Genomic DNA, 60,948 nt, shown 5'->3' on the forward strand with positions numbered 1-60,948 from the left:
GATCCTTAAAACCTAGCATAACAAACAAGTCCTTGGACTTGATTTGAGATACCAGCTGCTTGCGTGAGCATCTTGAACCAAAGCCATTGGTTGAGAGGAGGAACACATTCAATGGCCCCTTTCCTCAAGAGTGGGTCTGCTTCTTGTTTCATTTCCAGAGGCTGCTCGGGGCCCACTACATTGGGAATAATCCTGTTGAAACGAGGCAGACGAGAACCAAACTGGATTCTGTATCCTCTTTCTACAATCTTCAGCACCCATTTTGAGACATTTGGCAGAAGTTTCCACTCTGCCAGAAAATCAACTAAGGGAACAAGTCTCTTGAGACTGGCCTCTGTTGTCACTAGAGGAGACAGTTCGGTGCCCTGAAGTGGATGACTGGCAGGGAGCGACCAACCTGACTGCTCTAGTGCCCTCACTTGAGTAAGTAAATTTTATTTATATAGCACATTTAAACACAACATAGCTGACCAAAGTGCTGAACAGAGTATATATATAAAAAATTATAATAAATATAAATAAAATAAGAATAAAACTACATGAAAAACAATATACTAAAAAATACAGTACTAAGATTAGATTCAAACGCCTGGGAGAAAAGATATGTTTTCAGCCTTTTTATAAACATGATAATAAAAGGTGGAAGGCGGATATCCAGTGGCATATGATTCCATTAGCGAGGGGCAGCAACTGAAAAAGCTCTGTTGTTCTTGGTTTTTAACCATGATCAAGGGACATATAAAAGATACGGATCAGCAGACCTTAAGGATCTACTAGATGAATGTGGGATAAGATATTTATTACTTTTAAATAAGAGGGGGATTGATCATTAAGAGCTTAAAAAAAATAACAATAATTTTAGACTGAATCCTGAAATGGACTGGGAGCCAATGGAGCGATGTTAAGATGGGGGTGACATGGTCAAATTTCTTTGCTCTGGTTAACATCCTTGCAGCTGCACCTTTTCCAAATCTTTTTATCTATTTATCCAAATCTATCCAAATCTATTTATTGGCAACCTAATTTTGACAGTGCTTTATACAGAAGTTTTCTGAATTCTTCATCTGTATTATGCCATCATATGATCAGCTGTTATTATTGGGTGATTTTAACATACATGTGTGCCCAGGTTGACCCTTGGTTGCTGAATTTTGTAACAGTTTGGAGTTTTTTTGTTTTATGCAACATATAAATGGAGTAACCCATATCCAAGGTCACACTTTATGTGCATGGTGTTGCTATAGAGAATCTAAACATGGACGATGTTCATGTTGTGAACTCTAGAGTAGTGAAAGAGCATGTGGGCCATTACTCTCAAATGTCTCAGTTTAGTGAAATTTATCGTGCTAATGATGTTGAAGTTTCCATTTTGAATGCTGTTGAGTCCTCCACTAGGCCTGATGAACTGACTTCTCTTTTTTATTCATCCTGTTCTAATATTTTAGATTCTTTTGCACCTTTCAAATTGAAATTACCCAATCAGAAATCCTATTATTGGTTGTACGATAATGCTCGCTCTATTAGACAGGCTTGATGCGAAGTTGAGAGGAAATGGAAACATGATTCTTTAACTGTGTCTTATGAGTTTTTTAAAGAGTGTTTGACTTACTTTTAGAATGCTAAAAAATCAGCTAGGTCAAAGTCATTTTCAGATTTGATTACCTGTCTCTAAGCTTTTGTTTTTATCAACACTTTTAGAAAAAGTTGTATACTCTCAATTAATCTAATTTTGAACAGTTAATCTAAGTTAACAGAGCCTCTCCACTCTGGTTTCTCTGTACTGAGTAGTACTGAGTCTGCATTGCTTAAAGAATTTAATGAAATTTTACTTGCAGTTGATAGTGGTAAAAATACAGTTCTGTTGCTTCTCGATCTTAGAGCTGTCTTTGATACAATTGATCATAATGTTCTTCTTTGGCGGTTAGAGCATTTGATTGGTATCAGGGGTACTGCTTTAAACTTAAAATATGTTTGTGCCACCTTAAGCAGCAAGAACTGCTAACAAACTCTTCTGACAACTAGAGATCTGTCTTTTACAGCACTGTGGTAGATATATATAGCTCCAAATATAATTGGACACTTTCACAGTTACCATAACTGTGGCTCTTTATGCCACCAAACTGAATTAAAAAGCTCTAATTCAAGGGGTTGAACAAAAATCTAACATAAAATGCTTAGGAATTACAACCATTTTTTATATACAGTCACATTTGTATTATGCATCATCATCCAATCAACTTTGCCGCATGTGGCTGTGTTCACGTGAATATTTTCAGAAACAATTATTATGAGATAATTTTGTGTGTATGTGTTCATTCAGAAGCAAGGATACACGAAAGAGGAATCAATTCTGTGTAAGCGCCTCGTCAGAAACGCTGCTCTCAGTGTGTGCTTTGAATGAGTGCGCACAAGTTCAGAAATGGTTTAAAATGCTTGAATAGGCAACAAGTGCTAATGATCAACTATGATCCGTTTCACGTTATAAGCCTGGTTACAAGCTTTCTTTATAAGTTTTTTTCTTCCCGTCATTCTGGTATAGGTTTATCCTAATTTCAGCCATCCAAAAAATGTCTTTCCAGAAGTGATCTAGCTTTTTTAGACATTTTCCGGCAAAGTATAATCAGGCTTTGTTTGCACCTTGTGGTGTACCCTCTGTATTTGTTCTTGTGAAGTCATGTCTTGATCGTAGACTTTGACAGAGACACGTCTGCCTCCTTTCTTCTTCTCTTGGCTGGATGTTGTGAAAGGGTTTTTCTTCACTACATATTAAAGAGCTGTAATTCTTAACTTGTTTTCCTTTTTTCCTTTTATTCCTTAACACTTTCTGCCCAAACGCTCCAGCTCTGCCCCTGCCTCGAGTTGCCCCAGGACTGCGGCAACTCAGTATAAGAGCAAGCCTGCCCCTTCTACCACCCAGGTGGCACCCCCTAAGGAGCAGCATCAGCAAGCTCGCCCTGCTAAGTGCACTAAACCGCTGAGACGTCAGGGCCCCCGGCCAAGGTTTGTGCTGGACCCGACACCCTCAAAATCTTCCTGATCATTGGGGAAGAAAGAGGAAGGGGCAAAGTCCTGCGGCGGCCAGACCATCCTAAAAGCTCTCTCGCCTGCCTGCTCTGTGACCTAGGTGCACTGTTGTTGCGCCCACGCTAAGCGCCATTATTAATTCAAACACAATAAATATTTCACATTTTCAAAAAGAGAGCGTTTTTCCTCTTCCACACTCGTCAGTGTTCGGGCCCCTGATCAGCGGCCTGCCACATGACACTATCCAGCGTCTTGTCACGCAAGCCAGGCCATCCCCTGCCAAGTGTCCAAGTAGGTTTTGGGGATAATAAAACATGACTACTCATTGGTTTAAACATTTTTAAACATTGGTTTAAAAAAGTTTAAAAGATTAAACCAATGGCAGTGCTATTGCACTGCGTTATTGAAAAAAAGGCAGTATCGAAAAAAAAAAGAAGGAGCATTTCCCCATACGCAGTACTCGTTCCGTATCTCAGGGAACCGAGGTTACGTTCATAACCGAGTACGTTTTTGCTAGTGAAAATTTCACTGCATGACACTTCAGATTTTATGTTTTTTTTTTTTGTTTTTTTTTTCATTGAAATACTATGTTTCTTCTTAGTTTTTTTTTATTAGTTGTGTACATTAGTTTTAACTTTCATCCATCATACCACCCTTTGCCAAGCTGCAACAAATTTACAGTCTCTCGTTAACCCATCAGCCTGCACAATGAGATTCATGACTAAACTATATATTTGCATGATTTGTAATTTGTATAAACTTGATGAAAAACTTATAACCTGTTTAAGACAAACATGGTGTTCCACTGCTTTGAGAACAGTAACCTGAGTTTGGAGAAATGTGTCATTGGTTAAGAAAAACTGTAATATTGAGAACTGCATTTAATTTCAGAACGTCACAGGAAAATAAATTATAGTAAAGTAAACTGAAAAAGTCAACTGCAGTAAATAATGTAGTTCTTTCTAAAAATCATCTACACAGGTATGTTAATGATGTTAATGAATAATAATAATAATAATTATAATAATAATACTTAAAATAAAAATGATCTTCACTAAAATAAAATATTATAAAATTATAAAAACATATAAAAGTATATAAATTATGCATGAATAACAATACCAATACACTGTCGAGTACTTGCACTTTATAAAATAAAAATGACTTTAAAGCAACTTTACATAATTAATTTTGCATGTTTCAAAATTCAGTTTCAGGAACTAGTAGTTAAAATATTCACACAGAACTTTATTGTGGCCAGCATTGAGGACTAGAGAATATTCCAGGAGGTAAATGAAAAACATCGAAGCAAAGTTTGGGTTTCCCCATCATCATCATCATCATCATCATCTCTTTCTTAGAGCGCATTGAGCTGTAAATAAAACAATGCATTACATCATAAAACATCATTGTCTATTTTATTTGTAATATAAGCAGAATTATTACTAGAATTTCAATTTTACTTGAAAAATCAACATTCCTTTCAGGTTTTCCAGTGTTTTTATAAGCAAACTCACCTGGTGAAGGTTCCTTCCGTATCACTTCCTTTTCAGGCGGTTGAGACCATTCCAGCGTCATGTCAGAAAACCCTCGTTCCACCAGAGCAGACTGAAGCTGAAATCACCAGATCTCTTAAAACTGCTATCAGTGCACTTAGATTTCTGTATGTTTTCCTTTCTCACCTGTGACAGGAGCTGGACTCTCGTTTCAGTTTCAGACAGACTCGAACTGGACTTCAGTTTCATCTTCAGAAAGGTCTTCTTCAGCACTGGACCTGAAAGAGTACATGAACATCCATGGACAAAAAAACAAACAAACAAAAAAAAAAAACCTTCCTAATTGCAAATAATGAAACCATAAAATGCATTGTGACTAAAATATCTACAGAAATATAATGCAAATGCATCTCTTCAAATTAAATGGACACAATGGGAGGTTGTCTAATGTTTAAGGTGTAAGGTGTAATGTGTATATATATATATATATATATATATATATATATATATATATATATATATATATATGTATATATATATATATATATATATATATATATATATATATATATATATATATATATATATATCAGTAAGTCTCGATTGATCTGTCAGCACATATGTTAATATATTTAAACTATACTTATTGTGCAATACATGTATTTTAAATATATTACTTTTTAATAGGGTATTGAGATATATATTTTGTCAATATAGCACACCCCTAATATATTTAACATTTGTTTAGAAAGAAATATACAAAAAATAAATAAATATGAGAAGTGCCATTTTTTTCAACTTGAGAACCTGCCCCTCAAAATATCTGTGCATGTCCCCGATGTGGATGAACATGGTTTAGTGTCAAAAATAAATGCATTTTATTTGGTGAATTACTGACTGTTGAGAGCATGCAACTCTTGAAATGTAATTTTTTTAAATAAAAAATTGCATTAAAAAAATAAAATAAATGAAGCCATTAAAAGTTTTCAAAAACACTAAATATCCTAGTTTGATCACACCTTCTCCATAGACCTCCACCTCACACAGAGTAAGAAACCTTGAATCTCCAGGAATGAACAGATTCACGTATCGACCCTCCATATCATTACAGGTGTAGGTGGAGGAAACACCAGCTGGAATGCTAGAGATCACAGCACATCTAAAGAGAAAACCTCATTTAGACTTCTAGACTTTCTTTATAGGGATTATTTTATGGATATTAAAGCTACTGAAAGAGGGTCTCACATGGGATTGTTGTTGCCGTTGTTCTCCAAAGAATTCCCGATGCGAATCTCCGTTCCATTTATTCGTTCTGGACAGCAGTCAAGTCTGTTTGTGATGACAACTCTACTTACTCTGTAAATATAACGCAGATCTACCCTCCACCATGGGTTAGTCTGAGCAGTGGTTGAGGAACACGATGATGATGGCTGGACGAAACCTGGATTGAAATCAATAGCTTGTTGAGCAAACCAGGTGCTAATGGTTGATGACTGTGTGACGGTTCTTCCTGTCGCCAAATTACCTGGAAGATGTCATAGTGTCAAGAAATAGTTTTAGTCAGCATATTTTATACTCTTTGAACATGTTTGAGGAGCTTTTCATCAATCTAGGATTGAATTTATGTAAGATCTGTTTGAACTAGTCAAGGATTCACAATGACCTTTTCAAGGAATATTTTTTTCCCCTGAGCAGTTATTTCAGGCATCCACGACCAAGTGGTGTCTACCTGAAATTGCAAAGACTGCTCGCTATTCCAGCCTTTAAAGGGGTCATATGATACTATTTTCAGATCTTATTATTTTGTGTATTGGGTGTAATTGTAGAAGAGATTAGTATGCTTTAATGTTCAGATGTTTCATGTTTGTTTGTTTTTTTCAGTATTGTAGCTCCTCTATGCCCGGTCTTCCTAAAACATGTTGATTTCTACAAAGACCCTGCTATGAAAAGCTCTGGGTGCTCTGATTGGTCAGCTGCATTGTGATTGGTCAAACATCTCAAGTTTGTGTCAGAAATACCATAACCACAAGCTTCAGCTTCCAAAGCTATTAAAAGAACATTTAATAATGTTGTCAGTTTTACCATCACTTCGAGCCTGAGTCAGATTCTGCAGAATTCCGATTACCAAGCCGATCGATTGGAACCAACTGTGAGATTCGAACATATCAGAGTGCTAAGCTGCTCATGACGCTGGCAGTGTGAAAACACAACAGGCACTTTCTTCAGCACTGCTTTAGAATCCAGTGTGAAACCAGCCTGTCTGAAAATCTGTGCTGACCAGCTGGCCCCCATCTTTTCACAGATCTTCAACAGATCCCTGGAGTTGTGTGAAGTGCCTTCCTGCTTCAAACGCTCCACCATAATCCCCATTCCAAAGAAACCCAAGATAACAGGACTTAATGACTACAGACCTGTGGCTCTAATGTCTGTCGTCATGAAATCATTTGAAAAACTGGTTCTGGCTTATCTGAAGGACATCACTGGACCCTTACTGGACCCCCTGCAGTTTGCTTACCGAGCAAACAGGTCCGTGGATGATGCAATCAACATGGGATTGCACTTCATCCTGCAACATCTGGACAAAACAGGGACTTATGTGAGGATCCTATTTGTGGACTTTAGTTCGGCTTTCAACACCATCATCCCAACAACCCTCCAGACCAAACTGACCCAGCTCTCTGTTCCTAGCTCTATATGTCAGTGGATAGAAAATCAGACATCAGAAGACTACAGAGAACTGTTCGGTCTGCCGAAAGGATTATTGGTGCTCCCCTGCCCACCCTTCAAGAACTGTATACATCCAGAGTGAGGAAAAGGGCTCAGAAAATCACCCCATCTTTTAACTTTTGCCATCTGGCCGGCGCCTCAGAGCGGCAAATACCAGAACAGTCAGGCACAAGAACAGTTTCTTCGCCCAGGCAATATACCTCATGAACAGTTAAATGTTCCCCACTTGTGCAAATTGCAATATCCTTATATTTATATGTTAACCCTCTTTTTATTTAGAAGACGGGCCTTATTCTGCCAAATTGTGCATTTTGCTTTCTGCCATTCATAATTATATGTGAGCACCGTCTGAGTATAAAATAAGTCTTTGAATCTCACTAGAGTGAACTATATCAAAAAGTGCTGTAATGAAATGAGAACAACAATAAAAAAGCCTAATGAAACCCTTGAAAGAGTTTAGACTAGGTTGTTAAGTAGCTCTGAATTACCTGGAAAAATCACATAGACTCCCACTTCACAGAGAGTCAGAATCTGTGAAGCTCCAGGAATATCCACAATAACGTAACGTCCCTCCATCCCAGAACACGAGTAGCTGTAGGTAGCTCCTGCTGGAATAGTAGGAATTGCAGCACATCTGGAGAAAAATGAAAGAGTGAGTAGCTCCTGTGTTTGTTGCTTATTATTAGTATGATGCCTCTATTGCCGCTTAATGTACAATTATTTGTACAATTATGCACATTTTTATTTTTCATAATTACACATAGAAAACAAAGTTGTGTTGTCTGTATCCATCTTTCCTGTGAGACACTTCAGAGGGAAATGGTGTTGTTGAATTTTGTAATGTTACAAATGGTCTTGTGACCATAGCCTTAGCACTTGACCTATATTCCAGATGGCACATGTACATCTGTAAGATGTCAGTTTTAATTACATTTTAAATCACTTAAAGGCATCTCATAAACCTCTGTTTGACATCTGATAGGAAATGTCCTATATTGCAGACAAAGCAAACGTTCAAAAGAAAACGTATTGCAGATATGAAAGCAAATGGCAAATAGATGTCTCTGTGAAGTACATGTGTTATCAACAATATGTTTTCCTCAGTGTTTGATCTGTACATTATTATATTTCAATGTAATACAACGCAGGGAATGTGGTAACATGGGTATAATAGGTGGAGGTATGTCATTCTGTGATCACACATTCTGTGAAGTCCAGACTCGTCCTCTGAATGCTGCCATTTAAAAAAAGAAATTGTTAAACAATAATTTATCCGAGTTTAGAGTCTGTACCAAATATGTGATCAATGTAATAGCATGAATGTATTTTTATTGGGTTGTCCTCATGCACTGGATGAAACACAATAAGCATACAGCACGACCGATGAACAAATTACTCTTATGATCCATTTAGTCCGATTCAGGAAGAAATGACACTTATGAGAGTGATAGGTTTGAATCAATATCTGACTCACTTAACAGCAAGTTTAAAGTATTATTTTTATTGAAGTATGTAAAGAATAAAAAAAAAGGAATTTTTTATATAAAAAAGGTATTATTTTTTCTTAAAAATTTGATTTTGAATTCCTTTAGGCAGTTCCAGTAAACTTGCTGATTTCTGTAGATATTTGATTTTGTTTTATTACACTATTTTAATGTTTTGTATATAGATAGTGAATATATGAAAAAAATAAAAAATAAAGAAAAAAATATACGAATGTCAAAGAGACTCACATTGAATTGTTTGAAACATCTGAAGAATCGTTTCCAATCCGAATCTCTGCCCCGTTAATCCTGCTGCTACAGCAGTCCAGTCTGTTAGTGATGGTCACTCTGTTAACGCTGTACGTCTTCATCAGGTCCAGCTTCCACCACGGGTCACTCTGTTGAGCTGTATGAGTGCAGGTGGAGCTCAACCCATCCAGAGCGTTTGAGGGATACCAGTTGAAAGCTAACGTCGACTGAACAGGTGTGCCCCAAGTTGCTATGTTCACTGGAATATGTTTAATGGAAAAAGCTTACTTCTTAAAAGAAAGAATCTTTAGCATCAAATCAGCATTATAATTTCCAAAGGATACATGCCAGTTTAAGTTAAAATAAATATGCATTTCAGGAATACAATTTTCAAACTGCCATCAATCATACTTAATAAAATAAATAATAAACTGCAATTTGTCTTTCTGTGCTATTTAAGTTAATGAGATTTATGTAATATTTACATTGTAAGCAGCACAAACTGACTGACAAAAGATGTAATAGCATTTGATTGACATCTCACCTTCACGTCCTGCCTTCGTTTGAACTGAGAAAAAACCTTGAAATGAGAAACACAGTATTTAGAAATTATATATATATATATATATATATATATATATATATATATATATATATATATATATATATATATATATATATATATATATATATGGCTGGTAAGCTATTAAATTTTGTATCTAATTAATTGCATGATGTGGTGATACATTAATTAATCGCATATCAAATTTGGAGAAATTACTCTGAAAAGATAAAGTCATTGTTGTGCAAAGCACCAAACAAAGAGTGTGTTTTAGGGTTTTGATTCATGTTCTTTTTTCATGTCTTTTATTTTGTATTTTTGTTTGCAGGAGCTTAGAGAGCAGATGACTCCTTTTGCTTTTGGATCACCCTCGTGGTACAGTAGGTAGACATCCAAAAAGCCCCCTTTACTGCCGCACACACCGTACACACATAATAAACCGTCCTCATGATTAAACTCAAGTTCTCTCATAAAAATCAACAAAATGCACATGATGCAAAAAAGGGATTCATTAACTGACAACTTAAGTGATTTTAAGTGAGCCTTGTTTACTTGATTTTAAAGTAGGGAAATAGCATATGGCCTAAAAAAAATCAGATTTATGATTTAAACTGATTTTTAAATCAATATTCAAATGACAAAGAAATTTTACAAAACAAGTTTTAATATAGTTTTTAACAATCATTTAGCAGTCAAATTTATAACTGCGACGAGATGATTAAAAAAAACAAAAAAAAAAAAACAGTAATGTTATTACCAATGCTGGAAAGACTTTTATTTTTATTTATTTAATTAATTAATTAATACTATCCACTCGGCATTAATACCTGTTCAAATTAAAAATGCAGCTCCACAGTGAGTCAGTGTCATGGACATTAATGTTTTTTATTTTTTCTTAAATAACTAATTTGTTAATAGAACAGTCACTGTCTGTGTCTACACCGGACGCAAGAGTTGTCATCCGTGCCCCACTCCACTAAAAGTGTGTCTAAACTTGATAACATCACACAACAGTGTCAGTACATTTCATCATAAACAGATACAGCATCAGTTCACTGATGGGGATCGTGTTTAGTGTATCCATCACTAGGTTCTGTTGTCTTTTGTTCGATCACGCCACTTGTGTGCGGTGTAGACCTGGCGTGCATTTTTTAATGGGTTAAGTTACAGCCCTGCTTGTTTTTAATGTTTTTTATTAAATATCTGTATTGACTGCATGGTCATATCATCTTATTATTTACTGCCATGCGACCTACATAAGTAAAGCTTTGCGAGGCGAGCAACGAGCATTGCTAGGTTGATTTTTGGTGGATATGCTATGCTTATGCTGCCGTGGTCATCTTCATTTCGTCGGGTGAAACATCTCACTCACTCGGCAGCAGAGTCTGTGAGTCGAAACAACTTCCCCTCTGCGCAATAATCCCTCCGATCCACGCGTTTCTTCAAAACCAGATAGTCTACTGATAATGTAGTAGCACTGTAAGATTACATTTGTTTGAATGCATTATTGCGAAAGCGATTTCGTGTGAATATGCTTTATCTGTTTAAATCATGCTTTAACACGAAAATAATCAGTAAAATAAACAGACAAACTCTTATAGCCTGTAACATCCCGCTCGACTATTACAGTAATTGTAACCTTCTGATCAAGCTATATAGCTAAATATGTTTAACATGAATTCTTGCTGAATATGCAGTTATATTATGGGCTGTTGGCATGAATTACTCGTGATGGAGCACGCTTGGAACGGAGCCAGCACTGTGAATTTCATCTTGCAGCCGACATGAAAACGTTTGTTTATTAATAAATAATTAAAATGTCAAAAAACAATGTGCTATGTTGCAAAATTTATGCATGTGCTTTTGAGCGGGGAATATATTAAGATTTGATTATGTAAATTTAATATAAATCTCTGATTAGTTGAATATAACAAATGTACAACTAGAACTAGAAAAATCTTACTTGGGGGCAGACCCTTTTTTAGTCTAGTGTCAAGTTTCATAAGACACTGTCCATATGAAAGAGCAAGAGATTCACACCTTTATCTCGACCCCCACAAGCCATACATAACTACCCCCCAAAACACCCAACCCCCTCCAGCTGAACTGAACTCAGTCTGTGTTTTGGCTCTGAGGAACGGTGTGTTATCGAGTTGAAACATGCCTGTACTCAGCAGCACTACTCTTTGGATTCATTATTTTCTTGCAGCCCATATTATAATTTTCACAAGACCATAATGATAATGACAAATTATCAATTGATAATGTATCATTATTTTATGAAAATCATTGTTATTTGTGAAAGTAGATTTTTGCGGAAGGCTTTAAGACCAAGCAATTTAAGACCAGTGATCCTCTGTTCCCGCCTCAGAGCACGCGGGACTCACGCTCAGTGATGCAGCTTCACTGTCTGCGGTTAGACTTGAATCAGCAGTGTTGTAGTCGAGACCGGCTCATTCGAGTCCGAGTCCAGATCGAGTCCAGAGATGGTCGAGTCCGAGTCAAGACCGAGTTCAGAAAGGGTCGAGTCCGAGTCAAGACCGAGACCAGAGAGATTGGGTCTGAGACAAGACCTAAAGAAATCTTCAAGAGTATGTAAAATGTATGATGGAAACAATAAAGGGTAAAAGGGCCACATAGTATGTGGTGTAAAGGTAATTTTATTAGAATTATGAATTGTTACTTGTCAATATTAAGTGCTCATTTTCACATAACATCGTTGTACCACTATACACATCCATATAACCTTTCTAGTACACATAACATTACTGTACGACTCTATATTGTAATTCCACGTAACACTTCTAGTACAAGTAACATTACTGTACCACTATACCTGTAAATGTTCAACTGTAACAGCTTTTACATAACTTTTAACCCTGAAGCTTAACTAATGACTGCTAATATCCTGAAAATGTCTTGGATTATGTGCACTTTAGATGTTGTGAAGATTAAAGATGGGCATAATTACTTTTCAAAAAATTAAGTGAGGAGACCATCCTGCTACACAACCGAGCACGATGTGGTCTCATGATCAATCCACCCAGACTAAAAACTCTCTCTATTGGTGCAGAGGAAGCGGGGACTGACAAAAGTTACCATTTCATCACTTTCTGTAACAGCAACGGATAATCTAATGCTAATTTCACTGGATGGTGGGTTTTAATGCATGGTAAAATACACACTAGTCGAAGTTTTTTTTAGTTACGGAGGGCATACACATAAGAGCCGACTGACTGTCCAGGAAAATTTCATGCAAAAGTGTGTATGTGCCAGGGGAAGAAAGCTGGATGAAATGCCATATAAGTTCAATGCCTTCTGTCAGACATTTTTTTTGGGGGAGATGTTTAGTGTTGAGACAGTCAGTCTGTGTCTGTATTCATTATATAATTTAATTAAACAATATTTGTTTTTTTCTGTGACCATTTTGTCCTACTTTGTAAAAATAACACAGTTGAGAGAAATAATGTAGCAATGTGGCTTTCTGGAAAGCGGGATCACTACAGGCGGATGGCAGGAGGGTAACTTAGGCCGGTGACACACTGGCTGCGTGGCGTCTCTGCTGCGTGCTAGAAGCGTGGTGGCTGCTTCGCGTTTTCTGTGTCTTTACACACCAGAAGCGTGTCTGATGCAGCGCTAGCGCGCTGCTTCTGCTATAGGTGACATAGAGAGAGGCCGCCGAAAAACCAGGCTCTTGCAAAATAGAGTATGTTTGACAGGTGCAATATTTGAAAATCGATCATTATTTATTTATTTTTTTTTAATTACATTTATATCTGAATTTATGCCAACCTATAGACTTTCAAATATCAAAATGTCATGAATTAATATGTATTTGTGTACATAATGACACGAGTGACATATAAACATATTTTCCTAGTTTATTTTGCCTGGAAACGCTTCCAACACGCGCGTGTTCGCGTGAAAATAGGCGTCGGTTCTATTTCTAGCATGCACGGGTTTTACGCGCGTCTCACGCAGGCAGTCTGCAAGCTCTAACCTGTTAACATGGGAGCCGAATTAAAAACAGACACGCCACGCAACTGAGACGCTTGCGCCCTGCATCCAGTGTGTCGCTGGCCTAACGTCTCACGTCACAAGAAAATCACCAGTCATTGGATGTATCTATCATACATCAATTTAAAGAAACATTAACATACAGTAATAATCATGCCATATTTTGATTGGGACTCGAGTGGACTCGGGCATAAGTCCGATTCCTAATATGTTCGAGTCCGAGTCAATACCGAGTCAAAATGCACACGAGTCCATGACAAGACCGAGACCATTAAAATACGGTCTCGAGACCGAGTCCAAGACCGAGTCCGAGTCTCGAGTACTCAACACTGTGAATCAGATTGAGGTGAATACAACTTATTGACCATGAGCCCAACATTTAGCAAGGCAGGAAAATATTCATTCTAACAGAAGGAAGACATATTTCATTGAGCTAATGCTGTTAAATAGAGAGAGAGGGAGATAGGGTTATTCTTAAACTTGGAGCTCATTATATTGAAGTACAAATCCAAACACCAGAAACGTTATGCATTTTACGAATAATGAAATGTTATGAAAAGTATGCATTTTATTTATTCACATGCTGTATGGTTGAAATAATAATTTAGTTCACAACTTTAAGTTCCACTGTTTTAAAAAAATGCTTTATTGGCTAACGTTTTATTAACCTTCAATTGTTATGCTCTTAAATCCAATGCCATTTGTAATTTCACAGTATTTTCACCCATGATGTCATACAATGATCGGTCTGTGCAGCACCACTTCAAATCCAACGCGACTATGGCCAGTGGTTCAATGCACAAAATGGTTCACCCAATTAGTTAAAAACGTGGATAAAGAAATGAAATGCTGCTGTTCTGATTTGTATTTTGGTTGGCAAAATTTAGCAAAACAGACAACATTGTGTCTAAAATAACACAATATTAACTTCTTATTGAACTATTGTATACGATGAGTATCACATTTGCACTTGTGTGATATTGCACTTAGCCTACAACTCATGTGATATTTCTTAGCTATGTGATGTAAATATGAGACAAAATTTCAAACAGGGCATTTTGCCCCATATCTTGAATTTTAGGGATATTCTCTAGGCTCCATCACGCAGTAAGTTTTTGCCCTGCCTCATATTAGTCATTAATCGACTTTATGAAATGGCAGATGATCCACATAAGTCTTGGGCGGGGCAAGTGCGTTAATTGCGTTAATAATTTTAACGCGTTATTTTTCTTCATAATTAATTAATCCAATTAACACGTTTAATTACAAGCCCTAATATATATATATATATATATATATATATATATATATATATATATATATATATATATATATATATATATATATATGTGTGTGTGTGTGTGTGTGTGTGTGTGTGTGTGTGTGCATGGACTAGGTGGTAAAAAATAAGATAAACATAAAATATTATGTTCTCTCGCAAAACCAATTTAGTTTGGACAAACACTTACAGCTTGTAGTGTTTCATGCAGCTCCCCACCTTTACAATGGATCGGTTCAAGCTAATTGGCTCTGATAAACACTTGTTGGCTGGCAAATAAGACCTTCCTGCTGAACTATTTTTTATCCTCTCATAAGTTGGATTTTATGTTTATCACTGAATCTTGGACTCAGGTAGTAGATTTGAGTCCTTTTTTCCATACTGGTTCCAAATGATTGCTCGTTTTTTTTACTCTCCACGGCAAAATGGTAGAGGGGGCGGCAGTTTAAAATAAATATTTTTTCTCTTGCTGTCAGAAAATTTATGCAAAAATGTTCTCTAGTTTTCAAGCTCAGCTATTAAGTTTTGAGTGGAATGGTCCTGATTCTGTTAGTTGTGTTGTATCTCCCTCCACATCTGGTTAAAGATTTTATTATTGAACTTACGAAGTTAATGGTGTATATTACTACATATTATGGCCGTTTTATCTTAGTTGGTGATCTTAATATTAATGTTTGTTGCCCATTCACCTGTCTTTCTAAGGAGTTTTTAAGTCTTATTGAATATTTTAATATTACACAGTGGATAAATGAGCCCACCCATCAACAAGGGAACACTTTGGACCTAGTGCTCACTTGTAGGCTTTCTGTCTCTGAGCTTTAGCTTTCTGATGCAGTGATCTCCAACCACAAACCTATTTTATTTTCTTTGTCACTGCCAAATCTACCTTCTCCGTGTGATGTTGTTAAGCTGTCTCTGTCTTATACCTCTCGGTTTCACCTGGATTTTAACGTGCTTTTTAAAGAAACTGAGCTCAAAATTGTCCTTGGACGCTTCACTTTCTGATCTGAATGTCGACCAACATCTTGAGATGCTAAATAATGTATGCATGGACATTTTAAATAGAACTCCTCCTCTTAAAGTTCTTAAACTAACACCTAAATCTGAAAGGTGGCTAACTCCCATAATTCATTCTTTAAGACAGGCGTGCAGGAAAACGGAGCGAAAATGGAAAAAGGATAGACTTCAGTCTTTACACAAGGTGTATAAGTCTGCTCTTTGGTCCTACCAGACTGCTGCTAAGTCTACAAAGGCAGCATATTTCTCTAGTCTGATTTAAAAAAATCAAAATAAGCCTAAAGTTTTGTTTTCGGTAAATCCATCTGTCAATTGTTTACTAAATTCCTTAAATGAACTGTGTGAAAGATTATTGTGCTTCTTTTCTGAAAAGATTGTAAATTTAAGATATCAGGTGGTAACCACTTACTTGACTCAAATTTAGTAAACAATTGACAGTTGGATTTAAAAGAGCATTTACAGAAAACAAAACTTTAGGCTTATTATCATGTTTCCAAGTCATCATCTTCATGAGAGTCCTTTGATCCCATTTCTTTGCAATTTCTCACTGAAATTATTAATTCCCTCAAAACTTCTTTCTGTCCTCAGTACGTAATTCACCCCCAGTATTTTAAATTGTTAATGGAGTCAGTTGGCACTATCTTTTCCCTGTTTAACGAATCGTTATCAATTGGTTCGGTTCCTGCATGCCGAAATTGGCCTCTTTTACTCCTGTGCTCAAGAAGCCTTCCTTAGACCTGTCTGTTTTGTACTGTCAAATTTCTGTGGTCCCTTTTATCTCTAAGGCACTGGAAAAGATAGTGTTGTGTCAACTACAATTTTTTCTAAGTACTAACCAGATCTCAAAATTCTTTAAGAGTGGCTCTAAGCCTTTCCATAGCACTAAGTCAGCTCTGCTGAGAGTGTTAGATGACATACTAGCTGCTACTGATACAGGTGACGATTTTAATCCTTTTATAACTGACTGCTGCCTTTGACACTATAGATCATCAGTTGCTAATGTCTAGATTAGAATCTTTTGTTGGGCTAAAAGGCTCAGTCTTGAATTGGTTTAATTCCTATTTAAAAGGTTGATACTTTTCAGTCAAAATTGGCAATTTACCTCTTCTGCTGCCCATCTCAATTTTGGACTTCCTCAGGGATCTATTTTAGCACCTCTACTTTTCTCCCTCTACATACTTCCCTTAGGTTCGATTCTGAGAAGGCATGGTGTGTCCTTCCATTTTTATGCCGATGATACACAGATGTATCTGCCTATTAAAAGAAACAATCCTTCAGCTATCGATTCCCTATTTACATGTCTCGATGAGGTAAAGCATTGGCTAGCCATTAACTTTTTAACCTTAAATGACTCAAAGATTGAGGTCATTGTGTTTGGTCCATCTGACAATTTTAAATCTAACCACTAAACTTTGTATAACATCAAGTGCAGCGTTAGTTCAGTCAGGCCATGGAGGCATAGGCTGAGACCAGCTGACGCGGTCAGCTGTCATTGCTCCAATCACTACCACTTTCCTATTAGACACGGACATATATACGTGGCACCACTGCTCGGTAAGCATGCTCAAACGGCTTGCAACCCTCCTTCCCCTTATGAGCATGAGCATATTACTGTGCACCTTCTGGTTGTCGTCTTCTGTTTGGACCTCACTGAGAGACACTCATCTTCATAATCAGGCTACAGGATAGACATCTCACTTCCACATCTACATGATTATCACTGTTTGCTTTTAAAAAAAAACTTATAAAGAGTCTTAATTGTCATGTATTTCCAAGCTGGTGGTTCTGGGGGGTTAATGTTTAATCTCTTCAATGTTCAATTATTTTGGGATGTTTTCTTAGACAGTCAGCTCACTCTTGAGAAACAAGTCTCCTCGGTTGTTGCCTCTAGCTTTTTTCAGCTCTGCTTAGTCTCTAAAATTAAGCATTGCCTGCCTGAAAAACCTCTTGAGACAGCTGTTTATGCATTCACCACATCTCAATTGGACTATTGCAAATCTTTTTATTATGGCATCTCAAAGTCCCAAGTAGCTTGTTTACAATTGATCCAAAAGGCAGCAGCCAAATTTCTTTAAAAAAAAGGCAGCAAATATGTTTTAGCCACCCCCTTTCTGTGAGCTCTTCATTGGTTTCCTGCACTCTAGGATAAATGTAAAAATTATTTTATTTGTCTATAAATGTTTGCACATATCTTGTTCCGCGTTACCTATCAGAATTGCTGCATCCTTACAACCCTTCCAGAGATTTAAGCTCTAGTAATCAAAACCTACTTATGGTTCCCTCTACAAGGCTGAAATGCAGAGGAGGTAGAGCTTTCTTGGTGATGGGCCCTAGATTGTGAAAGAGTCTACCAGCACCCCTTAGAGCAGCTTCATCTTTATCATTTTTTAAATCTCTCTTGAAAACTCTCTTGTTTGAAAACGTCATTATTTAACAATTCATCTCCTCTGCGCCAACCTTGTGCCAATTTGGAGAGTATCTACTGAACCTAAACATTATCTGCTGTTCTGTGTTTTCATTCAGATCAATGTGTAAACGATGTGGCACACGTCTTTGTTCAAAGGACACTCCCCAAAATGCCGCTAAGGTGGAGGAGGAGAGTTATGAAGGGGAAATTAGGGAGGAGATCAATTGTTGAATATTTGTTGTTATTTTTATTTTTTTTATTTTTATTTTTTTTGCGTACAAAAAGTATTCACGTAGCTGTGTAAAATGTCACATGGATTATTTAACTGATCTCTTTGCTACGTTTCTGGATGTACTCTGGATGTTTCCCTGGAAATCAAACCCATGATCTAGCAGTTGTTAGCACCATGCACTACTATTTGAGCTACATGAAAGTACAGTAAAGTATAGCCCAGGTGGAGGATGTCTAATGCCAGACAGCAATGATTTGTTAATTTGTTTTATCATCACCAACGACATAAAGATGCATGTGACCTTGTGTTCCTATGTGACTCAAACTCATGTTTCACATTAAATAGGAATATTACTTTTAATATAATAGCCGGTTTTTATATGTAATTTGAAGCAATTAATATAAGAATTGTGTTATATTTTATTGCTTAGTGGTGTCCTGTGGGATTTTTTCACTTATCAAAACTGTGCCATGGGTAAAAACAGGTTGGGAAAAACTGGTTAATCAAGAACAACTCATTTAGTTTTGTGTCTGAAAAAATAAAGCTAGATACATATTGTATAGATCATATAATCAATATATTAAACAGATTGTATGATTGACTTACCCAGTAAAAGTGACAGACTCTGGTACGAAAGCATCATCTTCATTTCAAACACGTCTCTATTCTTTCTGCTTTCTTTTGAGGGGGTTTGAATGTAAATTGCTCCTGGGAGAGATGTTCTACTTTACATAAAAATCACATGATCCTGTTTCTCCTCCCCATTTCCTTCCTGATGGGAGCCGAAAAAACAACACCTGGCATGTTTTTTTAATTCATTTTTCTTTCTAATCTTACAGACTTATCAAGATTAACAGACATTTAGCATTTTGTTATATTAACGACAACCTGAAAACACACAAATAGTGTGCAACATGATATCTGTTTCTAGATAACACTAGGCTATCATTAAAAAAAAAAAAAAACTGTGAGAGTGGATGTAAAATAAATGTAAATGTTCACAAATTGCTTACTCAAAAAAAAAAAAAAAAAAAAAAAAAAAAAAAAAAAACGAGGAAGTGCACTAGGCTTGCATCTATACTGGCATGGAAACTAACAGGCCGTCATTATGTGTTTTATTTTATTTATTTTATAGGTTTCACCTACAACAGTCTGCTAATCAATAATCACCTAAACAAATACACATATTTAATTTCCTTATTTCTATAAATGTCTGCTTATAGTATTTTTCTTTTCCCTGATGAACTTGGCTGTGCAGTTTATTTGACTAGGCCAACAATTATTTTGCCTATGTAAATGAGGTTTTTCTTGGAAAAAGACTGAGTAAATGACTGTTGCTTGTGATGGAACAAGAGCCAGTGAAATGAATATTGCATTTGTTATACACTTGTAATTTGATCCACTAAAGCAGTAGATTTATTAGCACAAATTAGCTTGTTCAGTAACCGGAGTGTTCTCTTACATTGCTGTCTCAAGAGAGGCCATTTCCAATGTTAACATCTGACTTGCAACTGAGTTCAAACTAAATTATTTTAAGAGGAAATAGCAGGAACGTTGTGCAATGGATTAGAGTAGGGTGGAGTGGAGAAATATGCCAGTAATCTCCTGTAATAAACAAGAAGTCAAATTAAACTGAAAAAAAAAAAAAATCATCCTTTAAAAGCAAGTTTCACATAATTTTAAAAATGAAAAAGTTCTTAATGATATATTATTGACATTGATGTTGGTCATAGTATTGGAGCCTTACAGTGTTTAATTGTTTAAAATCTTGACAGCCTGTCTGGATCAAGTAGTCATGCTGGGATTGAGTGATTGGTTCAGGTTGGTGGTCATGTTTGGAGGGAGTGTTTGGCTCCAGTTGTTGGTCATGTTGGGATAGAGTGTTTGGGTCAGGCTGGTTGTATTTGCCACTTATAGAGGAAAGTCTTAACTTCTGGTATGCCTATTTTGTGGTCTTGCACTCAAACTTTATTTGCACTTATCCTTATGTGTATAAACACAATGTTCGGTCATTAACTCTAGATGTGCAAGCCGATAGGTCTAAACTGAGTCTGATATAATCACATTGTTATTCACAATGCAGCTGATTGGTTTTAGTTGCATCAGCAGCCCTTGAGCTCCCTGCTCAACATTCAAATACTTGTGTATTTGCTGTACCAGTTTTCAGTACCAGTTTTCAGCATGCTTCAGAAACCATTCACCATTATATGTGCAGCAGCAGTATTTCTTACATGCTCACAGCAGCATGCAACGTAGCAGATCTGTTACGGCAAGACAGAATTAACTTTGCCATATATTACCATGCTAATTTCTCTGAGAGTTATCATGACATAATGTCTCAGTTACGTACGTAACCCTCATTCCTTGGAGGAAACAGAGATGTTATGTAATGACGACATATCAGGATTGTCCACTAGCCAATTCTCAATGGCGTTTTCTCTTAAACTCAGGGATGATTGGGCTCCCAAGTGAGACCACCTCCCGATATGTCTTCACAACATAACTCGTAGTGACCGACAGATAGGGAACGATTTTCTGATACAGCTGAGGTTCCCTCTAAAAATAATGTGACTGTCCCTTGGTGATAAATGGTTGTAAACAAAAGGTGTGATAACATCATTTATGTTTGCTCTAAAACAGTGGTTCCCAACCACATTCCTGGAGGCCCCCCAACACTGCACATTTTGCATCTCTCCTTTGTCTAACACAACCATGTCCAGTCTTGGAGTCTGTACTAATGAGCTGACGAACTGAATCAGGTGTGTTTGATTAAGGAGACATGGAAAACATGCAGTGTTGGGGGGCCTCCAGGAACGTGGTTGGGAACCACTGCTCTAAAATCATCAAAGTTCTTTCAAAGCGAGAACTTATAAAATGATCATCTTGAATGCAATGTAAGTTGCACTGGATAAAAAAAAAAAAAAAAATGTTCTATTCTGTCATCAACAATGACAAATATTGTTTTTATTCTGAAGTTTGGTTATATGATATTCTTTTGGTTTCATGTAAATGTATTTGACCTTTTCAGGACCTTTTCAGCTTTACATTATGTGTTGGTACTGGTACTTTGCATGTGGGTTAGAATGTTATTTTATTCAAGTTATGTAAACACACACACACACACACACATGCTTGCTGTAGCTAATTGTAGCTCCGTGTAGCTGTTTTTTTCTCCTCTAGAATCTTTATCTTACTATCACTCTCTGTTTTTTTAAGTGATAAAATATAACTTAATTCGCACCATATTTCTGATATTATCGATCAGTCTTATCAGATTAATTTTGATAGTTCACTTTTATTTTATATCCATGACTGCAGTACACCTGCATTGCATTAGCACTCGCTAGCTTGTCATTAGTGTTTACATTCAAACCTATCTCTGTTTCCTTTTCTCCCCTCCTCTCTCTCGCTCCAATTTTTAACAAGTTCATCAAACAACTGTGGTAAGATTATTTCATAAAGCGCGGTGAGTAATGGCTTCGCCTGCTATCGTTATTTGCACCTCTTGCCACATGTACAGTTTATCTATCTCTGTCGCTGATGAGGGATTCACATGTGATAAATGCAGGGAAATAGTTAGGCTGACAGAGAAAATTTCAGAATTAAAGACACACATCCAAACTTTAATTGAGAACAGTAAGAATGTTAGGGCTCTAGATACGGCTTTGGAGGCGTCTTGCTCAGGGATTCCTGTACATTGTTCGGTTCCGGAAACAGAGCCCCTGCAGCAGGGCAACTGGGTGACGGTGAGGCAGCGTAGTCGTGGGTCAAAACACCGCTCTTCTGTTCCGATCAAAACATTAAACAGTGATGCACCCACTGAGAAACCTGATGAAAGTGCTCTAGTTATTGGTGATTCCATTGTACGGAACGTGAATATAGAGACACCAGCCACCATAGTCAAATGTTTACCGGGAGCCAGAGCGCCTGACATCTTGGCAAATTTAAAAGTGCTGGCTAATGCTAAACATAAATAGAGTAAGATTGTTATTCACACCGGACATCGCCAGTCGGAGATCACTAAAAATAACATTAAAGAGGTGTGTGAACTTGCAAGAAGTGCCCGGTGAAACACACCAATTTGAAAAACTAATGGAAGGCATAGTCGATATAAAAAACTGGATGATGAGTAATTTCTTACTGCTAAATTCTGAAAAAAAAAAACGAAGAGTTATTTATAGGACCTAAAAACTCTGCATGTAATAACCTAGAACACTGTCTAAGACTTGATGGTTGCTCTGTCAATTCTTCGTCATCAGTTAGGAACCTAGGTGTGCTATTTGATCACAATATATCCTAAGAAACACACGTTTCTAGCATTTGTAAAACTGCATTTTTCCATCTCAAAACTATATCAAAATAGAGCCTATGCTCTCAATGTCAAATTCAGGAATGTTAATCCATGCATTTATGACCTCAAGGTTAGATTATTGTAATGCTTTATTGAGTGGTTGTTCTGCACGCTTAGAAAACAAATTACAGCAGCAGGTGCAAAATGCAGCAGCAAAAGTTCTTACTAGAACCAGGAAGTATGACCATATTATCCTGGTACTGTCAACACTGCACTGGCTCCCTATCAAACATTTTATAGATTTTAAAATATTGCTTATTACTTATAAAGCCCTGAATGGTTTAGAACCTCAGTATTTGATCTCTTTTTACATTATAATCCTCTACGTCCACTACGTTCTCAAAAATAATACCTAGAATATCAAAATCAACTGCGGGCGGCAGATCTTTTCCTATTTGGCGCTTAAACATTGGAATTACCTATAACATTGTTCGGGAGACAGACACACTCTTGCAGTTTAAATCTAGATTAAAGACCCATCTCTTTAACCTGGTTTACACATAACATACTAATATGCTTTTAATATCCAAATCCGTTAAAGGATTTTTAGGCTGCATTAATTAGGTAAACCGGAACCGGGAACACTTCACATAACACCCGATGTACTTGCTACATCATTAGAAGAATGTAATCTACGCTAATATTAGTCTGTTTCTCTCTTATTCCGAGGTCACCGTAGCCACCTGTATAAAGATCAGAGGGTCACTGCAGTCACCCGGATCCAGTACGTATCCAGACCAGATGGTGGATCAGCACCTAGAAAGGACCTCTACATCCCTGAAAGACAGCGGAGACCAGGACAACTAGATCCCCAGATACAGATCCCCTGTAAAGACCTTGTCTCAGAGGAGCACCAGGACAAGACCACAGGAAACAGATGATTCTTCTGCACAATCTGACTTTGCTGCAGCCTGGAATTGAACTACTGGTTTCGTCTGGTCAGAGGAGAACTGGCCCCCAGCTGAGCCTGGTTTCTCCCAAGGTTTTTTTCTCCATTCTGTCACCGATGGAGTTTCGGTTCCTTGCCGCTGTCGCCTCTGTCTTGCTTAGTTGGGGTCACTTCATCTACAGCGATATCATTGACTTGACACTATTTAAACTGAACAGAGATGACATCACTGAATTCAATGATGAACTGTCTTTAACTATCACTTTGCATTATCGACACACTGTTTTCCTAATGAATGTTGTTCAGTTGCTTTGACGCAATGTATTTTGTTTAAAGCGCTATATAAATAAAGGTGACGCCTTCACTTGACACACACACACACGCACACGCACACACACACACACACACACACACACACACATTTATATATATATATATATATATATATATATATATATATATATTTATATGTATATATATATATATATATATATATATATATATATATATATATATATATATATATATATATATAGCCGAGTGGGATTTTACTCTTTAACTCCCCCTGGTGGTGAACAGGAATAATTTGCTCTAGTTATGAGAGCAATATACATGAGTCGGCGAGCAGAGATGTATAAAGTACCAGAGACCCAGACTTAAAAGTAAAAGTACAAGTGCTCTATCAAAAAAAGTGACTTGAGTAGAAGTTGAAGTGCTCTTTAAGCACCACACTTAAGTAGAAGTACTAAAGTATTCAAAATGTTTTGTACTTAAGTATTGCAAGTAGTCTATTTTAAAATTTACTACTCAAGTACTGAAAGTAAAAGTACAAGTACTGTGTTATGTAGTTATTAAAGAAAGTAGTCAAAAGTTTGAACATATTGTTTTTATTATTTCAAATGATTAACCTAAAGGACAATCACACTTCCTTTGACTGTAACTTTTTGTAAACAAAAACAGATTTAAGGGTTAGTTCGCCCAATTTGCAAAATTATGTCATTAATAACTTACCCTCATGTTGTTTCAAACCCGTAAGACCTCCGTTTATTTTTGGAACACAGTTTAAGATATTTTAGATTTAGTCCGAGAGCTCTCAGTCCCTCCATTGAAGCTATATTTACGGTCTACTGTCCATGTCCAGAAAGGTAAGAAAAACCTCATGTGACATCAGAGGGTCAGTTAGAATTTTTTGAAGCATCGAAAATACATTTTGGTCCAAAAATAAAAAAAAAACTACAACTTTATTCAGCATTGTCTTATCTTCTGTGTCTGTTGTAAGACAGTTCAAAACAAAGCAGTTTGTGATATCCGGTTCGCAAACGAATCACTCAATGTAACAGGATCTTTTTGAAACAGTTCACCAAATCGAACTGAATCGTTTTAAACGGTTCGCGTCTCCAATACGCATTAATCCACAAATGTCTTAAGCTGTTGACTTATTTAATGTGGCTGACACTCCCTCTGAGATAAAACAAACCAATATCTTATGATATGTTATGAGCCCAGGTAAACCAAAGGCTTGCAGTCATCGCCAATGACGCCATTATGTCGAGCACAAAAGAACTGGTGAACTATTTTCTTCAACCTTTTCATTGAATCGAACTGTCAGAAAGAACTACTGATGCAACCGGTTCTTGACTCGTGAACGAGTCATTATCTGGCTCGGCTCGGTGTTCATCTCTCTCTTCACAGGAGTTCAGTCAGCACTCTTCTTAATCGCTTGATTCACTCAATGATGTGTCATCTCATCAAACCTGCAGTTCTGGCAATGGTAATGTGGGTTTGTAATGGAATGATTCGTAACATTTTTATAATTGTAACGAGTAATGATGCAGCACATAAAAAATATTGGAGTAAAAGTATTAAACTCATTGAAAATATGTACTGAAGTAAAAGTGGAAGTAGGAGAAAAAAAATTATACTCTAGTAAAGTACAGATACCGCCTTTTAGTACTTAAGTACAGTAGTGAAGTAGTTACACTTCGTTACTATACATCTCTGTCGGCAAGGGGGAAAACACAGCGAACATCATGTGTATTTGAATGACAAAAATGCACATGTTGAGCGCTCATTCAAAGAGACGTGTAGAAAATGTTTTAGTCTCTTTTAGCGTTAATATTCATATACACTAGTCCACATCGATATTCGATTAATTGTACAGCCATACTGTAGATGTATTCATTCAAAAATAGCCACATTCTGTGACATTCTGCTTTATATTGCCAGGTCCATTTGTGACTGGATTCCGCAGTTCTATCCATGTAATTTTGCAAACACAGACGGGGTGAATTTATGAATGAAAGTGTAAAGTTCAGACACAAAACCAAGTTGTTACGTATTCTCATGCTTTTTTAACTGGGTATACAAAAATCCTTGGCCTTTTCTAGTGGGAATACGGCGTATAATGTAGACTACAGCTCTTAGCAGACGTGTTTTCAGGCGAGTTAAAGTTCGACACAAGGCTAACGTTACATAGTTTTGCTTCAGCTAGAATGATAAGGCTAATTATATATGGATGCCACTTTCTGAGACAACCTTAAACGGTTTTGATAACGTTAATAATGAATACAATGTTAACATAGCCTACTGTGATGATATTCCGACTACACACAGACACATGCTTAGTCTTGGGATTCCACAACTTCCCTTGATCATCCTCACAATTTATTGCTTGTAGCCATTTTGTCAACCTTTCCGGTTCTGTTTGTTTATTAGGAAAGATGTAGAACTTTAATTAATAATTTGTTAGTTTATTGGAGGTACAGAAAACGACACAGCAACTGTCCCATGTATTTCAATTGGCTCCAAGGCAATGTTTTCCCCCACAAGGGCTAAATTCACATCACGTGACATTTCTTCATGTATATAGCATTTGTATTTTGTTGATTATATTTGAGCCCAGAGATTTGCTGGTAAACTATTTCACAAACCTTTACCAGCAGTTATATATATGTTAATTGCCCCAGGTATTGGGTGTTTTCTTTTTCTTTTCTTTTTTTTTTTTTTATGGGATTTATAATTTTTGTAGTACTTTAGGTCTCCCTGAGGATGCCGGGAAAGAGGGTACTTGGGCCACCCATCTTTTTAGTGGAAGGTTAAACACGCTGGAGTGTGAGTTTTATAATGTCTTTTGGTGTGGAACACTATTGTGGTTGCAGTGATTGCTCATTGGGTGAGCTAGGGGATTCTTTCTTTTCTGTCAGTGTCCTTGGCCATCCGGGTTTCCCCTGCAGTTTTGATATTTATTTTTATGTTTTTCCCTTGTTAATTAACAATACCTTCTATTCTATGTGAAATATGGGTTGCACTTTATTTTACAGTATGTGTACTTATAGTGTACTAACAGTGTATTTATCTAAGAAAGTTCTGGTAATGCAAGGTTACTACACGGGGTAGGGTTAGGTTTAGGGGTAGGTTCAGGGTTAGTACCTAGTTATTACATAGTTATTTTAATTACTATAATAAGTACATATTATGTACATGAGGAACAGGACTGTAAAATAAAGTGCTACCGAAATATGTATGTGGGTAATTAAGAGGTAACTGTCTGGAAGGTATTTATCAGTGAATTGTTTTTAAGAACATGGAATAAAAATAGGTTTTAATTGATAGAACTGTCTCAGTCCTCTCTGGGTAGAACGAACCTGTAAAAGTTTAAATATCTTTGGGTGAAAGTCGAGGTGGCGTAGTTGGCTACCTTAATAGTTTCTTTGAGATTTTGCTTAAAGTGAACTTTGTTCATTGTGGTTATTAGTTTCTGTCCGCCTTACCATCCCGTCACATATATTATTACGAGTGAACCATTGTGTTCACTATATAGGATTTGTTTGTTTACATACATAACTTTTTTTTACATCCCCATATATCCAGTGGAGTCCAGAAGTCTCAGAATCTTATTTAAACCTCAAAATAAATGTTTGCAGGTGTAAAAGTAAACAACTAAACACACAATAGCAGTTTTCCAAAGTCTTCAGGATTTATTTAGCACCAGCCTCATAAAAAATTACAGTACACAAGAGTGAACTGGGCCAAAATACAGAAAAAAAGTTAAACATTCAGTATGATGGATATATTATTTTAAGATGTATGTATCATGTCATCGCCAAAATTAAAGTATATACCTCTTTGCATTTACAGTGACATTACAGTACGTTTACATCCAACCTTTAGAAAATACACCTGAAAACTAATACCATATGAATCATGTGTAACATGATTCCGTATTGTTCAAGATACGCAAATCCTTGGCGTAAATGTGTTATTCAAAGCAGTTAAGGCATTAGATTTCATGCATAGTGATAGAGACACCTGGTGACTAAGGCTAATGATAGCTAGTCATATTTTTTTCTATGTAAAACATTCCATATGAGAGAAAACAACTTTTGAAAATAGGGAAAGTTTTTAAAGAAATAAAAGAGTTATAGGGGAAAAAAAATTTGAGGAGAAAACGGGTTTAAAGCTAGATTGAGCTGAAGAATTATTTGTAGAAAACTGCTGTCATCAGCACCTTTAGCTTCAGCCAGTCCCAGTCACTCCAGACCACCATATTTAACTCTCTACTAAACGTTTTTCTTATGCCCATGATAAATATATATATATATATATATATGATTTCATTCAATTAAAAGTTTATGAGAAGTATCAAAGAACAGTCTGATAAGGTGTGGGTGTCACTATAAAGTCCGATTTGACTGTGATTTGACAAATCTGTTCTGAAACATTTGCATGTTCAGTTTTTCTTTTTATTGCCTCAGAGCAATGTTGTGCGATATGAGGTAATGAAGCAGGGGTCCATGGCTCCCATTCCTAACTGGGATACCCATTGACAAAACATACAGGTAAAAAAAAAAAAAAGGAAGATGCAAGGCTCCTGAGTGTACTGGAATACCCAAAGTGAGCCTCTGTTTCACAGCAGAGAAGAAGTGCTTCTTGAAGTTTAACACAGAGTAAAATCTCATTCCATGATATGTCACGACACTCTACATCAGGGCTGCAACTCTAACCAAACACATCAGAACCAGCTAATGAATGTCTTTTAAGATCACTAGAAAGCTACAGGCAGCTGTGTTTAATTAGGAATGGAGTTAAACTCTGGAGGACTGTGGCCCTCCAGGACCGAAGTTTCCCAGCCCTGCTATATCTGTATCAAATCATGCAATATATCAATGTGTTTTTCCCTTTTTACTTAATGATTTCTTGATTTGTGATTTTGTATTATCTTGTGATATGTGATTGGAATTATTTTTATTTAATTATTATTATTACATATGAATCTTGTCTAGTTGAATCGCATTTAACTTAAAATTAAAGCTGCAATAGGTAACTTTTGTAAAAATATATTTTTTTACATATTTGTTAAACCTGTCATTATGTCCTGACAGTAGAATATGAGACAGATAATCTGTGAAAAAAATCAAGCTCCTCTGGCTCCTCCCAGTGTCCTATTGCCATTTGCAGAAAGTCATCCGCTCCCGGTTAAAAACATCCAAACAGGGGTCCGGTCCGTAACTTTGTTTGTGTCCAAAATGTAGAAAAATGTATATAATAAGCAATACACCATGAATCCATTTTCCAAACCGTGTTTTTAGCTTGTCCTGAATCACTAGGGTGCACCTATAATAAGTGTTTATATTCAGACTATTTTAGATTGCTTCGGGGATACCGCGGCGGAGTAACCCAGTACCTTTGTGATTCTTCATAGACATAAACAGAGAGAAGTAGTTCCGGCTACGATGTTCTTCCGCAAGACGCAAGCACTTCTGTTTATTAACCGCTAGAGCGTCAAAAGTTACTGACTGCAGCTTTACGTGGACATATAGATATATACAGGGCCTAAATTTAACTTTTTGCCACATCTGCCAATGGCCGATGACATCATAATATATATATATATATATATATATATATATATATATATATATATATATATATATATATATATATATATAATTATAATTTTTTTTGTATGTATTTATGTATACAAATACAAGTGTTCATGATCTCCCACACAACTCTCTTTACTGTACACACAAAATTTTACTTTTTGCATTTCTAGTACAACCCTCTTTGCCACATGCACTGGAAAATGTATTACAGTGAAAGTTACATTTTCATATGAAAATGGCATCATGATTTTTCTTATAAAGTTAATATGTGTTTACTTTTTTACAGGAGGAAACAGCTGAGGTGGGATGAGGATTAAATGCCAGGGGTGGTTCTAGACCACAGTAACTTAAGGAGCCAGACAGGAGCCAATTGAAGTCTGCCGCCATTTTCATATGAAATTTCATGAGGACTGAGGCGATCACCCCCCTAAAAAGGGCCTAAGGACACCCATGTCAGGGTGGTTAACTTTTATTTTCGAAAGGAAAAATTGTGAAAAAAGGACTGAAAATTCCTATACGTTTGTTGGAACATTTTAAACCGGACTGCCAAACAAAGGGTCAGCTCGGCACTGGAGTTTTACGAAGATTGCTTCTGAAAAAGGGATCGTCATCAGCGCTTCTTTGCGCAAACATCCAGACTCCAGACAAAGTAAGCATCACGCGTCATATTTTGTTTTGCTTCTTTGCTCTCTGTAAGGCTAATGTTGCTAAAGTTACCATCGTCCATGCCTGTTTTCACCAACGTTGCCTTCACATGCTACCAGAATAATTATGAATAGAAATGTGCTAGTTAAAAATTGCATTTGGAAGCAATGTGTGGTCAGTAACACGGTCACCACCAGTTAAACCGTAACACCATTATGCCCTTCAGTATGAGCTCTTGATGCTCCGCACTCTTCTGAAAAAAGAAATAGGAAGTAGCAGATCATTTTCATTTAAAGGGACAAACACAAAAACAGTGTGTTTTAGCTCATATCCTAAAAGTGGCAATTTCAACAAGCTTTAAAAAAATGATCCGTAGGATATTTTGAGATAAAACTTAACATACACATGGGGGACATCAGAGAACAATAAAAAAAAAAAGTATCAATGCATTCTATGACACATTTAAGAACTATATTTATTTTATGGACTAAGTCCTCTGACACTTTATGAAGTTATATTAGGTCACACCTAATATTACACCTACACCTGATACAAGTTGATTCATATTTTCCGTCAGTGAAATTAACACTGGATGGACTTTACAATGTAGCACTAATTCCTGAAGATCCAATCATTTTACATTTTCACATACAAATTTATTGTGGTCATCAAAGCAAATTACCAAATAAATGCATATTTCTTTGAATAATTTACTTCAAAATCAATATTCCTTCTCTGTTTTACAGTGTTTGTAGGAAAACATTGACTTGGCACAGCTTCCTTCAACATCAGTTCCTTTTAGTGCGGTTGAGACCCTCGTTCCACCAGGGCTGACTGAAGCAGAAATGAGCAGATTTTATTAAACTGGAATCAATGTGATTTGATTTCAGATTTCTGTATGTTTCCCTCTCTCACCGGTGACAGGAGCTGGAGGTTCACACAGACTCAAACTTCATCTTCACAAGATTCTTCCTGGACAGAAGGATCTGAAAGGGCACATGAGGGTGAACATAAAAAGGAAAATAAAATTCTAAATGCAAATAAAAAAAAAAAAAAAAAAATGCATCATGACTACAGTATCTGGAGCAATTTGATCCAAATGCATCTGTCACTTAAGATTGAACATATGCATTGAGAGTTTGTGTAGTGATCCTCAAAAAAAAAAAAAAAAAAAAACTATAAGTATGGACATGGTTTGGTGCCATACACAAATGCATTTATGTAGTAAAGGATTGGAATCTGTGAGAGCATGCAACATATTTCAAATGTTCATAAACCATACATTGCAAATTTCAACTGTTGTAAAGCAATTTCCTAAAGTATTAAATCTATTAAATATTAGTTTGATCACACCTTCTTCATAGACCTCCACCTCACACAGAGTAAGACACTTTGAATATCCAGGAATGAACAGATTCACGTATCGACCCTCCATATCATTACAGGTGTAGGTGGAGGAAACACCAGCCGGAATGCTAGAGATCACAGCACATCTAAAGAGAGATGGAGAAAACCTCATTAAGACTTCTAGACTTTCTTCATATGTGTTTTTCATGGATATTAAGTCACTGCAAAAGAGTCTCACATGGGATTGCTGTTGCCGTTGTTCTCCAAAGAGTTTCCGATGCGAATCTGTGCTCCGTTTATTCGTTCTGTAGAGTTGTCTAGTCTGTTTGTGATGATGACTCTATTAACTCGGTGCACAGAACTCAGATCCACTCTCCACCATGGGTTAGTCTGAATATTGGTTGAGGAACACGATGATGATGGCTGGATGAAACCTGGATTGTAGTCAATGGCCTGTTCTGCAGACCACAGTCCATAGGTTGATGACTGTGTAACGGTTCTTCCTGTTGCCAAATTACCTGGAAGATGTCATAGTGTCAAGAAATGGGTTTTAATCAGTGCATTTTATTTTTATATCATCACTAACGGCAGCTGCAGTGACATGTTGACTTTACCATTTGGTGATTGGCTCTAATTTAGAAGCAGTTTTGCCAGATTGGAAATGCCTACCATACGTATCGTATCAGAAAGTCAAGATTCTTGTATTTGGATGAAAATTATTGTATATGAGTCAATCATACAGAAATACAGCTATTTATCTAAACCAGCAACTTTTTGACACCACCTGCAAATTACAACAGTAGATAAGGAAGCATACCGTGGATGCCAGTGGTGCAATAAAATACAATAAAACCCTTGTCAGTGACTCTGACTGGACGCGCGAGATATCCCCAACAGTAAACTGATGAATCGTTTTATTAAAGTTATTTTTAACACTCGCTTTGCCAGTGTAGAAACTTCAGCTGTTTTTGTCAGAGATTGTAACATGTCGTGTTTCTGGAGATGCGTGTTTTGAATGAGAAATGAATCGGGACAGTATTTTCAGTGTTTAGCAACTTAAATTATGCCCTGCTACTCGCATATATATCTTCTCTTTAATCCAGTTCTGGGCCACTTCAGGACCGTCATTCTTTGCGGCACTTGGGCCGAGGAAAAGTGATTGTTTGGCCCGGATCTGGGCCAGAAGACATTTGCTTTGTGGCTCTGAATTACCTGGAAAAATCACATAGACTTCCACTTCACAGAGAGTCAGAATCTTTGAAGTTCCAGGAATATTCACAGTAACGTAACGTCCCTTCATCCCACCACACGAGTAGCTGTAGGTAGCTCCTGCTGGAATAGAAGAAACTACAGCACATCTGGAGAAAGATGAAAGAGTGAGTAGCTCCTGTGTTTGTTGCTCAATGTATGATTATATAAATGTTTTTAATACAACACAACACAATGCATATTTTATAATTTCTTCCAACTTAGATTATGTAACATACATGAGAATTAGCAGTTTTGAAGTTTTGTTTATTTAGCATCTGCACAAATGTGCAATTATTTGTCATGACAATTAAGTGTTGTTATTACACATGGATAATAATTTCAGCGTGTTTAATCCTTTTTTAATGTGTGAAAAACGGGTTAACTGAATGTGGTAACATTCATATATATATATATATATATATATATATATATATATATATATATATATATATATATATATATATATATATATATATATAGTGTGTGTGTGTGTGTGTGTGTGTTTGTAGTTTAATAGTTGTATAAGATCACATATGCATGTATGTATAAAGTTACTGTCCAACTGGCCAGAAGACTCACACAGGGTTTCTGAAAAGATCTGAAGAATTGTTTCCAACCCGAATCTCTGACCCGTTTATCCTGTAACTACAGCAGTCGTGTCTGTTAGTGATGGTCACTCTGTTCACACTGTACGTCTTCATCAGGTCCAGCTTCCACCACGGGTCACTCTGTACATCTGTATGAGTGCAGGTGGAGTTTTTCCCATCCAGAGCGTTTGAGGGATACCAGTTGTAGGCCTGTGTCGATTGATTGGCTTTGCCCCATGTTGCTATGTTCACTGGAATATGTTGAAGGGGGAAAAAATGTATAACTATTACAATTATTTCTATTTTGACTGGAACTTAACATGTAATCTAAACAAATCACAAGCTTCTGCTTTAATATAATTATTATTATTATAAAAAGCATGAAAGCCGAACTTCTGAAAGTTGAGTTTGGTGGTTTAATTGAATGAAGCCGGTTCAGACCACATGATTTTAGCCAGATTTTGGCACAATCTGATTGACTCAGAGTGCATGCGGATTAGTAAATGACAATGGTCGCAGGGATGCAAGATTAAATCATCTAATATAGTATAATGTGTCATAGTGGACGACAACCGATGTCTGGAACACTTCGCAACATCGCCACAGAAAGACTATAATGTGTTTGTTGCTTTTTTCATGGCAAATTCAGTCACATGTGTAACATATTTGTAAGGATGAAAGAACCTGAGATACTTTGATCTCCCGGGAAAAAGAGAATACAGACATACACGGGCATCTTCAAGACCTCCTTCCCTTCTGGCCATTTGTTTCATTTGAAATCCCTTCACCCATTCTTCCTTCTACTCAGTCTGCTCAAAATGATTACATGAAAATGTCAATGCAAGTGAACGAACACTCATGTCTAGTATCATTTGAAATGTCTCAGTGCAACAGGTTCAATGGTCTCAATCTCACAAAAGTAGATTAGAAGATAACACAGATTCGAAGAGTCAGGAGATATCTTGAATACTGTGATGGGAGTGTCCTTTCCTAGGGTCCTCCATGTGGATTACCCTCTATTCTCTTTGTGTTGTAAAACCACCCAGGCTTGGAACCTGAGTTAATGCAAATTCCAATGGTTAGTTCCTGTCTTCATCTCGGGGGATGTTTGTCTTGGTCTGAGGTATTTAAACGATTGCAGCAAGTTGATCAGGGTGATTTCTGTAGCCAGAAAGCCCGTAGTGTGTTGTGTGTCTCTTCACTTCATACTATGTATTTTCTAAGGTCAGGTATGCATATTTTACTTTTAGATTCCTCTTTGATAATTTGATGTTTTGTATTGATATGCTTTGATGTGTTTCAATTGGATATGTAATTGGCAGAATACATATTTACTTGACTGATAATAAATTGTTACATTTGATTTTGTTCTGTTTTACTCTGTAATTATGGACTAATAGATTATGTTGAATCCATGAGCACCCGAATGAACAAGGTAATATGAACTAAAGAGTTTAACTAGAATAATCAAATGTCGGAAAACATTTAAACTCTTATTTAAACTTTTATATTTTTTAAAACAATTTTAAACTAGAAACTACAAACTGAAAACCTTCAAACTTCACGTTTTTAAAACCTTTTTCAAACTTCCTGTTCTGGATTTCTCAAGCCAACTTCAAAGTTTGCCTTGACAATTTATCTATTTATTATTATTATTATTATTATTATTATTATTATTATTATTATTATTTAAAATCTAGCTTATTGTTTTGTTCCTCTTCCCAAAGTCTCACTCTGATGTTGTGCTCTTTTTGTTTTTTTTGTAGTTTCATTGACTGTTTCTCGTTACTGCTTTCTCAAAGATTTTAAAAGTGTATTAAATAAATTCAAAGTGGATGATCTTGAGATTCATTGAGATGCAGTTAGGCGGGTGGATCTTCAATACTGCATAATTACTTCCAGGTGGTAATCAGTCAACATCTGCAGAACTCAATCTGCATGATTTTTATTTATTTGTTTATGCACTATGCTTTTCACATCATGCTGCACAGTCACACACCTTTTGGTTATTTCTCTGTTGACTTGGATAGTAAAATATGTTTACATGAATACCTATTATACTTTTTCAAACTGGCATCAATCATTTTAGAGATAATAATGATAAACCGTATCCGACTAGTTTAGTAGTTTTATACTGCAAGTGTTTTTTTTTTTTTTTTTTTTTTTTTTTTAAGTGAACTTTACATCATACTTTAAGTATACTACTATATCTCTATTTAGGTTTTAATGTGTATATATTTTGTTGTATGAATATCTTAACATACGAAACATCCAAAGAAAGAAACAATAACAAAATATTTTATTCTAGCTTCATGCACTATTTTTTAAACACGTTAATGTTTTTTTTTTTCATAAAAAAATAAAGAAATAACATTTTGAACAAAAAGCTGAACAAAGACTATGATTTGGATTTAGAATGATAATCAAAACGTAGATGGAGTCGATCAACACCCCAAAGCTTGACTGTAATTATTACCTCTTCATCTGTTATTTTAATCCATAACGTTACAGTTTTGGTGCAGTAGTATCTGGTGTTTCTTGTTTCTTCTTCACTTGCATTTTTTTTGGAAATTATGTACAAACGATGTATACGAGCGCCCTTTACCGTATATTAATGAAAACATGGATTATATACTTCAAATATATTTACAATTTTTGTAAGTATGATTCAAGTATACTTACATTGTAAGCTCATTTCCAAGACGTACATAAAAAGTAAACTAAAAGCATACTTTCTTATTTTAGTTTAAATACTAATAACTAGTGCTAGTAATAATAACACACTTGAATAAACTTCCTTTTCGTAAGGGTAGTCCTGCTGGGCTATTTATGTCCATGAGTTTTCATCATGTGACGTGTGTTCACAGCAGCACAAATTCACTAAAAAAAGATATGGTAGGTTTTCATTTTCAAATCTCACCTTCAGTTCCTCCCTTCGTTTGAACTGAGAAAAACCCTTGAAATGAGAAAGACAGAATAATGCTCAGTATTTAGCAACCTACACAGATTTTTCTCATGAGTAAAAACCTACATGTACACTTAAAAAAGCAGTTTAAGAAATTCTGTATGATCTCTAAAATAATGTATTGATGTCTTACACAATTTAGCTCCTCATATAAAAGTATAATGTTTAATGGTATTTAGATAACATTAAACTGATAACAACACATTCAATTTGAATTATGTTCTGCTGTTAAGTGTTTCTCTGTCTGAAAGAAAAAGCTGAAAATAGATTGTATATATCACTTACCCAGTAAAAACAACAGACTCTTGAAGACAACTCTCATGTTCATTTCATGTGGTTTGTGATGATTTCTGCCTGCATTTGGGAATGTTTTAATGAGAGCTTTTCCTGGAAGACGCAAATTAGTTCAACTTTATTTGGTAGTCACATGATCATGTTTCTCCGCCCACTTTTCTCCCTGACTGGAGCTAGAAAAACTGAAGTGAATGAGGACTGAAGCTGTCAAGATCCAATAAACAAAACAAAACATTTGGTAACACTTAATGTTGATGGTCCCTTTTAAACATTCTGTTGAGAGTTACTCTTATTAGAGTATCAGTAACCTATATGCTTAATATCTGACCCAACTGACATTCTGACTATTATTCATTTTGCAAGTTCCCCAACACTGTCTGCATCTGGTCTGACATGAGAAGATCTGATCCTAGAAGACACAAGACTATCTTTAAAATCAGGACTTCACATAGCAATGTAGTAAATCTTTGCCACTCTTTTCCATTTGCATCTACATCTACTGCTGTTCACTTTTTAGTATGTCACCTGTTTTTTCCATTCACTGCATTTTTGCAGACTATGTAAATGTAAATGTAAATATTTCCAAATTGTTTTTTCAGAAGAGCATGAGCGTTTGAGGAAGTGCACTATGACTGCGTCTGTACCAGCATCAGTTATTTTGCCTATGTAAATAATGTATATATCAACCTTTTTTTTTTCTTGGAAAGTTGTTCAGAAAATCACAGTTGATGAAGACAAATAAAATGTGATATTCTGATGGAGCTAAAAGGACCAGTGAGTGTCTGCAATCAGACCGACCAATTTGTTTTTTGCTTTTTTTTTTTTTTTGGATGTCAAACTTGTTTGTTTGTTAGTTAGTTTGTTTTTAAAGTGCAAGTTTTAATTTTTGTGTATTTTAATTATATTAATGTTCAAAAGATACAATTTCCATATGTTTGACCAAAGCAAAATCAATAGCAGAATAATATAGTTTTTTTAAGGTTGAATATTTAAGCCTTCAGTATAGCTGTAACGATAAGATGTCTGTTGGTATTAAACAATTGTATTAAATGTCACACAACCTGTTCATGTTGGATCTGTGTAATTTAACTTCTACAGAGTATCAGAAATGTCCTGTGAAATCTGTCCAGCATTAATAGTTGTTCCATCACGATCACAGATTTGTCAGTCTGTTAGTCTAAGGGTGTAGGTTGACTAGTACCTGTTTTGTCTGCCGCTTACTAATTGCTTGTAACAAAAAAAGTTTAGTTTACTTAGTCTTTTGCCGTACAACTAGCTAACATAAGCGATAGACAGAAATCAGAAGCTCCCAGATGGCGTGACTTCTGCTCCTTTCATTCACGAGCCTTCAGTTTGACCTATCCTGACTGTAGATTTGCAGTAACAGAAACCTCATCGTAATTTACTAGTCAAAACGATTTCAGGAGAGTTCAGGATCAAATATAACATTTTGTTTGTCTGGTAAAAATGTCTCATGCAAAAAGCAAAAAATAAATAAAAAATGTAAAAGCACAATTCAAAGCCAATTCAGAAAAGATAATGCAATATTATTTGTGAAAATGTAACTACTATACTGAATGACATATCATAGACTTCTTTAAGCTAGTGTTTGTGTATTTCATTTCATTCTGTAACCTACTTTTTTCTACAGATCTGTGTGTACTAGTGTTAAATGCTACTGTTTATGACAGCATTGATAACGTTTCTGACAGATAATGTCATGATATGTTTTCCATTTGCCTCGCTGACTATGCTATCCTTTAAGTTTAAGTCAGTTTTATTGCCGGCGATGCAGTGTTGCCAGATATGGCTATTAAACCAAACACAAACCTGATAAATAAATACAAATAAAACCTAATTATTTCAAATCTTTTGCAATTAAGATAAGATAAAGATATTGCTGACCCTAAACTGCAACTTCCTACTTTATTAATTTTCTAAAGTGTCAAATTAAGTGAAACAGACAAGTCCAAAAACGCTTTTAATAGCTGGATCTTGAGGCTGCTCGTGCAACATCAAGATTAGTTCAGTCCGCCAGCGTCTCAAAGCTCAGATAAGTGTGAAGTCGCAAGAACAGACCTCACTTGTTCTCACATGCCACACATGCACTTTTGTGCGTACTTCTATGTACTGCATTACACTGGTATGACAGCTGATATAAAGAGTATCCTCTGAAGCAAATAGGTGCCGTCTTAAATGAGAGTCCAAAAATGAACTCGTATTTTGGCTGAAAGCAACATTAAGTAAAAAATGTCTTAATGGTGGATTTGTTTCTTACAAACACACAGTTTTGGTTTCTCAAGACGTTAATTGGAGTCAACTGGAGTGGTGTGGATTATTGTGTTGTTTAATGTTTTGACATGTTGGGATATAGTTGTGGTTCTCTCTTTCGTGTGGTAGGCAGGATTGGTGACTGGAGCGTTGTATTTAAACGCTGTTTGGGCAGTCCGCCAGACTCACCGATGCTGTTTATTTGTGTTATCTATTGGTTTTGTTGACATTCTTCACTCGTTTATTGACAATCATTACTGACCAACATGTTTGACTACTGATGCTTGATGTAGTGTCATTGCATTTACTGTAGTTCTCACACAGTTTTAAGGAGGCGCTGTAGACCCACTTCAGATTAGCATGTGGTTGTTGTCATACTTAAACATTCTGTCTATTTGATTGGTACATAAACAGTAGATTTTGTACAGGGTGATTTTCTGATTGACCACAGCTACTTTACAGTGATCTGACATTTATGCATATTACGTCTTTCTCTCATTTCTATAAGAATTTCTTTGGTGGCCCTAACTACTATGTACTTACATAAAACAGTAAGTACAATGTACTTATTGTGTTCATATTGTATTGTAAAACACTTTTGCTGCTATTGAGGTGGGATAGGGGTAAGGTTAGGGAGAGGGTTGGAGGTGTGGGTAAGTTTAAGGGTGGGTTAAGGTGTAAAGTATGGGTCAACAGTATAATTAAAAATGTAATTACAGAAAATTAAATACAGATGTAATAACATGTCGTTTTTTTTTTAAATATAAGTACAATTTAAAAACATGTATGTACACAATAAGTGCATTGTACTAAATTATTAATTAAAATGTAAGTACATAGTAGTTAAGGCCACTTAATATAAAGTGGGTTCTTTTTTTTTTTCTCTCTCTCCAGCTATGTTTCCATCCACCTATTTGTATGCAAATTTTGCAATATTGCATGATAAAATGCTGTATAGAAATGCCAGATGGGAATCAATTATAAAAATGTGCATACAATCTCCACAATTGTGTAGGATACACTTTTTATCCAATAAGGAAAAAAAAAAATGTTCATAAACTATGCAGGAAGCACTTTCACTGAATACATTATTATGGTGGATTCTTCTACTTTTCTAAGTGATATTTAGTGCCAGTTTATCATTAAGTGACATCTTTGTTCTCTTGAACTCTTTGGATTTATGCTTTATTCTTAAATGTTTTATGCAATATTCCAGTTTTGCACGTAAGTTAAATTTGAATCTTTGGATGGAAACCTAACTACTGTCTGGTCGGCCAAACCAGCTCTGGAGTTAAACAGCATCTTTACACCTGATCTTTTTAAAACAGGACCTACACATCAAACATTAGCATTATCATTTGAGTTTGTGTTCATTAAAAGTATTAGTGCTTCTTACCGTGACTAGTAATGTGATATATTTGTTAGTTGATTTTATAAAACAAACACTACAGATACCTCTTCCAAAAACATCCATCTCACAGAGAGTGATTCAAAGTCAAAGTCAAAGTCACCTTTATTTATATAGCACTTTAAACAAAATACATTGTGTCAAAGCACTGAACAACATTCATTTGGAAAACAGTGTGTCAATAATGCAAAGCGAAAGTTAAAGACAGTGCATCATTGAATTCAGTGATGTCATCTCCGTTCAGTTAAATAGTGTCTGTGCATTTATTTGCAATCAAGTCAATGATATCACTGTAGATGAAGTGACCCCAACTAAACAAGCCAGAGGCGACAGCGGCAAGGAACCAAAACTCCATCGGTGACAGAATGGAGAAAAAAACCTTGGGAGAAAACAGGCTCAGTTGGGGGCCAGTTCTCCTCTGACCAGACGAAACCAGTAGTTCAATTCCAGGCTGCAGCAAAGTCAGATTGTGCAGAAGAATCATCTGTTTCCTGTGGTCTTGTCCTGGAGCAAGTACATCGGGTGTTATGTGAAGTATTCCCGGTTCCGGTTTACCTAATTAATGCAGCCTAAAAATCCTTTAACGGATTTGGATATTAAAAGCATATTAGTATGTTATGTGTAAGCCAGGTTAAAGATTCAGATTCAAGATTCAAGATTTTTATTCGTCACATACAAAATTCGATATAGCATATATAACCAGCAGTGAAATGTGAGTCAGGTCCTCTCCATGGACAGTGCAATTAAAGAAAACAACACAGATGAAAATATACATAAATAAAGCTATGTAAGAATGAAATAAAAGTAAACAATAAAAACATAAGAATAAAATATAAAAAATGTATATTGTAGAATTAAATATAGAACGCAAAATAATGTGCATGAATGTAAACTGTAGTCTTAAATATTAAGATGTACAGGGATGTACAATGTGCATATATGCATTTTACTGTAGTCTTAAATATTAAGATACCCAGGAATGTACAAGAAGCAAATGTGCAAAACAGGTTGACACTGTCAGTGTGTCAATGTGAGGTAGTGAATAAAGTGAAAATGATAAAGTGAACATTAAGTGGAGGCATGAGGATGTTAAGAAGCTGGTTTAGAGTTTAAGAGCCTGATGGCCTGGGGGAAAAAAACTCCTGAGTCTCTCAGTTTTTGCCATCAGGCTACGGAAGCGCTTACCAGATGGCAGCAAAGTGAAAATATGATTACTGGGGTGGATGGAGTCTTTGATGATTTTTGCAGCTCTACTTCTGCAGCGTTTGAGGTAGATGTCCTGCAGAGAGGGGAGAGCAGACCCTGAGATGCGCTCAGCTAAGCGCACAACTCTCTGCAGGGCTTTGCAGTCTTGACTGGAGCTGTTCCCAAACCACACTGAGATACACTGAGTCAATACACTTTCTATAGCCCCAGAATAGAAAGTTTTCAGGATTGCTGGTGAGACCCTGAATTTCCTCAGCTGTCACAGATGGTACAGTCTTTGTCTGGCTTTATTAACCTGTGTTTGAATGTGAGTAGTCCAAGTCAGGTCCTCCGAGATGTTTACACCAAGGTACTTGAAGCTGCTCACCCTCTCCACAGCGGCCCCGCTGATCATAAGAGGAGTATAGGGCTGCTGCTGTCTCTTCCTGAAGTCCAAAATCAGTTCTTTAGTTTTGCTCACATTCAGAGAGAGACAGTTGTCCTGGCACCATGATGTCAATTTCTCTACCTCATCCAAGTATGCGGTCTCATTATTGTTGTGAATGAGGCCCAGAACCACAGTGTCATCAGCAAATTTGATAATGGATGTGGAGCTGTGCGAAGACACGCAGTCATGTGTGTAGAGAGAGTAGAGCAGGGGACTCAGGACACAGCCCTGTGGGGCTCCTACGTTCAGGGTGATGGAGCTGGAGGTGTACTGGCCTAGTTTCACCACTTGAGGTCTGCCGGTGAGGAAATCAAGGATCCAGTCGCAGAGTGAAGAATTCAGTCCGCGGTCTATGAGTTTGGAAGCTAGCTTTATGGGGACTATAGTATTAAAAGCTGAGCTATAGTCAATAAATAGCAGCCTTACATAGTTCCTGTTATTGCTGTCGATGTGTGTGAGAGAAGAGTGCAGGATGTGAGAGATGGCATCATCTGTGGATCTGTTTGGGCGATAAGCAAACTGAAGAGGGTCCAAAGTATCCGGGATGGAGGAGCAGATGACATTTTTAACCAGTCCCTCAAAGACCTTCATGACTATTGATGTGAGGGCAACTGGGCGATAGTCATTCAGACAAGAGGGTTTATTGTTTTTAGGCACAGGGATGATGACCGATTTTTTGAATGAGGTGGGAACCACCGATGTAGCAAGAGACTCGTTAAAAATGGATGTAAACAAACCAGCCAGCTGATCAGCGCAGGACAACAGAACACGGCCAGAAATCCCATCAGGTCCAGCTGCTTTCCTTACATTCACTCGCTTTAGTGCCCTCCGAACCTCGTCCTCCGACATGGTGATCACATGATGATCGCTGATCTGACTGCTGCTTCCTGACGCGCTGATCGGCAGACTCGCACTGCTTAGATTGCTTTCAAAGCGGCCGTAGAAAGTGTTTAGCTCGTCAGCCAGCGACGGATCTGCTCTCACCTCTGCAGAGGATTTATTTCCAAAGTCACAGATGGTCCTTATTCCTTGCCACATGCGTCGGGAGTCATTTAGCTGGAAATGTGACTCTATGCGTTCCCTGTATCTGTGTTTGGCAGCTCTTACCGCGCGTCGGAGAGCATAGCACGATGCTTTGTACTCGCTCATGTTTCCTGATAGAAGACCGCCGTTGTAAGCAGCAGTGCGTTTGTTTACTGCTGCACGGATTGATCTGTCCACCCATGGTTTCTGATTTGAGAATGTCCTTATAGTTATTGTATCTGTAGCTTGTTCGGCTAGCGTGTTTACGAAGCTTAACGCTACATCCGTGAACTCGCTGACGTCAGATGAACTTGCGTGAAACATGTCCCAGTCTACGTCATCAAGAGCCGCCTGTAATGTTGCTTCTGATTGGTTGGACCATCGCGTCACCACCCTCTGCACCGGGGGATCTTGAACGAGCCGTTGTTTATTTTCCGGTGTGAGGAAAATGGCGGCATGGTCCGATTTGCCGAAAGCCGGTAGTGAGCGTGCTTTGTAGGCATTCTTAAACTGAGTGTAGCAATGATCCAGTTTATTCGGTCCTCTGGTTGGACAGGATACATGTTGATAAAAATTAGGCATAACTTGCCTGAGTTTGGCTTTGTTAAAGTCCCCAGCAATGATAATAGCAGCGTCAGGATGTTTGTTGATGTTGCCGCTGAGCGCGTCGTGAAGCTCAGACAAAGCCAAGCCAGTGTCTGATTGTGGAGGGATGTAAACAGCAGTTATGATGATCGATGAAAACTCCCGAGGCAGATAGAATGGGTGGCAAATAATGGATAAATGTTCCAGATGAGGCGAGCAGGAGCGCGACAGAGTGGAGATATTCCTGGGGTCACACCATTTCTTGTTAATCATGAAACAAACTCCTCCGCCTTTGGATTTGCCGGCCTCGGCTGTCCTGTCCATCTGGCCGCGATGGGTTGGAGGATAAAGTGTCCTGAAACAGGTCAGTGAAGCGGTGTCCAATGTCCAAAAGTGTTTCCTTTTCATATATGATCAGTGCAGAGGTAATGTGTGTAAAAAGAGAAAGCAAAAGTAGGTAAAAAAATAAATAAAAACATAATCTAAGTGGAGCGACCTGGACGGCGACCGGACACGGCAGCGCCATCTTGATAATGTGATGGGTCTTTAATCTAGATTTAAACTGCAAGAGTGTGTCTGCCTCCCGAACAATGTTAGGTAGGTTATTCCAGAGTTTAGGCGCCAAATAGGAAAAGGATCTGCCGCCCGCAGCTGATTTTGATATTCTAGGTAATATCAAATTGCCTGAGTTTTGAGAACGTAGCGAATGTAGAGGAGTATAATGTAAAAGGAGCTCATTCAAATAATGAGGTGCTAAACCATTCAGGGCTTAATAAGTAATAAGCAATATTTTAAAATCTATACAATGTTTGATAGGGAGCGAGTGCAGTGTGGACAGGACCGGGCTAATATGGTCATACTTCCTGGTTAATTAATACCTCTGTTTTTTTTTCTGAATTTAGCAGTAAGAAATTACTCAACATCCAGTTTTTTTTTAATATCGACTATGCATTCCATTAGTTTTTCAAATTGGTGTGTTTCATCGGCCCGCGAAGAAATATAGAGCTGAGCATTATCAGCATAACAGTGAAAGCTAACACCATGTTTCCTGATGATATCTCCCAAGGGTAACATATAAAGCGTGAAGAGTTGCGGCCCTAGTACTGAGCCTTGAGGTACTCCATACTGCACTTGTAATCGATATGATACATCTTCATTCACTGCTACGAACTGATGGCGAACTGATCATATAAGTATGATTTAAACCATGCTAATGCACTTCCACTGATATCAACAAAGTGTTCAAGTCTATGCAAAAGAATGCTGTGGTCAATTGTGTCAAACGCAGCACTAAGATCCAATAAAACTAAAAGAGAAATACACCCACGATCAGATGATATGAGCAGATCATTTGTAACTCTAAGGAGAGCAGTTTCAGTACTATGATACGGTCTAAATCCTGACTGGAAATCCTCACATATACCATTTTCTCTAAGAAGGAATATAATTGTGAGGATACCACCTTTTCTAGTATCTTGGACAGAAAAGGAAGGTTCGAGAATGGTCTATAATTAAGTAGTTCTTTGGGGTCAAGTTGTGGTTTTATTGATAAGAGGATTAATAACAGCCAGTTTGAATGGTTTTGGGGACATATCCTAATGATATTGAGTTTCTTCATGTTTCCAGCAATGATCAGATTCACATCAAACCCATCGCATCAGCATTTATAGGATACTACAGATGAGGGATATTCAAATACTCTCATATCAGCATCAATCCTTCACCTCTGTGTTAGGTCCTCCAGTGACATTAAGCCATATTAAGCAGTTTTTATGTGGAGCACATTAGAATTCCCCATCTGGATGTTCTTATACTGACTGGAAATTAAAAGATTACTTACTGCAAGTTTATCATAAGCAGATGTACACCCAGGACTCCATATACACTGAAATACTTAGAGGTTAACTAGCCATACTGTCTCTCACTTGTGTTGATCTCAGAGAGAAATTTTTAAAGACAAAAAAGTTATGTTTTTTCTTCTCTTATCCCTGAATTCTTTCTTTCTTTTCCAACATGAATACTTTCTCCAAATTATGTATTCAATGTTTTAGACTATGTTTATATATTTTGATTTATTATAAATATTAAACAGATAATTAAATCTGCTATTGTTTGTCATGACGGTGAAGTTTTATTATAACCTGCAGAAAACAAAGTGTTGGTGCTTTATTTTTCTGTCCTGCGTGACACTTCAGAGGGACGATTTTGTTACGGACGTTCTAAGCAAAGAATGTGATTTGTACAGAACAAAGTTCAGTGTTGTATTTGATTATTGTTGGCAGTAATTAATTCCGTGATCACTGGAGACATGGTCTCATGCTCTGAGGGAATTGTCAGCATGATGCTAAATGCCATTTTAGAAAGAAATATAACATCAACTGTCTTAACCTTATGTAGGTAAAAGCTGTGGTTACTCACCTAACCTTGGTGCCCTGAGTTAAGGGAATGAGCAGTGTTGTCTCTGTTAATGAAGCCTGGGCCCGTATTTATCAAGCTTCTCAAAGTGCCATTTTAGTTGTAAAAGGTTAGTTCACACAAAATTTAAAATTAGGCCATAAACTACTCACTCTGAAGTCATCTGTGCTGTATATGACTTTCTTCATTCAGACTACTAATATGTTTTAAAACACAAAAAAAGTTTCAAAAAGTTACACAAAATTTACTGTGTGTTAAATGTTTCCCTGGTTGGTAGATGAACTGAGGACATGATTATAGCACCTAAAACATGGAAAATTCAGATTTTCATGACATCACCCTTAAGGGTGAATGAGGATGTGTGCATTTTTCTTATTGTGCAGCAGGCACCTTAATGTTTGCAAATTGATTCAAAAAATGCAAAAACTTCTCGACCATTTGACATCCACACACTGATGCTTTTTCAACTTTCAACCATCAAAATAATGACACAACAGCAATGCAATGAAAGAAAAGTTTTATTCAACCAATTTGAAAAATACAACTGTAAAAATTATATATATATATATATATATATATATAATAAATGCTCCAAAACTGATTGTGACAGATTAATAATTACTGACATTAGTCCATATCACATTCACTGAATTGTGTTTTTATGCCTGGATTCCACGGTTCCTTCCATGATCTCCACATCACAGTAATCACAGATCTCTAGATACACCAATCTGGAGTACAACTACTGTTACGTCCACAGGGACATAAGTGATTTTGTCTTTTGATTACATTGTGATCTTGTTTCTTTTACTCCTCCTTCCTCTCTCTGCTTGGCAGGCTAATGAGTGCCCCCTGACTCCTGTTTAGCTCATTAGCTGGAGTATAAAGGAACCTCCAAGATCTGCAGTCCAGTGTGAGAGGCTGAGGCGTTCCATCCTTGCAACTGCCATCTTCTAGTTCCAGTGTTGGGATTTTAAGCTCTTGTTTAAACTCTTGTCTACTTAAGTGTTTGTTGATTGCTTCACCTATAGTGTTAAAGTGAAGTTATTGAGAGTTGCAGAGTGTCTGTCATTTTTAGTGTAACTGCTTAAGTGGAAGTGGAATATTTTTCTTGTAGGGAGGTGGATGTCATTTTTTTTAGAAACTACCCTTTTTCTCCTGTGTTTGAGTTAGAGAGGAAGTCAGGGAAGTATCTCTGTGCTTTTTCTTTCTCTTTTTGTTTGGTAGGTAAGTTAACACTGAAAACCTTAGTCAGAGGAAACTTTTTGTTTATTGTTTTGGCCTTTTCCCTCCTGAAGCCTTATATTTTTCCATTCTGTTAAATAAAATCCCTCTGGTTGTTTGCTCAAACTGTTGTTACTGAGCTTTCTTGTGTGTCAGCCCTGGAACTTGGAGATGGCAGTTCTCTCAGTTTCTCTCCACCGTTTATTTGTTACCCCCCCTTTTCACCCCTAGATCTCTGTTTTTAAAGGGGTATGTAACAAGTGGGGGCTCGTCCGCCCGCTATTTTATTTTTACGACTGCGTTGATTCAGTGAGTACAATTACTCTTTTTCTCTTAAACATCTAGTTCTCGCTGTCTTTGCTTTAGAGGGGGAGAGAGAGTCTCTGTGGACGTAGAAATGGAGTTTGATTTGTTGGCGTTTACTCTGTCTCCCTCCACAGAGATCTTTCAGAAATGTAGAAAAAAAGATCTAATTTTGATTGCAGAATTCTTTAACATCGAGATAGTAAAAGAAGAGAAAAAGCAAGTCATTTAAGGATTATTTGTTTAAGCAGATTGCATACAATGGTATTTTACCAGAAGATGACGAACACCCTGCGGTTGTGACGAATGCGGTGGCTGAAGAGTTTGCTTCTGGTGTAAATCCTACTGAAAGTGTAAGCTTTGATCCGGCCTTATCGATTCGTCTAAAGGAATTAGACCTTGAAGTTAAAAAGCAGGAGAATGAGAATTTACGGTTATAACTCAGAGTGGTAGAGGCAGAAACTGATAGAGAGGTTAAATTCCGTACTATAGCATTACGGTCGGCGGAGGTGATCAGGAAACCTATTCCAGCTCTGCGCTCAAGATCTCCCTCTGTTTCTTCTCCTCCTACACCTGTAATCTCATACACAAGGAGTGCTCAGGAATTTGATGTCAGCAAATACATCAAGCTTGTGCCTCCCTTCCGCGAGTCAGAGGTTGATCCCTACTTTGTCGCTTTTGAACGCATCGCAGGAAAACTTAAATGGCCGAGTGATATGTGGGCATTATTGCTGCAGTGTAGCTTAACAGGCAAAGCTCAAAGAGATCTGCGCGTCGTTGCCAATTGAGCAGTCTCTTGATTATAATATCATTAAAACTGCTGTTCTCAGAGGCTATGAACTAGTTCCTGAAGCATATTGCCAAAAGTTTAGAGTCCATGCAAAGTCAGAGAGACAGACGCATGTAGAATTTGCGAGAGAGAAAAGAGTAATGCTTGAAAAATGGTGTCTCTCCAGTAAGGCCACTACTTTTGAGCAATTGCAAGAATTGATCTTACTGGAAGACTTTAAACTTGTCTTCCCGAAGGTGCTGTCATTCATTCAAATGAACAAAAAGTAAATTTGTTGTTGAATGTTGCTGTATTAGCAGATGAGTTTGTTTTGACGCACCGCAATGTGTTTCCGTCTGCCCGATTCTCAAACATGCCGTTTGCTAATAAAAACACTCTGCAAGATTTGCCACGTATATCCCCCAATATGGCAAAAAGTTACGGAAATAGGGACAGGCCTGCTTCTTCAGCTGGAAGAGACAAGCGTTCCTGTTTTTATTGCCTTGATGAAGGGCATCTAATTGCTGAGTGTCAGGCTTGGAAAAGGAAAAACACTGAGACTAAATCCCAAAAGGTGGCATTAGTGCAAACCATGTCTGAAATTAAGGATGAATCCATTCAACCTTTTCTTCTTTCTGGCACGGTTTCCTTGTCTGACACTGCGCATCAATCTGTTGTGATTTTGCGTGACACTGGCTCAGCACAGTCCTTTGTCTTAAAAGAATTACTGCCCTTCTCGCAAAGCTTGTACACTGGCACGGATGTGTTAATTCGTGGTATTGAAATGGGGTGTGATCGTGTTCCTCTCCATAAAGTACACTTAAAATCTTGTGACTGGATTAGTTAATCTTGGAGTGCGGGAACGGTTGCCATTTGAAGGGGTGGGTCTCCTACTAGGAAATGACCTGGCAGGTGGTCAAGTGCTTCCCAGACCAATCATAGGGAACGAAGGTAAAGCTGATGATACTTCTAGTCTTTCCCAACAGTTCCCCTCTACTTTTTCTGTGTGTGCAGTGACCCGAGCACAATCAAAAAAAATTTGAAGACGTTGTAAATCTTACGGATTCATTCTTACAAGTGCCTGTTGAACCTCTAAAATGTGAGTTAATGATAAAGCCTAAGTTTGGGGAAGGTGTTGATGTAATTAACCCACATGAAACTCTTGGATGAGTATGTTACGTCCATAGGGACATAAGTGATTTTGTCTTTTGATTACATTAACCATTGGGTTTACTGTGTGTAGATTGTGATCTTATTTCTTTTACTCCTCCTTCCTCTCTCTGCTTGGCAGGCTAATGAGTGCCACCTGACTCCTGTTTAGCTCATTAGCTGGAGTATAAAGGAACCTCCAAGATCTGCAGTCCAGTGTGAGAGGCTGAGGCGTTCCATCCTTGCAACTGCCATCTTCTAGTTCCAGTGTTGGACAACATCTTAACCTCTGTCAATTATCAATAAGAACTTCTGTAGATGCATGGCAGAAATAAAATAATTCTGATTAGTATTACTACAAGTGAAGCTGGTAATGCTGTTTGTGGAGTTGTTTATTCAGATCTTGAGAGATTTAAAGTATTGTATCTTCAGTTCACCTAAGACTGTGGCTGAAGAAAGTTGTAGTTTGTGTTCTTATTTCTCTTTCTTACTTGATCACAGCAGGTGTTTCAATGACTGAGAGAATGTTGCAGGAACATTTTACTAACCTTAAAATAGCATTACATTAATATGGAAACTGGACCTTTTTATGTTCTTGGAATGTTACAAATCAACGTTCCTAGAATGTTGAATTTTTAAATCAAAATTAAGTTGAAAGAATGTTTGAGGCACATCATACCTTTTTAAAAAGTTTCTTTTAACGTTAAAGGTGCTGTAGGGAACTTTTGTAAAAAATATATTTTTTACATATTTGTTAAACCTGTCATTATGTCCTGACAGTAGAATATGAGACCGATAATCTGTGTAAAAAAATCAAGCTCCTCTCAGAAATATTTCAGAAATGCATCGCTCCCGGTAAGAAACAACCAATCAGAGCTGCGGTCCATAACTTTGTTTTGTGTTCAAAATGTAGAAAAATGTATATAAGCGAGTACACCATAAATCCATTTTCCAAACCGTGTTTTTAGCTTGTCCTGAATCACTAGGGTGCACCTATAATAAGTGTTTATATTCGGACTATTTTAGATTGCTTCGGGGATACTGCGGCGGAGTAACCCAGTACCTTTGTGATTCTTCATAGACATAAACAGAGAGAAGTAGTTCCGGCTACGATGTTCTTCCGCAAGACGCAAGCACTTCTGTTTATTAACCGCTATAGCGTCAAAAGTTCCCTAATGCAGCTTTAAGAAAGCTGGACTTTTTATGTTAGAATTTGAAAGTACCAGTTTTAGTGCTATCCCACAATGCTTTGTGGTGTCTGTAAAATAATGCTTCTACAGTGTAGTTACAATAATATTACAGGACTGTCCATCAATTTCCCATCATGCATTTGCATTTACAATAAAAACCATGAATACAGTGTATTGTTGTAAAATATATTGTAAAGTGACACCAATTGCTAGCAGTGTAGCAGTAACCGAGGAGCCTCTGTTTCAAAAGCATTGACAATACCAAGTTCTGTCACTTGCACTACATATAGTGTCCCCTATGTTTGAAAGTTCCACTGAGCTCTATTTGTAATGAAGGAACTTGCATCCATGGTTGCTTTTGGGAAACATACCCCTGCTTGTTTGAATTTGCAACCATTTGACATCAACAAAGTTCTCCATTGCACTCTCCTTTAACTCTCCTAACTTTACATACTGTTTGCATTTAGCTTTGGTCTATGCTTGCCTTAAACCTTTATTCTTATACTGGTGAAAATACACACAGACAGAGAGAGAGAGAGAGACACAGATCTGGGAGTTTCATCGTTTACATGAACATTTTATTATATATTCTTTTTCTTCAAATAAAAATATACATGCGACTTTAAAACTTACAGGGAACAGTAGTTTTGAGGCAACAGTTGCAAATATAAATTAAGACATTTAAAAATAATAATCTTTAATAATTTCAGCCACTTGGTGGCATCATACTGGCACAATTAAATTAAATAGACCATTTCATTTTTATTGTTTTATAAAACATTTTTATCTGCCCTCTCTGTGAAGGAACCTAGCAGTACGTTATTAGAATATGAACACTAATGCTCACAAAAACACTCTCAAACACAACCTCTCTCCCACATAGACACAGGTCACAAAAATGGTGTATTGCCCTCTTCCCAACATTTTCAGCTCCTTCCTTCACTGTTCTCAAAGTCCCAATACTGCACAGTCACATCTACTTCAGTGTTGGGGTCATCAAGCGTTCAGTGCTCATTGCCCGATTTCAGAAAGTAAATGATGTGTTGGCAGTATCCTTACAACAGGAGGACTGCAAGGATCCCTGAGAGAATTAGCAGAGCAGCTGGAAAGACAAGAAAAAGGAATAAGTCGTTTGTTAAAGAACTCCAAATGCTTTATCTTTTTTCTCCAAATAACTGAATCTTGAAAAGCACATCACGAAAATGATAATACTTCTACTGGCTAGAAACTACTCCTGTGTTTCAAATGCTCTCCTATTTGTTGAGCAAATATGTATCATGCACAAATTCATTTCAGATAAGAGCATTTAGCAGCTAAAGAGTAGTCCTTTGTGTGACTCTTTCTAACACTAGAGATTTTCTCTCGAAAGGCAGATTCTGTCTGGCCTGGTGTGGCCGTATAGAGTTCTTACCCTGAGATGCAGCGTGATGCAGTGCATTGCTCCCTGCTGTTGTAGCTGGTTTTGCTGTAGTAGAAACCACAGTAGTGGGTGTTATGACATCTGAGCTGTTAGTGTTGGTTAGGTCAACCTGTGAATTTGTAGACAGTCGTGTGACTGGCGACCCTAGAGTGCCTGTGGAAATGGAAACAAAGAAAACATTTTAATTTTGCTACAACCTGGAATCTTATTCAGTACTTTTTTCGTAGCGTCACTCTTACCATTTGTATAGTTGCCAGTTAAGATATAGAGGAAAGCACTTGTATTTGCCGCACGGGCAGTGCTGCTGAGACCCGCAGCTACAAAAATGCACTGAATCCTAGTGCCGTTCACAGAGCCACGGAAGGATCCGGGGTTAAACTGCAAGACAAAACAAGTACAAATGTCACAGTGACGGAGGTGTTTCTTCACTTCAAAGCATTCCATGAACCCCCCTGCTCTACTCTGGGTTTGAACAAACATTTACATTGTTACTGTTCTACTGTATAGTTGTCCCACAATGCTTTGTTCTTTAAAGCCATCCCAATTGCTGTTCATTACCACATCAGTTATGGTCAATAATCTTTTGTGCAAAGCTTGTTAATAAAAGAAAATGCTCTGTAAAAGGGTTTTCTTACAGACTTATCCGGAGTCAGAATGGTATTATTCAGCGTGGCACGGATGAACCTCGCCACACCATTGTCATTGACACAAGAATAGACTGTGTCACTATCACCCTGTGAGAAGAAGAGTTTTTTGTCCAAAACCAAATGTTAGAATATATTCATTTATGAATTTATTTATTTATTTATTTATTTTTTGACAAGGCTATATATTAGAATTAAATTTGATGTTTTTCAGACCTTCTTGTCTCGAGACAAGCCAACTGCAATGTAACCAGGTGTATCCCCGCTGAGCTCAAAAGTGAGATTGTCAGAGTTTCCGTTCACTCCTCTTGTGGAGGCAAAGAAGCAGCTACTTGAGCTGGATGGGTCACAGTCGGTTGGAGCAGAGAAACATGCCCTGTCCTTCTTACAGTTGTCTTTGGTGACCTTGTCCTGCAAAGTTATGTTGATATTAGCCTTGAAATGCAATGCAAAAATTCATATGCATCTGTTAAGAATGTTTACAAATTGCATAAAATCTCAAGTAAATTCAAGCTTCAAAAAGAAATACTACAATAATTAGGCATCCAGACCAATAGCTGTTAACATCGACTCCAGAAACACTTTACTTTAACTTCACCACAAATAGCAACACAATCGTAAACAAAAACGGTCTTGCCAGTCTGTTACCACTTACATTGTTTGTCCCATTATTAGCTGTAGATACTCCGGATGCAGTAGATGCAGTGGTGTTTGGGGATGTAGTGGTGGTGTTTATACTGGGTGTTATTACTGAAACATCTGTGCTGTTAGGGTTGCTTAAGTCCACTGACCCATTTGTGGCCAGTCTAGTCACTGGAGAATCCAGAGAACCTGGAAAAGGAGTAAAGAGAGTAGTAAGAATTACATGCAAAATAAATTAATAAAATAAATACGTCATGATAATAATAATTTTCACTTGATTTATGTGTCACACTCACCATTTGAGACGGTTCCTGTTAAAAAGAAGACAAAACTGTCTGTGGTGGCAGCACGGGCAGTGCTACTGAGACCTGCAGCAGTGAAAATGCACTGAATCTTTTTTCCAATTATCGAACCACGGAAACTTCCAGGAATTAACTGCAGCAAGACAGAAATAATATTTCTGAATATTAAAATGCAAAGATGGCAAGTAACCTAAATCTAATGTGGCATATACAGTGCTGTGAGAAAGTCTATTTTGGTACATTTTTAAGTATTATTGCATTTTTACATAGATTTTAGAGGCAACATTTGATTCCTGTGTGGACAGTTACCATTCACATTTTTTTCATATACTACCATATTGTTTACTGTTAAGAATATCCTTTGCTTATATTGGCATAGTATAGAGTATAGAGAACTATAGAGAAGTATAGAGCAGGCTCTCTCAAAAATGGTCTTACTGTGCCATCCTGAGTCAGTATTTGATTGTTGAGTGTGGAACGGAAAAACTTCAGTTCATTATTGACTGCGGCGCAAGAATAGACAGTGGCTCCTTGACCCTGAAGATGGAAAAAGTAAATTAGTCAGGGAACCTTACTTTGGGTTTTTAATTACAGTGCTTGATTATTATATTTAATAATACAAAAAAAAATGGTTTTGATCACTTACACTTTTGTCTCGAGAGAGGCCTGCTCCAATGTAACCATCTGTCTCCCCACTGAGCTCAAAAGTAAAATTATTCTCATTTCCACTAACTCCTCTTGTGGAGAGGAAATAGCAGGAACCTTGTGACCCTGGATTACAGGAAGGTGGAGCAGAGAAACATGCTCTATCTCTCTTGCAGTTATCCCTGCCAGTGATTTCCTTCCGTAAACAAAGTCAAATTAGATGGAAAACGTAAGTGCTGGGTTTACAAGCTAACTTGTAAAAGTAATTTTTATCATTTAAATGCAAATTTCACTTCAACAGTCAGGATGGTTAATATTTTAATTTTTAAATAAGGAAAAAGGCTTACCAATGGTGGATTATTGGTGTTGCCATTGGTCAAGGTATTAGAGCCTGACGGTTTTGGGGTTAAGTTTGTGGTAATGTTGGGAGGATGCGTCTGGGTCAAGTTCGCAGTCGCGTTGAGGGGACCCATTTGGGTCACGTTGGTGGTAATGTTGGGAGGACGCGTCTGGGTCAAGTTCGCAGTCGCGTTGAGGGGACCCATTTGGATCACGTTGGTGGTAATGTTGGGAGGACGCGTCTGGGTCAAGTTCGCAGTCGTGTTGAGGGGACCCATTTGGGTCACGTTGGTGGTAATGTTGGGAGGACGCGTCTGGGTCAAGTTCGCAGTCGTGTTGAGGGGACCCATTTGGGTCACGTTGGTGGTAATGTTGGGAGGATGCGTCTGGGTCAAGTTCGCAGTCGCGTTGAGGGGACCCATTTGGGTCATGTTGGTGGTAATGTTGGGAGGACGCGTCTGGGTCAAGTTCGCAGTCGTGTTGAGGGGACCCATTTGGGTCATGTTGGCAGTCGTGTTGGGAGGACGCGTCTGGGTCAAGTTCGCAGTCGTGTTGAGGGGACCCATTTGGGTCATGTTGGTGGTAATGTTGGGAGGACGCGTCTGGGTCAAGTTCGCAGTCGTGTTGAGGGGACCCATTTGGGTCATGTTGGTGGTAATGTTGGGAGGACGCGTCTGGGTCAAGTTCGCAGTCGTGTTGAGCGGACCCATTTTGGTCACATTGGCATTCATGTTGGGAGGGACCGTCTGGGTCAGGTTCGTAGATGGGGTAGTTGTTGATATTGATGTGGTATTAGATACAGTGGCATTTGTACTGGTTATTACTGATACATCTGTGCTGTTAGGGTTGCTTAAGTCTACTGACCCATTGGTGGCTAGTTTACTGACTGGAGATTCAAGAGAACCTGGAAATAGGATTAGATGGAAGAAAATGGTTTACTTCTGTCTCAAAACATATGTAAGTCACTTGATCAAAGTTTTGCACTCACCATTTGATACACTGCCTGTTAAAAGGAAGACAAAAGTTTCTGTGGTTGCAGCACGGGCTGTGCTGCTGAGACCTGCAGCATTGAAAATGCATTGAATCTTTTTGCCAATCACTGAGCCACGGACGCTTCCAGGGATGAACTGTGACACAACAGAAGTATATTACTTAATGTCACACTGCAACGATGGCACGGAAACTGTATCTGAGTTCTTTAGCATACAAACAATCCTAGCTCAGAAAGGCTAAAAATACACGAAATGTAAGTATTTTCAGTGGAGTGAAGTACCTAAACACTATTCAAATGTTGTGGCATTATAATGACTTGAAATGCACATTCATGCTTAAAAGTCTACAAATATCACAGAACTAAACTTTAAGGAGTTGGACACAATTCTTCCACAACAGTAAATAACTATAAGAAGGCAGTTGATGGTGTTATTGCTGGATGTTATTGACTAGAGGATGAGGAAGTCAAAGCTAGTATCTTTTAATCAGCTTTTATGCATTACCAGTTTTAGAAAAAGGGCCTTACTGTGTTATCCTGAGTCAGAATTTGATTGTTCAGCGTGGAACGAATCAACTTCAGTGCACCATTGATATTGGCGCAAGAATAGACGGTGGCACCCTGACCCTGTGGATGAGAAAAGTTGATTAGTCAGGCAACCAGAATGCCATTCTTCAGTTTAACAGAGTGTAATGTGTAATAAGGCTTTTTTTTTTTTTTTTGTTTTTTTTTTTTTTTAAAGAAATGTCTAATAAAAAAACAACTGGATATAATCTCTTACACTGGTGTCTCTAGAAAGGCCAGCTCCAATGTAACCATCTGTCTCTCCACTGAGCTCAAAAGTAAAATTATTTGCATTCCCGCTTACTCCTCTTGTGGAGAGGAAATAGCAGGAACCTTGTGCACCTGGATTGCAGGAAGGTGGAGCGGAGAAACATGCTCTATCTCTCCTGCAGTTATCCCTGCCAGTGATTTCCTGCAATAGAAAAGAACTTGAGCTTTAACAGCCGAGACTGTCATTTCCATTTTTAAACAGGAAAAATAATTGACTTACTATTGATTGAGTATTAGAACTTGACATTGTTATAATGTTTATTACAGTGATGGGGCCTGACTGGGTTGGGTTTGTGGTGATGTTGGAAGGCCGTGTCTGGGTCAAGCTAGTTATGTTGGGAGGCTTTGTTTGGGTTGAGTTAGTGGTTATGATGGGAAAAATTGTTTGGTTCAGGTTGTTGGTTATGTTGGGAGGCCGTGTTAGGGGCGGGATGTTGGTTATGTTGGAAGGCCGTGTTTGGTTCAGGTTGTTGGTTATGTTGGGAGGCCGTGTTAGGGGCGGGATGTTGGTTATGTTGGAAGGCCGTGTTTGGTTCAGGGTGGTGGTTACGTTTGGAGGCCGTGTTAGGGGCGGGATGTTGGTTATGTTGGAAGGCCGTGTTTGGTTCAGGGTGGTGGTTACGTTTGGAGGCCGTGTTAGAGGCGGGATGTTGGTTATGTTGGAAGGCCGTGTTTGGTTCAGGGTGGTGGTTACGTTAGGAGGCCGTGTTAGGGGCGGGATGTTGGTTATGTTGGAAGGCCGTGTTTGGTTCAGGGTGGTGGTTACGTTTGGAGGCCGTGTTAGGGGCGGGATGTTGGTTATGTTGGAAGGCCGTGTTTGGTTCAGGGTGGTGGTTACGTTTGGAGGCCGTGTTAGGGGCGGGATGTTGGTTATGTTGGAAGGCCGTGTTTGGTTCAGGGTGGTGGTTACGTTAGGAGGCCGTGTTAGGGGCGGGATGTTGGTTATGTTGGAAGGCCGTGTTTGGTTCAGGGTGGTGGTTACGTTTGGAGGCCGTGTTAGGGGCGGGATGTTGGTTATGTTGGAAGGCCGTGTTTGGTTCAGGGTGGTGGTTACGTTTGGAGGCCGTGTTAGGGGCGGGATGTTGGTTATGTTGGAAGGCCGTGTTTGGTTCAGGGTGGTGGTTACGTTTGGAGGCCGTGTTAGGGGCGGGATGTTGGTTATGTTGGAAGGCCGTGTTTGGTTCAGGGTGGTGGTTACGTTAGGAGGCCGTGTTAGGGGCGGGATGTTGGTTATGTTGGAAGGCCGTGTTTGGTTCAGGGTGGTGGTTACGTTTGGAGGCCGTGTTAGGGGCGGGATGTTGGTTATGTTGGAAGGCCGTGTTTGGTTCAGGGTGGTGGTTACGTTTGGAGGCCGTGTTAGGGCCGGGATGTTGGTTATGTTGGAAGGCCGTGTTTGGTTCAGGGTGGTGGTTACGTTTGGAGGCCGTGTTAGGGCCGGGATGTTGGTTATGTTGGAAGGCCGTGTTTGGTTCAGGGTGGAGGTTACGTTTGGAGGCCGTGTTAGGGGCGGGATGTTGGTTATGTTGGAAGGCCGTGTTTGGTTCAGGGTGGTGGTTACGTTTGGAGGCCGTGTTAGGGGCGGGATGTTGGTTATGTTGGAAGGCCGTGTTTGGTTCAGGGTGGTGGTTACGTTTGGAGGCCGTGTTAGGGGCGGGATGTTGGTTATGTTGGAAGGCCGTGTTTGGTTCAGGGTGGTGGTTACGTTTGGAGGCCGTGTTAGGGGCGGAATGTTGGTTATGTTGGAAGGCCGTGTTTGGTTCAGGGTGGTGGTTACGTTTGGAGGCCGTGTTAGGGGCGGGATGTTGGTTATGTTGGAAGGCCGTGTTTGGTTCAGGGTGGTGGTTACGTTTGGAGGCCGTGTTAGGGGCGGGATGTTGGTTATGTTGGAAGGCCGTGTTTGGTTCAGGGTGGTGGTTACGTTTGGAGGCCGTGTTAGGGGCGGGATGTTGGTTATGTTGGGAGGCCGTGTTTGGTTCAGGGTGGTGGTTACGTTTGGAGGCCGTGTTAGGGGCGGGATGTTGGTTATGTTGGGAGGCCGTGTTTGGTTCAGGGTGGTGGTTATGTTTGGAGGCCGTGTTAGGGGCGGGATGTTGGTTATGTTGGGAGGCCGTGTCTGGGTTTGGTTTGAGGTCATGTTAGAAGATATCCAGCCTCCTGTGGAGTTGCTACTACTCGTTGTATTGTTCCCATTGACTCCAATCATCAGGCATGCTATCCCCAGGATAGTCACATAGATCCAATTGCTCCTCATCAGTTAAGTTTATTTGCTTATATATCTGTTAATCCTGCAGTTTTTTTTACCTGTAATCAAAAATTTAAATTACATGTTTCAGCTTGTATACTCAAAACCAACAACAAAAATGTTTACATTTTAGGTTATTTAACATGTATTTAAAAATCAATTAATGGCAGGCAGACTTTATTTGAAATACTCATTCATTTCATTGCAGACACAAATAAACATTAGCCTGGATTCTCAATTCCCCCTAGTTTAACAGAGCTTATTAAGTAATATCTTATTGATCAATTTTAAGTCAATTTAACATTAACAATTAAACCCTAAAACTAACATATGTGTGTTGCTTAACATCTTTACATTGCTTTGTGTCAGCAGTGGTTGGTTCTTTTTTATATATATTTTATTTTTTTTAGGAACCAAGATGCTATCTTAGCTATACTAGTAATGTATGCAATCTAAGAAGTTGAGCTTAACTAATGTGTATTTTCAATTGTTAAATGCAACCAAGTGTTACACCCCAGTATTTACTACACAGTGCAACCATTTAACTTCCTTACAATGGTAAAGAGCAACGAGATCAAAATTATAAAATTTGATGAATCCTCAAAACTCATCCTCAATTATGAGGATATAGTATATAGTTATTCCATAGTCAGTAGCTTTGGGGAAAAAAGGGTAATTTGGACATCATAGCACTGACCAATAACACAAATATATTTTTCACAGCAGTCAAAAAAAAAACTTGTAAATAAAATAAAAAAAAATAAATAAATAACTGTCACTATTTAATATTAATTAAATACAAGGTATTATATACAAAAGACTTATATTCACTGCTACGAACTGATGGCGGTCATATAAGTACGATTTAAACCATGCTAATGCACCAGTTTGCACTTGTATACAAAGGCATAGGAAGACACAGTGGTTCCAACAGTTATTTGGACACCTACATATTTTGTTATCTGATGCAATGACATTCAGACATTAGGCGACCCTCCTACATGGTATAAGGTATGTATATCAAAGTATCATACCATTTCTGATTGTATGAATAGACTTAATCTGTTAAGTCTTGTTATAATGCAATGTCATTACACATATCTGTCTCTAGATTCCCAGTAGTGTAGTCAATAAGTCAACATATGCTTGTAAAAAAAGTTTAAAGCATTTCTTACCAGCGTCTGAGATGTTCTGGGAGTTTAGGATCAATGATGGAGGTGTCAGAACTTCTCTGGCTTTAACAATTCACATTCAGGGAGGGACCTGAAGGGTTGGACTCACCGGTTTCAACTTCAATTGTTTTTTTTTTTTGTTTTTTTTTTTTACTTCAGACTTCGTCATTTGCACAATCGAACGTAAAAGCAAAATCAACAAACATTATTATAGCGGGAATAGCTCTGCAGCTCATACTGACACATTCCTGCTACGCCTTTCAGTTCCACTACTACAGCTTTTCCAGTGACGCTGTAAAATAACTGAAATAATTACAGCTTTTATTTATTTATTTATTTGTGTACCATCATCAAGTGATGCACTGGATTGACAAGTTTTCGTCTTCAGGAAAATATTCTGACAATACTGTTCATTTTCACATAATCAGCATAAAAATACAAAATATACTTCAATGTATAAAATTAATCAAATAAATAAATGAAGACAAAAAGACTGATAAATCTCAATGACTCATTGTCAGATGTTTTTTCTCTTATAAGAAGGCAATGCCATACTAATGTAACATGTTCTTATAGTAGTATTTTTTATTTTGGCTGGCATGTTAAAATGGGTTATTGCAGTACTGTATGTCAGAGTTGAGTGATGTCGTCTAATCACTGCCTCCAGCCTTTGTTCAACAGTATGTGCAAACTGTTCTACAAACGTTCACTCAGGGTGAGGTTTACAAATATGCTCTGTTGTTTCCAGTCGTTTAAAATTTGATGTCAGAGCAAGATGTCATCCATCAAGAATTACACTGAAAGAAATAAAGGGACAACATCCCATTTGTTCTTTTCGGCACAGTTACTCCTATTTTAGGAAACTTTACTCAACCCTGTCTGGAGTGTTATTGATTTTATGTAAGATCTACAGCATTGATGAAATAGATCAGCAAGTTATTTTTGAGCTGTTTTACCAGTTTCCTTGTCATAGTTATATAGATATATCAAAGCAACTGCGCTGACTGAAGTTTTCACCCAGACAAAAGACAAATAGGTG

The 60,948-nt window shown here is 37.6% G+C and overlaps 3 protein-coding genes across 19 annotated transcripts; all 3 read right to left on the reverse strand.

Moving 5' to 3' along the window:
• Nucleotides 1-4,156: 4,156 nt before the first annotated feature.
• Nucleotides 4,157-19,172, reverse strand: LOC127962285 (uncharacterized). The gene is made up of 9 exons (XM_052561841.1): nt 19,101-19,172; nt 9,525-9,560; nt 8,981-9,239; nt 7,736-7,881; nt 5,766-6,045; nt 5,540-5,679; nt 4,707-4,798; nt 4,542-4,638; nt 4,157-4,396 (listed from the first exon to the last, which is right to left on the reverse strand). The coding sequence occupies exons 1-9, from the start codon at nt 19,141-19,143 to the stop codon at nt 4,371-4,373; spliced, it is 1,119 nt and encodes a 372-aa protein (XP_052417801.1). The 5' UTR covers nt 19,144-19,172; the 3' UTR covers nt 4,157-4,370.
• Nucleotides 19,173-30,721: 11,549 nt separating this feature from the next.
• On the reverse strand, nt 30,722-36,736 carry LOC127961824 (fucolectin-7-like). Its single transcript, XM_052561097.1, has 8 exons — nt 36,700-36,736; nt 36,370-36,405; nt 33,442-33,700; nt 32,824-32,969; nt 31,850-32,129; nt 31,618-31,757; nt 31,180-31,250; nt 30,722-31,098 (listed from the first exon to the last, which is right to left on the reverse strand). Exons 1-7 carry the CDS (start codon nt 36,734-36,736, stop codon nt 31,210-31,212), a joined length of 939 nt encoding a protein of 312 aa, XP_052417057.1. The 3' UTR covers nt 30,722-31,098; nt 31,180-31,209.
• Nucleotides 36,737-51,280: 14,544 nt separating this feature from the next.
• Nucleotides 51,281-59,938, reverse strand: si:cabz01007794.1 (uncharacterized). Of its 17 annotated transcripts, none has more exons than XM_052561750.1 (16): nt 59,913-59,938; nt 58,474-58,796; nt 56,716-56,961; nt 56,443-56,637; nt 56,190-56,288; nt 55,659-55,797; nt 54,679-55,574; nt 54,333-54,527; nt 54,125-54,223; nt 53,681-53,819; nt 53,398-53,573; nt 52,959-53,153; nt 52,734-52,832; nt 52,338-52,476; nt 52,090-52,251; nt 51,281-51,780 (listed from the first exon to the last, which is right to left on the reverse strand). In XM_052561750.1, exons 2-16 carry the CDS (start codon nt 58,744-58,746, stop codon nt 51,734-51,736), a joined length of 3,099 nt encoding a protein of 1,032 aa, XP_052417710.1. In that variant the 5' UTR covers nt 58,747-58,796; nt 59,913-59,938; the 3' UTR covers nt 51,281-51,733. The 17 variants fall into 17 exon arrangements, with proteins under 17 accessions (XP_052417710.1, XP_052417711.1, XP_052417722.1 ...); XM_052561751.1 differs by having other exon boundaries at nt 56,716-56,909; nt 58,458-58,796; XM_052561762.1 differs by lacking the exons at nt 58,474-58,796; nt 59,913-59,938 and adding exons at nt 57,250-57,328; nt 57,977-58,243.
• Nucleotides 59,939-60,948: the final 1,010 nt, after the last annotated feature.

This window comes from Carassius gibelio, chromosome B7 (genome assembly GCF_023724105.1).
Source record: "Carassius gibelio isolate Cgi1373 ecotype wild population from Czech Republic chromosome B7, carGib1.2-hapl.c, whole genome shotgun sequence".
Taxonomy (NCBI): Eukaryota; Metazoa; Chordata; class Actinopteri; order Cypriniformes; family Cyprinidae; genus Carassius; species Carassius gibelio.

Bases quoted from the DNA above. Each gene is read 5' to 3' on its own strand.
- LOC127962285 (XM_052561841.1), bottom strand. From the start codon at position 19,143: ATGAAGATGATGCTTTCGTACCAGAGTCTGTCACTTTTACTGG. The intron at 7,882-8,980 runs GTGAGTCTCTTT...ATTTTTCTCCAG, and splicing joins GATGTTTCAAACAATTCAAT to ATGTGCTGCAATTCCTACTA. The intron at 4,639-4,706 runs GTGAGAAAGGAA...TGGTGATTTCAG, and splicing joins GAGTCCAGCTCCTGTCACAG to CTTCAGTCTGCTCTGGTGGA.
- LOC127961824 (XM_052561097.1), bottom strand. From the start codon at position 36,736: ATGAGAGTTGTCTTCAAGAGTCTGTTGTTTTTACTGG. The intron at 36,406-36,699 runs GTAAGTGATATA...TCTCATTTCAAG, and splicing joins GAGTCTGTTGTTTTTACTGG to GGTTTTTCTCAGTTCAAACG. The intron at 33,701-36,369 runs GTGAGATTTGAA...AACATATTCCAG, and splicing joins AACGAAGGGAGGAACTGAAG to TGAACATAGCAACATGGGGC.
- si:cabz01007794.1 (XM_052561750.1), bottom strand. From the start codon at position 58,746: ATGAGGAGCAATTGGATCTATGTGACTATCCTGGGGATAGCATGCCTG. The intron at 53,820-54,124 runs GTAAGACCATTT...GTCTTGCTGCAG, and splicing joins TACTGACTCAGGATGGCACA to TTAATTCCTGGAAGTTTCCG. The intron at 52,833-52,958 runs GTCTGAAAAACA...TTCTTCTCACAG, and splicing joins GCTTGTCTCGAGACAAGAAG to GGTGATAGTGACACAGTCTA.